General features: G+C 34.1%; 2 protein-coding genes across 5 annotated transcripts; one reads left to right on the forward strand and one right to left on the reverse strand.

The window, feature by feature from the left end:
- Positions 1-30,098: 30,098 nt before the first annotated feature.
- Positions 30,099-33,500, reverse strand: LOC131859834 (NADPH-dependent alkenal/one oxidoreductase, chloroplastic-like). The gene is made up of 3 exons (XM_059213994.1): positions 33,474-33,500; positions 30,791-30,938; positions 30,099-30,562 (listed from the first exon to the last, which is right to left on the reverse strand). Exons 1-3 carry the CDS (start codon positions 33,498-33,500, stop codon positions 30,099-30,101), a joined length of 639 nt encoding a protein of 212 aa, XP_059069977.1.
- A 2,094-nt stretch (positions 33,501-35,594) lies between these two features.
- LOC131048675 (uncharacterized) lies at positions 35,595-38,337 on the forward strand. 4 transcript variants are annotated; one of them, XM_057982722.2, is made up of 6 exons: positions 35,595-35,897; positions 36,063-36,156; positions 36,318-36,343; positions 36,459-36,515; positions 37,647-37,859; positions 37,936-38,337. In XM_057982722.2, exons 1-6 carry the CDS (start codon positions 35,793-35,795, stop codon positions 38,290-38,292), a joined length of 852 nt encoding a protein of 283 aa, XP_057838705.2. In that variant the 5' UTR covers positions 35,595-35,792; the 3' UTR covers positions 38,293-38,337. The 4 variants fall into 4 exon arrangements, with proteins under 4 accessions (XP_057838705.2, XP_057838704.2, XP_057838707.1 ...); XM_057982721.2 differs by having other exon boundaries at positions 35,597-35,897; positions 36,279-36,343; XM_057982724.2 differs by having other exon boundaries at positions 35,599-35,897; positions 37,956-38,337.
- Positions 38,338-72,089: the final 33,752 nt, after the last annotated feature.

Consider the following 72,089-nt stretch of genomic DNA (forward strand, 5'->3'; position numbering starts at 1 on the left):
CCCCAATGAGGTAGTTCCATTCAAAACCAAGACAACCTAACTGGTATGTTTTAAACTTTCATGGTTACTATTACCAATGTAACAAATTTGGGCATAGAATAGTTGACTATAGATTAATCAATAAGCCCTCTATGAGTTATGGAAGAAATCCATTTAATGCGCTCCAGGATATGAATGTTGTCATAAGAGTTTTGACTGTAGAAAGAAAAAAATCGGTACCCCATAATAGTTTTAAGGATGTCCCCTTAAATGAAAATGTAAAATGCTATAACTGTCAAGAGTTTGGACACAGAAATTTTTTGTAAAAACTAGAAGATCAACCAGAAGAGGACAAATCCAGAGCCAGTAATTGAACTTGAGCTCAATATAGAAGCTGACAAGAAGAAGGAGACCAAACCAGTTTGGGTTGAGAAAGAAAAAGAAAAGGCAGAATCAAGTCTCATAATACAAACTGCCTTACATGTTGAAAGAAAAAATCTATGGGTGGTAGATAGTGGCTGTTCAAACCATATGATTGGTGACAAAAAGAAATTCATTATACTTGAAGACTAGAATGGTGGATCAGTAAGGTTTGGAGATAATTCTTCCATCAAAATAAAGGGAAGAGAACTCTAAGAATTAATGGAAAATTGAAGGCACGTAATGTATATTATGTGGAAGGCCTAAAGAACAATCTGCTGAGTGTGAGTTAGATGTGTGACAAAGGTTACAAATTCACCTTTGACACAACCGGTTGCCAAATAAAGAAAGACGGTACCCATAAAGTTGTAACAGAAGGAAAGAGAACATATGGGAATGTTTATAATTTGAAGGAATGCTATGAGTCCCAATGTATGTTAGGACAAGTAGATGAAAGTTGTCTATGGAACCGAAGATTAGGACACATAAATTTTGATAACCTAGTTGCAGTAAGAAAAAAGGGGTGTGTGAGGAATATTCCACCTATTATCAAACCGGTAAACATATTTTGTGATGAATGTGTAAAAGGTAAGCAAACTAAAGTGAGTTGTAGGACAAAAGAGCACAACACCTCAAGACCATTTGAAATCGTGCATATAGATTTATGTGGTCCCACTCAAACAAGAGCACTTGTCGGTGAAAGATATTTTATGCTCTTTACTAATGACTACTTAAGAATGACACAGGTCACCTTTCTACAAGATAAATCACAAGCATTTGAAAGATTCAAGATCTTTCGAAAGATGGTGGAAAAAGAAAGTGGGTACAGGTTAAAATGTCTGATCAGAGAGGGTTGGACAGTTTACATAAAATGAATTTGAAGATTATTGTGAAAAACATGGAATTAAAAGGTAATACTCTGCTCCTAGGACACCATAACAAAATAGTGTGGTAGAAAGGAAGAATATGAAAGACAAGGAGATGGCCAGAACCATGTTAAATGAGGTCAGTTCGCCAGACACATATTGGAAAGAAGTTGTTCATACTGTTGCATATACCTTAAACTGGGTTCAATTAAGAACAAATAGCAAAATGATACCTTATGATTTGTGGTATGACCAGAAGCCTTTGGTCAAATACTTCAAAGTTTTTGGAAGAAAGTGTTTTATCAAGAAAGACATGGATGGCCTAGGAAGTTTTGACTCAAGGAGTGATGAAGGAATCTTCCTTGGTTACTTATCTAAAAACAAGGCCTACAAGTGCTACAACAAAAGATTAAGAAGAATTGTTGAGAGTGTGCATGTAAGAGTTGATGAGGATATGCACAAAGTATGCCCACCATAGATCAATCAATATGATAACTCTGGTGATGAAGGTGATGAAGCACAGTCAGACATTGAACTAGAGGAAGCATCTAAGAAGGGTCCCAACTGATATGTATAGCTACATCATCTGGAAGAGAAAATTTAGGGAAATAAGAGTGATGGTGTGCAGACTAGAAGAAGACTTGCCTGGAATGATTAACAGGTCAACCTATGCCTCATGATTGAAGTTGAACCCAAAAAATTCAATGAGGTCAGTAAAAGACAAGAATGGATGGATGCCATGGAAGAAGAACTACAACAAATTGAGAAGAACAAGACTTGGGAATTAGTTGCTAGACTGAAAGACAAGAACATCATTGGCACAAAATAGGTCTACTAGAACAAGATGAATGAAGAAGGTAAGATTTTTAGACATGAAGCTAGACTAGTGTGCAAAGGATACTCTCAAGTAGAGGGGATTGACTTTGAAGAAATATTTGCACTGGTAGCTACATTAGAAGCAATTACAATGTTTCTAGCCTACTCTGCCTACAAGGGCTATAAAGTATACCAAACAGATGTAAAATCTCCCTTTCTAAATGGAAATTTGGAAGAAGAAGTGTACATGGAGCAACCGGAAGGGTTTCTCCTACATGATGATGAGACATTTGTGTTCTGATTGAAGAAGGTCTTGTATGGTCTAAAGCAAGCTCATAAAGCATGGTATTCAAGATTAGATCAGTACCTAAAGAAGTAGGGATTCAAGAAGAGAAGTGCTCATAGCAACTTGTACATAAAAAAATATGGGAACCACATGATCATTCTGGTTGTGTATGTAGATGACATCATTTTTGGAGGCAATAAGGACACCCTCTGCAAAGAATTTGCTGATCAAATTCAATCAGAATTTGAGATGTTGATGCTTAGTGAATTGACTTACTTCCTTGGTTTGCAAATATTATAGGAAGATAAAGGAATCTTTATCTCACAAATCAAGTATGCAAAGGAGATGTTGAAGAAATTCCAACTGGAAGATTGTAAAATAGTTAGTAACCCCATGGTGATCGGTAGCAAATTAAACAAAAATGATGAATCATCGGTGGTGAATCAGACTTTGTATAGATCCATGATAGGCAGTCTATCATATATAACTACTTCAAGATCGGATATAGTTCAGGAAGTATGCATGCTAGCCAGATTCCAAGCTGCACCCAAACAATCACATATGAATGTTGTTAGCACAATTTTTAGGTACCTACAAGGGATGCTCAACTATGGTTTGTGGTATCCTAAATAAGGGAATTTTATCCTGGAAGCATACACTGATGTTGATTGGGCAAGCTACATTGATGATCGAAAGAGCACAAGTGGTGGTGCATTGTTTCTAGGTGACCAATTAGTCTCGTGGCATAGCAAAAAGCATGACTCAGTCTCTCTATCTATTGCTGAAGTTGAATACATTGATGCTGCTACATGCTACTCTAAGGTTCTTTGGATGAAGCAAACTCTGAAAGACATACAGGTCGACATCACTGATCCTATTCTCATCTGGTGTGACAACTCAAGTGAAATCAACATAGCAAAGAATCCAGCCATGTATTTTAGAACAAAGCACATTGGTATCAAGTATCACTTTCTCAGAGAAAAGGTTGAAGGACAGGAGGTAAGGATGGATTATGTTCTTACTAGCGAACAAGTAGCAAACATTTTCACCAAACCATTACTAGTAAGCACATTTAAGTACCTTCGACACAAGTTGGGAGTTGTGTCCTCTATCTAGGAAGGCTTTATGTGGTTTAGGGGGAGCTTGGTATGGATCAAAGGGGGAGTGCACAGTACCCTTTGTCATTGTGTCAAAGGGGGAGAAATGTACCAGCATAGAGTGTCTTGCGAGAAGTTGAGATCAATGCCAAAGGGGGATATTGTTTGTATTTTGGCATTAAGTTGTCATTGATGTCAACCGGCATGATGGGTATTCACATGAATGTGAGCAGATAGAATGGAGGATTACCAGTAAGGCATAAACTTGTCTGAAGGACAATTGCTTGTTTATGATGAAGAGCCAGAATGTGAAATTTATCATAAACCACTAGAGGTGAAGATGCATTATTGGTATAGTGTGCACTACTAGTTAGCATAAGAAGATGACCTTACTGGTAAAGGCGTGTACTAGTATGAGTCTGCTGAATGATCAAGTATGAACCGACTATGTGTCAATGAGAAGAGTAATTGACCATGGTGATGTCATGTGGAGCCAAGGTGGCAAATAGGCAGAGGTTGATAAAACCATCATCGAAACAGTTGGTGAAACTGTTTGTCGATATAAATGAAACAACCTCAAATCACGGGATTGTATCTGACCATTGCGGCTTGAGGAAGAAACAATGACAGAGGAAGATAAGGGATTAGTTGGTGCATGGATCAATGCAAAGGAAATATGATTCAGGAAGACCTCGAAAAGGAAACAGCAGAAGCATTTTATGTGTGGACAGAGATCTTGTTTGAGATTACTATTTTCAGGAAATATGTATTGGATAATGGAAACTATATATAGATGCATCCTTGAAGGATAGGTGGTCAATCCAAGACAAGCTGGATTGGATCTCATGAAGATTATGTTAGGAAGAGGAAACCCTAACCGCTCCAAAGTTTGAATTGCTTTCTGACGAGAAATCACAGGACAAAAAGAGGAGAGTTCGAATTAGAGCATGTCGATGTTGTGGAGAAGAGGAAGAGAAGATAAAGAGAGTTATTAAAAGAAGAATTGCTAACCTCAGAAATAGTTGCAGTATATGTGAGCAAGCATACCACTGAGAGGATTCTATCGACATAACTACAGTTTTGCATTTGAGCCTAACCAACAAGGTGTGGCAGAACAGGAAGCATCCAAGGGTAAAATAGAGTGTTGGGATACTATGTGAGAGAGGGAGAGAAAGATAATAGAGGAAAAGAATCAAAGAAAGTAATCTCACAACTGGTAGTGTGAGATTCTGTGGAGGAGAAAAGACTATCAACTAACAGTGAGTTATTTGATCAAAGAGTTGCAGAATTCATTTGCAACAAGAAGCCTTAATTGTATTCAAATTGTATTTCAATATACATCACCAAGTTGAATCTTGGTGCAGGGGTTGATGCTCCTTGGGTTGGTGCTGTAAAAGTGCAGGGATTGGTTCATTAAATCTTTGTAATTCAACGTTTTACCTCTAAGGCTGAATTGGAGTAGTAGTCTCCAGCAACTTTTCTCACCGAGGTTTTTACCACATTATGTTTTCCTCGTAAATCTAGTGTTGAGAGTTACATTTGTGTCAATGATCTCTTTATCTTTCTTTCCTGTTCTACCGGTTTGACAGTTTAGTGTTTAAGTGAATATCCGATATTTTGAAGTTTATTTGAAAGTCAAATAGTTTAGGAACCACTGATTCCCCCCCCTCTTAGTGGTATTCTATGTTCAACACCTTTTGTATCTTCGGGCTACCTTCAGTTGCGCTCTATGCTTTGGGTAAAGGAAGTTGTCCTTGGGGGCTCTCATTGAGGCCTTCCTTCCTTCATATTTTTTTTAGCATGCTTTTGCCCATCTATTTTTGGAGCAGAGTTTTTTCCCATGTGGTTTTCTCTATTTCTCTGATTCATAGAGATTTGGTTGTGATTGGGTACCTCATCAAGCCTTGTTGTTGGGACCCAAATTCATCTTAAGGGAGGGTGTTAGAGTTATCATTTATTAGCTAATAATTATGTATTTAATTATTAGTTTGTTATCCTCTACACTTAAGCTAAACTTAGGCATTTAATCATATTGTAGGTATTTAATAATTATTCTAATTATTAAATATAAATTATCCCTTTAGGGTTTCTTTAGGGTTGCATATTCTCCTTTTATAAGGATTGTATTGTCCTTTTTATTTTATTTTCCCTCTTGGAATAATAATTTTTTCTTCAGAGCAATTATTGTGTTTTTGATTCCAATCTTCTCTTGTGACAAGTATTTTGCTTGCAGGTGCTCTTGGGATCTCAGAAGTTGTATTTTCTCAACTTCTTCAATTATTCATTCAAGCATCTATTAAAATTTAGAAATAAGGAAAACATGAGATATTGTAAAAAAAAGTTTCAAGTACACTTTACATGGTAGATTTTATCACTCACATCTTTGTTATCTTTTTGTTATTTTAATTTTATGGAATAATGAGAATCTTCGAGGAATTAAGGAAGCGATTCACATGATTTTTGTTAGAAGACTATGAGTGTTGCATTGAGTGGAGAGAAAGGTTTATGTATTCATAGGTGGAATTACATTTGTCAATTCAATTTGATAAGTATGAATATAAACTATTTAACTAACCTATCAATTATCTGATACTTATTTGAATATAACCTTAATTTGTGGTGCATCAATGAAGAAACTTGAATAATTCCTAATAATATTTCATCATCCAAACTCAACTATCATAATATCCAATTTATATTTAAATTCTATGAATATAATATGGACACTTTATGTACTTTGGTAGAATTCTGTTTGGTTTTGTTGTCCTTATACTTGAAACAATGTGGTGGATTATTTTAGGTATTTAGAACAAAAAAATTATTTCTATAGATGAATGACACTCAATCTACCAAGTAATGTATTTTGTTATTTTCTGAGTAACACACAAAAATCTTTCTTCACATGATCAAAGATCAATTGATTGAAAGATATCAAAGACATATAAAGCATTTCAATTATCTGAATAATATTGGTCTTGGCTTCATTGAATGAGAGCTAAAAATAGAAATATCCACGTGCATACTCATGGAAAACTCCGGTTAGCTACATCATGCAAATCATATTTTAAGAGTTTCTATAAGTGCAATTCGTCCTTTGATGTAGGAAAAATTACTAGTCAACAATCTCCCCTTTAATTCTAACCATTTATTAATTCAACACAATACCCATTATTTCTTCTTCCGACTTTAATGGTATTATCTCCTACTATGATACATGATGTCGTGATCTCTCTTTCACATGCTGTGGTGATCTCTCTTTCGTAAGTAAGGTATGAGAAAAATTACTAATCCAATATCTTTTTCTCAATCTCTTTTCGTTCTAAATGTCTCATATCATCTCGAAATAAACTCAATAAAAGTAGCTGATCGACATCTAACTAATAGAATAACTGACCTTACTAATAACAAACAAGACACATTTTATTTTGCTACATTTACTCAAAATCAAAGTATCCCATCTTACTTTCATATAACATTAGAAATTCAGTCTAAATAATTATGTGCTAACATTTGAAACTGCAACAAGAACTGAATTAAGTCAGAAATTTATGTGACCAGGCCACCATAAATAGGTACACTCAAGAGGCAATAATAAAGGCTCTAAGGTGTTTGGCTGAAAAAGCGCATAGGCACTCTATTGATGTCCCAAGATCATCAATTGCAAATTTCCTCACCAGTCTTCTGCTTCCATCGTATACATCGATCCCTTCTACCTCCACCACAGTCCATCCAAAATTGTTAACTGAAACCAGTTTAATTTTATTGGGCAATCTCAGAGTTTCCCGTATCACTCTCTGCTAGAAACCAATACTTACTAGCAACGCTATCATATGGCTCCGCTTCTCCATTAAGAAAATATTCATATTTATCATCTGAATCTCTGGAAATTGCGTCATGTGGGGGTGGAATTTTGGTCCAGCTATTATCAGAAAGGTTGAACTCTACAACCCCTCCATTGAAGGAAAGATTATCCATCCAGTAAAATCTTCCTCTGTGGAAAATTCCCAACACTGAAACTCAAAATTCACCTGCGTATCGCGATCTTAAATCTATCTTGTTCCAAGAATTAGATGATGAAGTATAGACGTCAACCCTCTGTGATGCATCCTCACCCGCCACCATAATGAACTGGTTGGAGGAAGAATCAAACGCGTTTCCAATAAAAAAATAAGAAGATCGACGAATGATGCGTTTCAGAGACTTCCTCTTTTCGTCGGAAAGATAATAACTGTACAGATTATCAATGGACAAACAGAACATAGTGTTGCATGCCAAATTTATGAAATAAGAATACTCACCCACTTCGTAAAAATCTCCAGTTCCTTCCCTCACCCACGAATGTGCCTTCCCGAACTCTTCTATTTCGAATTGAAATAAGAAAGCAGAGGTGTAAGAAAGATGTATGTTTGGATATATTCTCCGCATGGCTGTAAATGAGGACAGCATCTCATTCCAGGCTTTCCACACAGTTCTGATAACATTCAACGCAATTTCCTACCAATTTGCATCTCGGCCATTTTTTCTAGTTCTGGGTGTTTTCCTACCAGCGCAAGCCATGTTTTAATATAGCATTCGGTGTAACATTTTAAATGAAGAAGCCGACCTCACGTTTCAATGATCTGATTTTCCTTCTTGCTAATTACAAGTAGAGGACGAAGTTTTCGGATAGGGAATAAGGAATCCCACTGTTAATCTGTGAAAATATTTAAGAAACTGCTTGCACATAGGGGAAGAGCACGTTAATCTATGTTCTAATTACCATTTATTTTTTTAAATAGCTGTTAATTTTATTTTTATTGGTAAGAATTTTTGGACTTCAATAGGAAAAGTTGTGACACTTTATTGGTATTCATAGCCCAGCATTTGGGCATAAATATTGGTCTTTATTGAGGTGGTTGTAATGCTTCGTTATTGGGCATCTTTAAGGAGATATGAGACAAAACTTTGAAATGACAACTTTTTGACCCTTGCATGCATTATGTAGTGGTTAGTACTTGTCTTTATAATATTGTAATTAAAGTATTTGTTGCTTGATAGATGAGTTGACATGACATTTACAATAAAATTATAAATGTATTTTCTCTTAATTATACTCCTAACTCTAACTCTAATCTTAATCATAATTCAAATTCTAATTCTAATCATGATCGTAATTGTATCCCTAATTATATTGTAAACTTAATTCTAATGAAAATTCTAACTATAATTGTTAGGCTAACCCAAATCATAATCATATCCTATTTCTAATCCAAACATTAATCCTAAATTTTAATTTAATCATAAAACTAATCCTAATTATAACACTGACATAAAGATAATTTTAAAGGGTAATTAAGGGAAGCATTATTTATAGTTTAGTTACAATAATATTTTAAATATATTCTCACTCTCTTTAAAAGTAATTCTAATTCAAACAACTTGAATTTTACTTTAACAAATTAAATATAATCTAACGATATATAACTATATCTTAATTTAATTTTATAATGTATATAATTACTATTTAATCTACATAATTATATTTACAACATTTAAATAAAAACCAATTTCAAAATTATAAGATTATATATATTATTTATTTATTTTTTATGATATATAATAAAAATTATATTTCAAATTAATCAATATTAAAAAATTCATTCCATGGAATAAAAATGGCTCTACATGTGAACATTGCAAATAATGTGAAGCTTCGAGATCTTGCAAAATACAGGCAAAATCATGCGAACTCCATAAACCCTATTCGAAATTGGATGAAGTTCTCTATAAGTATTCTCAAATGCAAATTGTTGTGATTAAGAAGGTTCTTGAAATCACTTTGCTGAAGGTGGATGGTAAGATGTGGCAACAATATATAGAGGTCGAGGAGGACAAGAAAATTTACTCAAACTGTGGATCAAGGCTTCATCTTACTCCAGATTGTTTGAAGTGAAAAATAAACAAGCTCGTTTTGGAGAGTAAAGTGCAATCTAAACCATCCACAATCAAATTTAGATATTATTAAGAATCTTTTATCTATTGGGGATCCCATTATGAATATAGAATCAAATCCTCTTTCCAATAATGAAAACTTGGAGGCTGAGACAAAATCTAATTTGCCCTCGGAGAATGAGTCTCCTCTAGGCCACATTGTCCCAGGACAATTTGATCCGGAGCTGGAGGACTACATGGATGAATTGGAAGAGGAATCGTTGACTAGTGAAATTTAATATTATAGAGGAAAGATGCATATCCCAATCCATTTCTAATATATGGGATTAGGCAAACAAGGGCAATTGGGTAAAGTAAGGGGGAGTAAATCTTTGAGGCAATTAAGAGAAGAAGAAGATGTTGATCAAAAATATAGAAGCATTAAGAAATTCTTGTAAACTCCCTTCATGGGAAACAATGAAGATTGCTACTTGGAATGTCAGAGGCCTAACAAATGATGCTCGATTAAGCATCGAATTATGCTCTTTTATAGGTTCTATTATTCTGCTTCAAGAAACCAAGCTATATGTTGAAGAAGGGAGAAAATTTGTTAATTACTGTAGATCTTGGAAATGCGTCTTTCAAGGGGCAGTTGGTTTGGCTAGTGGTCTAGCAATCTTGTGGAAAGAAAATGATATTAATATCAGTGTAGTGGTTTACACTTAGCATTGGATGGTTGTGTGTGCTTTCTCTCTTTCTTTAAATGAACAATTCATACTCATTTGTGTATATGGCCCTATAAGATAGATGACAAGGTTGTAGTTTGGAAGGAGATTCAAAGCTTTATCAAAGAGAAGGTGGAGTACAAATCTATAATATGCTAAAATTTAAATTTCATTTTTGATTGAAACACACACTAAGCTTATACTTCTAGACTTAAAAGTGTTAAAACTCAAAGTTGATTGATATTTTTTGGGCTTAATATGTTGCTTAATGTATGATGTCACACTAAGAATTCACTTCTAGGCTTAAAAGTATTAAACATTCAGGATTGACTAACATCCTCTAGACTTAATATGTTACTTAGTGTGTGGGGTTTAAGGCTGGCTGATTGGATATCTTTGAAAAGGTTGGCGGTATACAAAGAGTCAACAAAAGCATTTTAGACTTCAGAGATTTGGTTAATGATTCGGTATTGAGAGACCGTCCTACTTAAAATAGATCTTTGACAAGGAATAATAGACAGAGGAACTTCACGAATATCGCTAAAAGGCTCGACTACTTCATCATTTCTCTGGAATAGTTTAGCAATAATATCTCTATGGACTCAAGGATCATCCCTGCTTCCGCTTCTAATCACTCCCCTATAAAATCGATTCTGCAGTGGAAGACTAGAATAGGAAAATCTTGTTTTCAAATTTGAAAATATATGGTGGAGAATGGGTAATCTGGTAAATCTAATAAATGAATGGTGGAAAGATTGCTCGGTCATTGGCACTATAAGTTTCAGATTTATGAAAAAACTCTATCACATCAAGTGTATGTCAAAGGATATTTAAATACATCTTTGAGGAGAAATCTCGAATCAAACAAGAAATAGAGCTTCTAAATGACAAAGTAATTAAATCTAGAATGTTCAAAGAGGACTTCGATAATGAAAAGGCTCTCTAGGAATAATTAAAGGAGGTTCTTTCCAAGGAAGAGATCTTCTGGAAGAACAAATCCCGTGAGACATGGTTGAGGGAGGAAGATTCCAATGCCAAATTCATTCATTCCTCTTTCTAGGCAATGAGAGCAACTAATAAGATTGAGTCAAGCTCAAGAAATGATGGGAGTGTGGTGTCTGGGATTTGTGAGGTTGATCAGGAGGTTGTAAATTTCTTTAAATCAATATTGGGCAACACCAATAATTCTTGTGGTGATTTATCTATTCTAGGTGTTAGCGCATGCAATTGTGTCTCATGTGTGTCTGGTGTCCATGATTTAAGGGAAATTTTTGTTCCATCGTAACAGGCACTCATGCGTTGCATAGATCTAAGCTAACAATGAAGAGTTTAAGTTTTAAATCTGCCTCCTTCAAAAATAACTCTGCGCTCCTCCATAATTTTAGCTCGTATGGTAGTTCAATAATTGTATTTGTATTCATGTAATCTGTGTAATTAAATATACAAGAGAACCATTCAGATCTATTTTCAGAGCTCTTTTTATCGCTATTTTTCTACAAGTTTTGTTTCTTGCTTTCTAGCTAGATCTGTATTTTTTGCTATGCAAGAAATTTAACATGGTATTAGAGCCAGATTGCTAGTAAGAAGAAGCTAAACATGATTATTTGTAGGCAAATTTCTGAAAATTAGCATTACCATGGAAAGAATATGCATCCATCTAGAAATAGAGGTCTACTTCAGCTTCCATGGTAATGCTAATCTTTAGAAATCTACGTACAAATAAAAGTGTTTAGCTTCTTCTTCCTAGCAATCTGGCTCTGATACCATGTTAAATTTTGTAGTTGTGGCTGCATAACACATGATAGATCTAGCTAGGAAATATTAAAAAAACTTGTAGATCTAATGCACATAAGAAAAAGAAAGAGCAGCTAAAAAAATGGAACTGTATTAATTCATTGTACTTTTACATTATGCAAAATGCATATTTATACAAAGAAAACCTCCACCACAAGAGCTAAAATTACGGTGAGGAGACGAGTCAAGAAACCAATATACCCACATGCAATCTGGTATTTTCCATAATTAACAGAGAACGTTGCATGATAAAAAAGGTTGGATGCTTAGTTGGAATTAATGCTAACACTGGTTGGCATGCAAACTAGACTGCAGTCTCACCATAATATAGGAAGCATGCAATTAGTAGATGACGAAGTTGATTGTGTTGCATGCACTAACATCCCCCCTTAAGTCTAACTAAGGAGACTAAAAAAAGGTAAAAAAAAAAGAGGAAAGAGGGAAAACCCAATGGGAATAAAACCCCCCCTCAAACTAAACACTAACTCTGCATGACACTTAATATGCTACAATGTCTTGCAACCAAAGAAGGTTTTGCAGAAAGTGGCTATTTGTGCCATCACAAAGAAGAGAGAGAATGTCAATACAGAATGTAGCAAAATGAATGCTGTAGTAGGTTCCCCTGCAACAAATGATGCCTCTTCCTTTTGGAAGATAGAAACCTCGAGATGTCAAACTATTGAATTCCCACTCAAGTGAAATGTATGAAAGAATCAAGATGAATGGTTCTAAAAAATACTCATATTTCTCCAATTTGATGTTGAGCTGCAACTCTTCTATACAAGGTTCTAGAATAGTGACCATTGAAGTGTGAGATTTGTTCAGATAGGAATCATGATGTATCAAGATAGTAGCATGGAGTGGTTGAGAGAAAACAAGAGAATCCAAACCAAAATAAGATGCAACTTGATGTGAGCCGACATGAGAGAGAAGACATGTGTCCTCAAAATTGTCATCATGATCAGAGAGATTCAACAAATAAATGATAAATGTCTGATACGGTGATATCTCAGTCATCAAGAGGACAAGAATGAACCTACTAGAAAGAATCTAAAGTAGCATTCAAAGAAGCCAAGATCTCTATCAAACTTGCAGGTGAAGGTGAAGGTACATCAACTGTTTTTGTAGGTGGAAAAGGAGCAACTTGAGATTCTGACACATTCCCAAAAAAGATTTGAAAGGCATTATGTGAGAAATAAGGATACCATTCATGCCCATGTTGATTGCTCCCACAATACCTGCATCTGCAACCCTTATACATATACATGATTCACTCTTTAAATTATCTCCAAAAAAGTACAAAAAAAGAACCTTCAATACATTGAATATTTCACTCTAAAACAACTCAATCTTCAGTGCCTGCAAATAAAAGTGTTTTGATTATTCTTCCTACTAACCTACTCTGATACCATGTAAAATATTGCAGTTGTGGTGGCATAGCACATGATAGATCTAGCTAGGTTGTATTAAATCATGCTTTCAGCTACTATAAAGAACAATGAACTTATTTTTTTCTCATATTGATTCTTTAAAATTGTATGTGCTTTGCAAGAACAACATGATAAAGATCTGGAAAATTTGGGGCTTTGTAAAAATTAAACTTTTAGAAAGTTTATATGGGGTTCTTTCTTAATGCATTTATTACAGGTTTCATTTAATAAGTTTCTTGAATAAAAATAAAAGATTAAAATTGCTATGCACTCTTCCTTCAATTGATAGCCAAAAGTATTCTTTTGTTCTAAATTCCTGTCTACATGAGATTCCAATGTTGCAACTTTGTTTGCTCCTAGAGATTCTTTCTAGTAGGGTTCCTGACTACATGAGATTCTATAGTCGCAACCCCAAGTGCTTCCAGAGTTTCTTTCTAGTGGGACATTATTGAGCAATGGATATACAATGGCATCATCCCAACCGGAGGACATCTTTGCAGTTCTTTAGTTTGGAGGAAGAGAAAAGAGAGAGAGTTAGTAAAAGAAGAATTGCTAACCTCAGAAATAGTTACAGTATAAGTGAGAAAGAATACCAGTGAGAGGATCCTACCGGCATAACTACAAGTTTTCATTTGAGCCTAACCAGCAAGGTGTGGTAGAACAGGAAGCATCCAAGTGTAAAATAGAGTGTTGAGAGACTGTGTGAGAGAGGGAGAGAAAGATAACAGAGGACGAGTGATAAGTTGAGACTTTGTCATGTTTTTATCATCAAAACTCTTAGGTTTTTGACATCTTTTGGTTTGCATAGTAGTAGTGAAGTATCGTATATTGACTATATGTATTCCATGTGTTAAACCTGAACTTATGAAATCATGCTTGAACTTTGTCGGTCTATTCCTACAGCCATGCCATTTATTCCTGTAGCCAAATGATTTGTTCTAGTTGCTATGCGGATTATTTAGGGTAATATCATATGTGAATTAATGAATGTATTAATTAAATTAAATATGTATGCATGTTGTTGTATGTTGTTATAGTTGCCACTAGAAATAGATCCACTGACTGTTCCTACAGCGAAGCCAGAACAAAGTGATTTCTATTATTTATATTAGTTCATTCCATCATTGTTTTTATAAGCTTTCCTGTAGCCTTCTATAAGTTCCATGCTTGCCTTTCCTTTCTGCATAATGTTAGTTACTGCAGCAATGTAGAATAGCCATTGAAGGAACTTAGTGCATATATAGTGCAGACCCATTTCAAGTTTTATGTCCCTGGGTTGATAACTAAATGAACACTAGCCATGGAAATAGTAACTTTACCATATGAATGTCCAAACTTCGGGTTGAGATTTCAATTAGAGTTATTATTATTATAGTTGGAGTAGAAATTTTTGACGTCATTGCCAAGGATGGTGTCAAACTAAGAACCTTTTATGGTTATTATTGTTTCTAGTTAATTGTTTTTGAGATTCTTTATTGTTTGAAAATTTCATGAATCTGCATGCATAGAAGAAGAAGAGACCCCAGAGGTAGATTTCTGCCCACCCATGCTAATCATGCAGAAGATAATTTCCCAGATATAAATCCTTTTGTTGAACTTTACCAAGCCCCACAGAATTTGAATCACCCTGCATCTGAATTTCTGGAAGGTATTCTTCAGTTCCTTTTTTATTTTCAAGAAGACGATTTTTCTATAGTAACAACCCCTAGAAGACTAATGTAGGGGAACCCTCCTCCTGGTGGGAATAATCCACCACCATCACCAGGTCCAACATTTGAGTTTCCCATCTCTGATCAACATGATAACGCTAATCTCAAGAACATACCAGCATCTTCACTCCCTAAATTATATGGATTGGTGACAGAGGATCCGGACACATTTTTGTTTGAGTTTGATGTTCTCTAGAGGAGTTTTGACTATACTATAGATGCCCATAGACTCAAAAATTTTCCTGCCACTTTGAAGGAGTCATCCTTGAGATGGTTCATGAGTTTGGGTAGTAGCACAATCAATACATGGGATGAGATGAAACGGTTGTTTCTTACAAAATAGAAAGAATATTGTAGAGGTACTGATCGTCATGGGGATGATATCTTTAGAATGACACAAACTAAAGATGAGAGTCTTGAAGATTACTTGGAAAGGTTTTTATTTAGTGTCAAAAAGTCCAAGCATAGCACTCTCAATGAAGATTCCCTCAAATTTATATTTTTTAGGGGAATCAATGATGAATGCACTAATTCCTTGGATCTTATGGGAGGAGGTGACATTACACAATCCAGTTGGGCTGAAATAGGACAAATTTGCAAGAAGTATTCTAGATCTACTTCTAAGAAGAATAGGAGATTTAAACTAGGTGCACCATTATCAGCATCTGGAACTGGAGTTTCTAGAATGAAACTTAGTCATCTGTTAAAGGATTTCAAGGAGGATATTATAAACAATATGGCTACCCAGTTGGATACACTGGCAGCTAAGAAGAAGCATGAGGAAGTTGATGCATTCCTTGCAGAACTCTGTCCTCATTGTATATAGCAAAAGAAAGATTGTAGATGTAAGATGGTTGCAAACGTGGAGGTACCTGACTTTAAGCCAATTCAAGGTGAGGTCGAGCAAGTCTTCTATGTTGCTCAAAGAAGACCAAATTTTTGAAGACAAGGTATGCCACCCGATCCACTTTCTTTTTCTGGTTATAGTGGAAATTCTTATGCACCAAATAACCAATGGCAACCACAGTATTCTCAAAATCTTGGTAACTATCAAAATTGGTATGGTTCACAAGGCTAAGGGTAGCATTTTGCTAATCAAATGCCACAGTGGCAATAGCCACATAGGAACTAGTACACACCTCAGGGCCAAGGAAACTAGTTTCAAGGGAATTGGCAACCTACTTCTCAATGGAGGGGAAGCCAACCATGGCCAGCTCAATCTTTTGGTTATCAGTCGCCTATTTAGTAGCCACAACCTCCTGCTTTAATGCCTCCTCCTACAGCTACTGTTGCACTGCCTAAACCAACACAGTTACCTAACTATTGCCAAATTCAAATATCAAGTCTCAGCAACAACAAGAAGCTTAATCAGCTGATGTTAATCAGTACCCAGCCTATTCTTTATCACTAGATGACATTCACCTTTGATCTAGAACAACTTTATCTAATCCCTCTCATCTAGTTATCACTGAGGTATAGGAGGAGCAAGAAATCTCTAATCCAACAGATACAATACCCCATAACCAAATATTGCCACCATTTCCCCATAGATTGCAAGAAAAAGAAGTCCCCACTGAACAACAACAAAGATTTGATATTATTGATCAACTGAAGCACATTTGTGTTAAAATTCCATTATTGCAAGCAATAAAGGATGTTCCCATATATGGTATGGCATTGAGAGAAGAATGTCTAAAAAAACCTGGCAAGAAGAAAAAGGATCCACAAACAGTGCATGTTATGGGTCAACTGGCTGATATTATGTTAGGTAAGTTTGCCATCCCAAAGTATTATGATCCAAGTAGTCTTGTTGTGAGTATAGTCATTAATGGCAATCAAATAAAAAATGTTTTGATTGATTTAGGGGTAGCCATTAATGTAATGACAAGGGAACTAATGAAACATGTTGAGATCAATAGTTTAAGGCCTACACCCACAGTTCTACATCTTGTTGATGGCTCTACAGTGAGACCTAATGGTATCATAGAGGATGTAGTGGTTATTCTAGATTCCTGGGAGTATCCTGCAGACTTTATGTTTTTATTTCCAAAGGAAACATTGGGAGGATATCCGGTCATTTTGGGTAGATCTTGGCTTGCCACAACTGATGCATATATTGGGTGTAGATCAAGGGATATGACTATTTCAGATGGGGAGTTCTACAAAAACATTAGCCTTGTATTCTCCAGCACAACCCCAGCTTGAACAACAACAAGCCATTTGGCCTATCTTGGGAGAAGTATCTGAAGAAATTGACTCTATTAATCACCTTATGATGATTAATCAAGGACCACTCATGCAGTTATATGATGAGGAATCAATTCTTTATAAAATCCTAATAAATGAATTCACAGAAGAGCAAAAATTGCAGGAATTGGTTTTGAATATTACAGGTTTGGACTTTCCTGCAGCCACTGATATATTGCATACTCTGTTGCCGTAGGAATTATCTTCTTCTCATTTTTCTGATATAAACCAGATTGATCTTACTATTAAGATAGAGGTGGAATTGAATAAATATTTCAATATCAATAGAGATCTATCAGATACTCAAAAAGAGGGCCTTGTGGACTTGCTGAAACTTCATAAAAATGCTTTTGCATGGGATTACAAGGATATGAATGGGATTGATCCAGCAATTTGTACCCAGCGTATTTATATAAAGGATGAGTGTTGCCCACTCAGACAACCTCAAAGAAGAATCAATCTTGCTTTGAAGGAGATAGTTAAAGAAGAATTACACAAATTGTTAAAAGTTGGGTTTATCTATCCTATCTCTGACAGTCAATAGGTATCACCTCTGGTGATAGTCCCTAAAAAAGGAGGAAAATGGAGAGTATGTGTTGATTATAGAGCTCTGAACTTAGCAACAAGAAAAGATCATTTTCTATTGCCATTTGTGGATCAGGTATTAGATTCTCTAACTGGTAAGAGATATTTTTCATTCCTTGATGGATTTAGTGGCTACTGGTTTAGAGTTCTCCATCCCAAAAATTTTTAGTAACTCTTTTAAGTATTTGGATTGACTCAAGAATATACCTTTGTCAGTTTGTGAAATCTGCAATCCTAAAAAGAATTTTATTTCTCCAATCATAGACATTTCAAATTCTTGCCGCATTTTAGTAGAAAATTCCTTACATAAACCATCTTCTCCTCCAAAGATTATATCATCAACAAATACTTCTATAATCAAGATGTCATCATTAGTTATTTTGTAATATAAATTGTTGACTGCATTTCCTTTAGTAAAACCAATCTTTAAAAGATACTTATCCAATCTTGCATACCAAGCTCTTGGGGCTTGTTTCAGTCCATACAAAGCTTTCCTTAACCTACAAACCATATCATTATCATCTGTTAAAGAAAATCCATCAGGTTGTTCAATGTATACTTCCTCTTCAAGATCTCCATTAAAAAATGCACATTTAATATCCATTTGATAAACTTTGTAGTTCTTATGTGCTGCAAAAGCCAAGAATAATCTGACTACCTCAATTCTAGCTACCGGTGCAAAGGTTTCATTGTAATCAACTCCTTCTTTCTAAGAATGTCCCTTACATACTAGTCTTGTTTTATTTATGACAACCTTACCATCTTCATTATGTTTATTTCTGAATACCCATTTGGTTCTAATTACATTTTTATCTTTAGGTCGGGGAACTAATGTCCAAGTGTTATTTTTCTCAATTTGTTCTAATTCTTCTTCCATAGCTTTAATCCAAAATTTATCTTTACATGCCTCATTAACAGATGATGGTTCTATTTGAGAAATAAGACATACCTCTTCATTTGCCAATCTTCCTCTTGTCATAACTCCTTTAAATTTATTTCCAATTATCTGATCTTCAAAATGATTTAATCTTACATACTGGGGTGTCTTTGTTTGTTGTTGTTCTTCAATTATAGTGGAATCCTTAGATGGTACCGGGGTAACTGGATCTTCATTCTGTACCAGTGGATTTGGTGTAGGTTCATTTGTCACAATTTCTATTACCAGTTCAGAGTCTATATACCTTGAAGTTCCTCTGAATTGTTCATCAATTTTTACATTTGTACTCTCAACAATTTTCTGCAATCTCTTGTTAAAACATCTATATGCCTTGCTCTTAGATGAATAACCAAGAAATATTCCTTCATCACTTCTAGGATCAAATTTGCCAATATACTCATCTCTTCTAATATAACATTTACTTCCAAAAATTCTGAAATATTTAAGAGTGGGAGTATTACCAAATCATAGTTCATGAGGGGTCTTACTGGTTTCACCTTTGATGTGAACTTTGTTGAATGTATAGACCACTGTGTTGACTGCTTCTCTCCAATACACATGTGGTAAATTTGCTTTTGATAACATACTTCTTGCTGCATCCAAGATAGTTCTATTTTTTCTTTCAACAACTCCATCCTGTTGTGGTGTCCGAGGTGCTGATAGTTGTCTTCTAGTTCCATTCACCTCACAGAATGTATTAAAGTTCCTAGATGTGAATTCTCCTCCTTGATCTGATCTTAAACATTTGATTTTCTTACTGGTTTCATTTTCAATCATTGCTTTGAATAGTTTGAACGTTCCAAGTGCTTCTGATTTCTCTCTGAAAAAAGTAACCCAACACATTCTAGAATAGTCATCAATGATTAGCATGAAATATCTATCACCTTGTAAGCTTTTAGTTCTAGCTAGACCACATAAATCAGTGTGAATCAAATCAAGAGCATTATTGGATTTTTCTGGAATACTTTTGAAACTAGCTCTAACTTGTTTTCCAAATTGGCATTCCTTACATATTGTATTCTGAGGTTTGATAATTTTAGGTAGATCTCTAACTGCCTTAGAAGTACTGATCTTTACCATGCAATCAAAGTTTACATGACAGAGTCTCTTATGCCATTACCAACTTTCATCTATATGTGCAATCAAGCATGTCTTTTCACTGTTATTCAAATGAAAGATATTACCTCTAGTCTGATTACCGGTTGCAATTTCCAAACCAGTTCTATTCATGATTTTGCATTTTGCATTTTTAAATTGTAACTAAAATCCTTTCTCAACTAATTGACCAACACTTAAAAGATTATGCTTTAATCCTTCAACACAATAGACATTGTCAGTGTTATGCTTACCATCAAGAGATATTGTACCCTTACCTTTGATTGAACATGCTTTGTCATCTCCAAATCTTACTAAACCTCCATTGTATTCTTGAAAGTTCAAGAATTTACCTTTGTCTCCTGTCATATGGTGTGAGCATCCTGAGTCAATGATCCATTCATCCTTTACTTCAACTTTAGCTGCTAGGGCTTGTTCTACTGATTGAACAGTAGGTGTCAGTTGATCTTCTGTTATAGCAACAAAAACTCATCCATTGTCTACTAGATCCTCATCAGAACCATCAGTCACACCTTCATCAACAATGTAACAAGATTTGTCTTTGTTCTTCTTGAATATGTATCTCTGATATTCAGGATTAGGCTTGTATGTCCTTCTAGCTTCTTCTCTTAGTCTAGCATGTCTATCAAGGCATCTCGAAGCCATATGACCAATCTTATTGCAGTTAAAACATTTAAAGGGTGCTTTACCTTCATACTTACTTCCAATTGGACCTTCAGGCATTTTCCTTGCAAATAGTGCTTCAAGTTCTTCAAGTTCTTCATTTTCTTTCCTGCTTTCTTCAAGTTCTCTTGCATAAAAGGCTTTCCAATTAGATTTGTCAAATGATGGAGCAGATGATGTTGATGCTTTAAAGGCTAAATCTGTCTTTATAGTAGCAATAGGACCAAATTCTTCAATTTCAAAAATTGAAAGTTTTCCAATCAATGTATCCCTAGTTACTGATGTATTAGGCATTGTTCTTAACTCATTTATAGCAGTAACCTTCATTTTATATGCCAGTGGCAATCCTCTTAAGATTTTTGAAACAATTTCATCCTCACTTAAGGTTCCTCCACAACATTTAATACCCAAAACAATTTCATTTACTCTTTCCATAAAAGCAGAAATCCTTTCATCTTCTTCCATTTTCAGATGTTCATACCTGACCCTGAAGCTTTCAAGTTTTGCAATTTTGACTGTGGAATCTCCTTCATTCAGTGTTTCCAAATGATCCCAAATAGCTTTAGTAGTAGACCTATCTGATAATCCCATGATTTGTTGCTCTGATAATGCACTCAAAAGTGCTTCTCTTGCTTTGCAATCATTTTCCTCATCTTTAGCCAAGGTAGTTGGACTGGGCTAACCAGGTACATCAGCAGTGTAACCTTTCTTTGTAACTTCCTAGATGTCTTTGCCAATGCAATTTAGATGTGTCTCCATTTTGATCTTCCATATGCCATAGTTGGTTCCATCAAGTTTAGGACTATCCTTCCTGAAATAAGTAGACATTGGATCTCCTCAAGTTGTTAAACTTCTGCAAAAGAGGACTAAGCTCTGATACCAATTGTTAGGTCTCGGAGATAATTGAGAGGGGGGTGAATCAGTTGTCAACTAATTTCAAACCAAAAACAACTTAACCAACTTAATGCTTAATACCGGTAAACCAGTTAAGTATGTCGATAAAAAGTTTTAACAGTTAATAGCTATACTGATAAACATTAATGCATAAAACATAAACACAAAGTCATCCACAATACATGACACCAATATTTGTACGTGGAAACCTTGTAAGGGGAAAAACCATGGTGGGAAACCTTACCCACAATCAGATGATACTACTGCAGATAGAAAGTGTACATAAATGGGGTCTGCACATGTAGAAAGGCCAACAGCCTAGAGTTCACTTCTCAGTCACAAAATGGGAGTCACACTAACTACAGTTGGATGGTTAAATCCAATAAGAATGTACTACATAAAATAGCATCTCCATATGCTGGATTCAGTACCGGTGTAATGCTAATATGCTTTCTCAAAAACCTAGCTTCACCTTCAAATGATGTCTTCATGTATAGCTATGCTTAATCTCACATATACCTTCACACAATTCTTTTTCGCATTCCACATTTGATCTTACAATTAAGATCTTATATTAATACCATAACCTAAGACCAATTTTAGTAGGTCGGCTCTACAAGATATTACAATAAAAACATTTTACAAATAATATAATATCCGATGAAATAACTGATTGAACATGTTAGCTTAATGCATTTACAACAATAATTAATCATTTCCTTAGCGTGCCATGCTGATCTGGAAAAGATAAACCTGCCAATGTAACCCTACGTAACCCTGGACCTATTTGCCGGTAAAAGCAAATATGCAAATATGAATATACCAATGAACAAAACTCCAGGACAAGATGTCCAAACAACGTCTTCGACATTACCAAGTGTCTTCCACATAATTTCGAGTGCTGGTGATCATTATATCCTGTCGGTGAACCATATACCAGTAACTGTGCAATAGTTACTTGCTTTCTTGTGAATGCTATTGGATCTCCAAAGTGCTAGTGTTTTAGTAGGTGTTGACATCAATGACAAAACCATACCAAAATACCAACAGATACTACTGATGATGTTGTGGACCCTATTTATTTCAAGAACAACATTGCTAATACTCCTCTTCCACCTATACAAGGGTCATAGAAGGAAAATTAATCCATTTCTACAAGATTTGCCCACATCAAGGCAAAAACTAATGCATGGCTACTTAAAAAGGGCATAAGGATGAAACAATTTCCTACAAGTTCAAGTAATGAGTAGGATGATGAATTTCATGTGGGGAAGATATCATAAATGAGAACTAAGAATAGACAAGATCCATAGGAGCTGCCACCAATTTCATCTCCTAGGTCAAAGGGAAAGAAACCTACATACAGGTTCACTATCAAGGGGCCAAAGAAAGGAAAATCCTCATCTCAAGATGCACAAAAGGATAATTCCGAGGAACCGACATTACAAGAATCAAAAAAGGGATAAGAAGAGGGAGAGATACCATAGGAAGAAGAAATGCAAGATGCGGGAGAATCACTTCCATTGCTAGTTACTACCATTTCTACAACAACACAGGTTCCTTCTTCAACTCAGGTAACCATTCATTTCATTGAGTCTGATTGAGATGAAGAGGATGAGGAACGAGATGATGAAGGCTTAGATGTTGAAGAAGATGATGAAGAATTTGTAACTTTGTCAAGCCTTCCAAGTTTTAATGATGTACTTGCGTCTATGATTGAATCTTCAATCTTAGACTTTACAGAAGCAATGGAACATATGTCTCAAGAGAAACAAATAGTGATACTTCCTTCAAGCGTTGTTACTGTAGAGGCTCCACCACTTGTTTCTATCGTTATCACTACAACGACTCCGCTATTGGTTTCTACCACTATAGCAGCAACATCTTCTTTTCAAGTTCCTAATGTTGTTGATACAACTTCCCTTGTGCCAGTGTCCTAGGCTGTTATAACTTCAAGCCAGGCTACAACACAAGTATTTGTGACTGCGCAAACTGATACTAGAACTTCGACAATGAAGTCAAGTCTTTCTCCATGGTTGGATATGGTGGCACCCAAAAGAAAGAAGTAGGTAATCTCATCATATGATTTTGATTTTGATCAATTGGGTCCTGTCAAGCAAAAAGTCACCAAGAAGCCCAAGACTGTGTCTAGAATCTTGGTTGACCTAGTAAGCAAAAGGAAATACGTTGAGGTCTTGGTTTCGTCTTCAAATAAGGACAATGACAACATTCAACCTATGGATTATATTATGCAGACTGTAGAACTTGGTATAGAGACACATGAGAATGCTAAGCAAGAATCTCAAACTACTTTCAATTCTCTCATGTGAAGATTTGATCAGGAAAGGGGTGAGAAAAATGAATGGAAGCAAAAATGTGAACAACTGACTAGCATTCTTCATAAAATTATGTAGTCATTACAAAAGGTGCAACCAATAGTCTCTTCAATTGACACAGAAGCACTCAAAAAAGTAGAGTGACTAGGTACAAGGGGTAGAGTAATGGAAGAATGGATCAATCGCTTGAATTCAAAAGGAACACATCTCATTGATTCTGCAATCAAGCTTTTGATAGATTTTGAAAATGCTCAAGTATAGGTTCATGATGTACAATCTCTATTATCCTAAGAAATAATAGAACTTGAGAAAGATTTAGGGCTTTGGGATAAAATGAGAGAGTACTGAGTAGACATCCTTGTTGATAACAACATAGTATTGACTTAGGGCAGGTACATCCCAACCCGATCAATATTGACACACAAGGATGAGCTAATGAAAATACTCGTAAAGGACATGAATTAGGATAAGAAAGAATGTGCTGATGCAATCACAAACATTTCATCAGGGATATCAGAATTACCTTGCCAATTAATTGATACAAAACAAAAGGTTTTACCCAATGAGACCATCAAATAGGAATTCCTCACCATGATTGACTAGTTGGTAGATGATCAATTTTCTTTGGCACCATTCAATAAGTTGATTGAAATTCAAGTGAACTTATATGATCTTGCATCAGTTTTGAAGAAGGCTAAAATGACTTATGTAGAAGTCGGGGATTCCATCTCTCCTATTCATGCTATTTCAAATGTGACTTCAAGACTAGACAAATCTGAGATACAAGCTATGCTGGCAAGGTTCAAGGAATTCCAGAAAATCAATGAGGGGGGAAAATAAAAGAATAAAGTGTCATTGACACTGTAGTTTTCATGTAGTTGCATCATTTCTTACTGCAAATTTTCTTGCAGTTGCATTTTCATTTTATGTAGTAGATGTAGTCAAATAGGACTCTATAGTTGAATTACTCAACTGGACCCACATTTTTCTCTACTCCTTTCCTATAAAAGGAGGAAACTCATTTGTAAATATTTATCTTTTTTATGCTAAGCAAAAACTCTATCGAATTGTTGCCTCAACTAAGACTTTGAGATTTTTGTTGTGAAGATTCAATCAAGCAAATAAAAAAAGTGATTCCTTTTGATTCCAGACTTTGTGTTGGGTTGAAGATTGTTTATATGAGTGGATGTTCCTATGTTCATTGCTTATATATGTTCTTTAATTCCTTGATACTAGTGGCATTTTTATTCATGTGATTAAAAGAGCATCTAAATTGTGGCAAATAGACTTTGACCTATTTTCATATTTAGAAATTAGTATTGTGATACAATGATTAGGTAATAGGCTTTGTACTATTGTTGATTACTTTATATTATCGAAAGTTTCATATATATATATATATATATATATATATATATATATATATATAAATCTTGAATACTTTGAGCTACAAGCTATATTAGTTATAATTGTAATTTATTTGAAGGTTAGATGGTAATCACATAAGACTTTGTGCTTATGTAGTTCTAGAGATATAATTTAGTCATTGTATGCAAGTTTCTTTAGTTGGTTATTTTGTAAGAAATTTTCATCAAGGGGATATACGTGAATTATGAAAAAAGGGAATTATATGCCTTAAGATTACCCCTCAAATTTCATTTCAAAGTTGTTGAAATACCCAAATTCTACTAGGGAACCTCCTCTTGATGAGAGGAGAGAATTTGTATCAACATAGTTGTGTGTGAAATACATATTTTGTCATTGGTACATTGGTGACAAAACATTCACTCAACAATAGTGATAATTTGAGAGGGAGGAATTAGATAGAGAGAGGTGAGATAGACAGAAGTGGAGGGGAGAGTTGAAGGAAGGGAGAGAAGGAGAGGTATTCAAAGCGAGGGAGGGAAGGAGAGGTATTCAAAGAGAGGGAGGGTAGACGTAGATAAGTAGTTAGAGAGAGAGAGAGAGTATGGAGAGCCTGAAGGAGGAAGGGAGGAAGGATGAGACAGGGAGACAAAGGTATGGATAAAGAGAGAAAGGTGAGATACATAGTAGTATGGATGAAAGGAGGTAGAGATTTAGGGGAGATAAAAGTAGAGAGTGATGGAAAGAGAGGTAGGTAGAGAGAGGGAGAGAAGAGATAAATAGAGTAGGATGGAAGATATATGGATAGAGAGAGAGAGAGAGGAGATAAATATAGAAAGAGAGAGGGGAGATGGAGAGTACAAATAGATGGGTAAGTAGAGAGCTAGAGGGAAGGAGGAAGGGATGTAGAAATAGAGAGAGAGGGTGAGAGGGAGATTTTTTTTTGTGTGTGTGTGTGTGAGTGTGTGTGTGTGTGTGTGTGTGTGCATGAGAGAGAGAGAGAGAGAGAGAGAGAGAGAGAGAGAGAGAGGTTTAGACACTGGGGAGAGAGGAGAGAATGATATAGAAATATGGGGGAGAGCGGGAGAGGGAGAATGATAGGAAGAGAGATAGGTCTAGAGATGAAGACTAAGAGAGTGAAATAGATATATAGAGAGATTTTAATAATAGGAGTTTAATGATTACTGAAATTTGACTGAGTGCAAGAAATTATAATATCTAGAGCTTCGAGAGAGAGGAGAGAGCGTGGAGAAGAAGAGAGATAGGAAAATAGATAGGTCTAAAGCTTGGGGGAGACAAAGAGCGTGAGATAGAGAGATAGCAAGAGAATGGTGATAGAAACCCATTGATTATTGAAATTTGACTAAGTTTGAAAAATTAAAAGATCTCCTAAAATCCAGAATCTGCATTATGACTCCTAGAGATCTAAAACCATTCTCAACCATTTTGACAATATATACATAAGATATAACTTGAAGTATAAGTAACTTATACTTAAATGTTATATTTTATGTATATATCCTGATAAGAAAACTAAGGGAAGGCCAAAGGAATTAGCATCTGAGGCCATGTTCTTTTTTTAGCCTAATGTAAGCAAAACGCGTACATGTTTTCCTTGCTAATCATAACATATATGTGTTAATATGTGTGCATGTTTTTTCGCATTAAAATGCATACGTGTTTTTTTTTAAATAATGCGCACATGTTATTAATTGAAATAGCACGTATAAGTTTTTCCTTATACTTAGCCTTGGATGACAAGTCTTAGGATTGAAAGCTTCATTTCCCTCCTTTTTACATGTTTTCTTCTTCTAATTTGGTTTCTCAACTTTATCATCAAGTTTACACATTATCAAGTGGATATTTGTAAAATTACCACCATAATTTCACTTATCTTCTAAGTTTTCTAACCATATTTTTTTTTGGATTTGAACAACATTAACATTAATTTTTAATTTCTTTTACTAATGTCTCTAGAGTTCTCAAAGACATATGTGTACCATTTTTTTAATAGCTTTTGAATTACTTGTTCAAATTTGAAACAAATTAGATATCATTGTTCTACACTTCATTCTTTACACTTAAAAATAAATAAATTGAATTTTAGATTATTTTGATGCAAGTTATGTGATGTGCACAAACAATTATCTAGTTTTCAAGATGTGTCCACTTTGAAAAATCATAAAAAAAAAAACTCAACAAAAAAATACGCAAACTTCTAGTACCCACTCTTAACTATCTTTCTACCAAAGGGTTTTTCAAAATACTTAATGTAACTATAATTTTTTTGACGCGCACACTAGACACTATGTTATGTTTTGCTAAAAAAAATAGGAACACTTTTGTGTGCACAAAATATTTGACCCCCTTAATCTTATCCATTTTTGAAAAAAAATAGTAGTTTGGAAACTAGATTCGGAGTGTTACAATGCTTGTTCTTTTTTAATCCTCAAATTTTGAGTGGATGAGTCTCAAATAGCTCCAAGTTTAGGTTTAGTTGATTTCAAAAAAAAACACGGCCACTTATACCCCCCTTTTTGATCACCATCACGGGTCACTTACCCACTAATCTTTATTCTAGCTAACATTTCTTTTATCAATTAATCAATCAATCTTAATTATCAAATCATCATTTCATATCAAATCATCTTGATCTACCAACTATTTCTTGTCTTATACAGAATGCATCTTTATTGAAGCTAGACACTTGACGCTTGTCTTATACAAGATCTATCCTTCTTGAAACTAGACATTATCAATCAAACCAATCAACACACATTATCAATCAAGATCTTTATAAATCAACCAAACTCAATTTGATCAGTCAATCAATCTCATGCTATCTATTCTATCTGATCAATTGATAATTTATTCATCTAATATCGACTAACCCTTATCTACAATCAACTAACATTCTTCACGTCTTACTAACCATTCTTCTCTTTCTTCTTCTTTTATCTCACATTCGTCATCTTCTATCAAGAGATCATCCATTCCTTTCATGTATAAACAATCTCTCGAGGGAGCATCCTACCTCCATCCCTTTGGCTATTGGGGCATGATCTTTCAATTTTTCTTTGAAAAAATGCTCAAATTCGCATTGTCTCAAAGAGGGGCAAAATGTACATAGTAAAAATTGTCCAAACCTGCAGTGATATTTTAATTAATCTTCTTCTCAACTAATTAAATAAAGAACTAATTCTCAAATAATTTTTTAATTTATTATTTAATTAAATAATTTTATATTATTTAATTAAAATTAATTATTCCTCTTTAATCAAACAATTTCGATTCAGTAATCTCGCATCAACTAATTATTCTTCCATGATTAAATAATTATTTCAATTATTTAACCCCTAACTAGTGTTCCTTTTTGATTAAATGATTATGTTAATTATTTAATCTTTAATTAATTACTCTTCTAGATTAAATAATTCTTTTACTATTTAATCTTTTTCAAAATCTCTCTAATTAAATAGATCTTATATTTATGTAATTATCTTCAATATGTGAGTAAAAATAAATTTAATTTAATTTATTTATTTAAACTCCACCTTTATCTTTTAAACTTGCTAATTTCTTCTTCCCTTCCAATTCGTGAGTTTCTACTTTCTTCTTCACTTCCTCTCTCAACTTGCTAAATCTGGTCTTTCCAATTCGTGAGTTTCTACTTTCTTCTTCACTTCCTCTCTCAACTTGCTAAATCTGGTCTTTGTCTTTATTAGTTCCTGCCAACGGCAGAAACTAACCCATTGGTTTGATGCAATTTACTTTTTCCCCTTGTCCAATGAGCAATAAGAATTTTGAGAGGTTGAATGCTGAAGGAAATGTTAACAAATTTAAATTGGAATAATACTTAATATGATAGTATTTATGTTTAATATGATTGGTGAATGCCGTTAAAATATTTGATTAAATGCAATTAATAATAAGAAAATAAATAAACCCAAAAACTTTAAGAATGCAATAAATCAAAATCATTAAATGCGTATGGGATTTGATGCATTTTCTGGAAAAGGTGATTATCTGGAAACTTCCCAGACAAATAAGTTCAATTGTTTATTTATTTCCATGTTTTCTAGCTCCTTTCGCTACGTCTGTCCACAAAACTATTGGAATACCATTCTAAAGAGCTCTGTAACTTGACATAACTTTTACAGAGGTCCATTGCAAGAGCTGTGTAACTTGACATCGCATTAATGCATATTTGTGTGGTAGCTTTGTTTGTCTATCGATGTTTCTAGCTGTTTCTAAATCAACTGTTGGTTTGTGGTGTTCTGCAAATACATAAAAACTTAGCAGTGGCTTATTTCAGGCAGCCAAGAGAAGCGGATACTTTTATTTGAGTACTAAAGAGGTATGTTTAGAAAACCCTTGTTTCTGATCCTAAATCTGTGCAATTGTTGGAGTCTTCATTCTTGCGGCAAACGGTGCAAAGAAATTTAACGAGAACCAAATCCTCTGTTTTGTAGCTGTTTTTTCAGGTTTATTTCTCTTTTCTAAATCCGTTTCTTTAGTTTAGAGCAGAGGCGTTTTTCTAAATCTGTTTCTTTAGTTTAGGCGTGAAGCTGTGTTGGGTGTTACGCTCAGCCATTGTAAACAATGTAATGCTTAGTGGTTTCCAAAAAGCAAAATTCTGCAGGTTTCAAAATTTATTCAAAATTTATCTGGCATGTTACAATAAACAAAAATGAATGTAACAAAAATGAATTAAATGGAAAATCTGAAATATAAAAAGAGGGTTCTAAATAAAACCAGGGATACAGCTGAACTCGTTCCTGGTATAAAAATTCTTTTAATTATAAGAAAATTAAGAAATTGTGATTAGCTTTAATTTTCAAATTGGGTAAAATACAATTGACACCCTGCCGTAACTGACAGTTTGGCCTAAATTTCCATTCAATGCGAAAATTCCTGGGCAAATTAGAACATGAAAAGGGACGGGAAAACGAAGCCATTCTTCCTGTACCTCAAATTTTTAACCAAATTGAATGACTTCAAAGCAATATAACCTGAAAACCCTTCTGCGACTATAAAAATCCAAAACCCAAGCAAATGACAATCCAGACTTTTCACAAACTCCTCTTTCCTTGCATTGCAAGTCGAAACAATTCTAGAAGCTTCGAAAACATGCTTTGCCAGCTGAATCGCCAGAGTGCCGACGTAGCCTACTCCTCCCACAATAAAAACGCGCTGTCCCTTTTGAAAATCAATTGTATCGAATGCCTGCAGTGCGGTTAAGATCGCAAGTGTTAAACTCATAGCTTCCTCGAAAGACAAATTGGTGGGCTTCAACGCCAACAGATGCTCTTCCGCCACCGTGAACTCTGCCAGAGTGCCCACCTGCTTAGTGTTTCTTGCCTGCGTACATGACACCCCGGCACTGCCTGCGAACCACACCCAAAACAAAAAGGGGAAATAATTAGGTTTTGTGCTTAGCATACAAAAATGGAGCATCCTCTTCTCTGTATATGATTTCAACGCTCACTGCGTTTACTCCTTGTCCAAGGTTGGAAAAATTGGGGAAGATGGATCAATTTGTTTATAATCATAAGCATGTGCCCCATATACATAAAACAAATGCCAAATGTGCAAATTAAGCTATCCTTATATGCCATGTGCCCACTTTTCAGCTGCCTGTCCAATGCTCTGAACGGGTTGTTTCATTTGTTTGCCAGACAATGAAATAGTTTTATTTCCAATAAAACATAGTAGTTGAGAAACTATTATAGCAGATTTCAATAAAGCAAAGTAGTTCAAAATCTATTTTGCAATAATATATTTGAATAATAATCTTATATAAAATTTAAGAGAAATTATTAATCATAATGAAAAACTAATAATTATTCAAAACATTTCATATGTTGGCTCAAACTCAAAAAAGATATGATGTCAGCGATTAAAGCTCACTCATCATCATACAATATATTACAAAACTAAAAAAAATCATTTTATTCAGTTCTTTAATTTAATTTAGTGGTTTATTTGTATTATATGCATTTATTTTTTATATATACTTTTTATTATGTGATGCGTGTATTTTAATCATATATAATTTTATTTTATTCTATTCTTTTATGTCTTTGATAAATTTTAGTTATTACATTATCTTAAAATTTATTAAAAATATCAAAGACTTTTGTTTTATAAGTGTTAGTTACAAAATTATGCCACTTGTTTTCCAATAAATTTTGTTATACTTATTGTTCAATGAATTTATTTTTTTTGAATGAAATTTCTAATATTTCTATTTATTTTTTATTTTACATAACTATATAAATCTTATTTTTATTTCTTTTTGTTGATCTATAATACAACAGTGGATGTAAAATTTATTTTTATTTTTTGAATATCACATATTTGAATTTACGATTAAATTCTGAATACAATATTTTATTAAATTAAAATAAGATTCCACATGTTACCCTTAATTTCACTCAGTGTAGAATCAAATTATCATTTTTAAAATATTTTTTAATCAACTTTTTAACCATAAATCATTCAAATCTGTGAGATATTACTACATCAAATGCGCATTCAAATTTTTCTCCAATGAGTTCATTTTTGCCCATTTATTTATGTTCATGTAGATTTTCATTCACGCCCATAGGTTTGTCATTCACTGGGCACACATTATTAATAGCATAGATTTAATGTATAAATAAATTAGGTGAGCAACATTATTCTATCATTACTATTAATAAAAATTTGTATCATCTCTCTCCAGATATATATGTTGCCATAGCATAGTTAATAATTAAAATTGGTTTGAAGAGTTTGGAAATAAGGTAAATTAAAATAAATAGGTAAAAACTTAACCTTTCATAAATTTTTAATGTTTAAAATTAAAATAATAGAATAAATTAAGATAGCATTGTCATTAGTAATTTTAGTTTTATTTTATTTTCATCTTTTTAAGTTTAATTATTTTCCCACAATAAATTTATACTGAACTAAGAGTAATACTATGCAAATGTTACTATGCAAATGTTACTCTAAACGAATCAATCGTGCCAATTTCTTAAACCGTCTTATTGTTGCAAGGGTTTAACTCTGAGTAACCTATATGTCGAAGAAAACATCAAACAAATTTTCTATAAAGACAAACTTACCATTATGGTATTCACCTATGAATACAATGCATGTGTTTTTCTTTTGAAATGGAAAATTAACCAATCATTTTAGACTTGACAAAAAATTCTACTTCAATCTGCTACTAAATTAAAGTCTACTGCCTTGAATTTCATCATGAAGAAAATACAAATAGAAATTTTATTTGTATATGTATCAATATTTTATGTCATTACAATTATCATAATTACTTCCTTTATCACCAAATCGATTTTCAACACTACAATACGTTACCTTTTGTTTCACTCAAACAATCTCGTATATCTAGCATCAACATAAACCTTCTCTAACTCCCCTCTAACCCTCATACATTTCCTTTTCTCCTTTAACCATCCACATTTAAATTTTGAGGATGAGGATGTTTATATTTTTTTAATTTTAATTTTGACAAATCAAATATTTAACAACAAAAATATTATAATAATTTGAAATAATTTAAAATACAATATAAATTAAATTAATCAAAATAAATAATAATACTTTATTCATAGTAAAATCATTTTTTTAATATAGAATTTATATTTACATTTATTATTATATTATGTTTTATAATATGAATTATTAAATAAAAATACAATATAGTATATAATAAAGATATGTTTATTATTATATATTATATGGAATAGCCTTGCACGTTCACTCATTGTACTAAACAAATAAATTTCTCTACAAATAGCAATCAATAATTAATAATTACCCTATGATAGTTTTTCACAAAGTACAATAAGTATAATTTGCTCTATTTAGTGAGAGAAAAATAGCACTAACAAAAATTGATTGTAGAAACTTCTATCTCTCTTTATCTTCTCATATCTATCTCTATCTCCCCCTATTATCACTCCCTCTCTCCATATCTATTTGTATATATCTACTCTATATTTATTTGTATCTATGTTTATCTCTTTGTATCTCACTCTTCCTCCCTCCCTCTATATCTTCTTATATCTCTATCTCTCTAATACTCTACCTCACCATCTATATCTCTATATATCTCTCCATCTCGCTCTTCCTCTATTTATCGATATCTCCTCTCGATCTACCTATCTCCCTCTATTTTCCTCTCTCCCCTTTGCCTCTCCCCCTTCTCTCTCCCACTCTCCCTCCTTAGACTTCTATATCCCTATCTCTCCATATTTCTTCTTCCTTATTTTTCTACTCTAAACTTACCACACTATTGGCAGGAACTTGACGCATTGCGTCTCTTGTCTTCCAAAATTGTAACTTTCGTGTCCCATTTGATCCTGTCCATTCATTTATCTATTGTCAAATCAATCTCAATGTTTAATCAAATTTCATTTTCTATTTAAACCCACATCTTTTCTCATTTTCAATTAACCATGACTTCAAAATCTTTGTCCTATCATGTCATCTTGCTTTTGTGCATACTTAGTTTTGAGAGCTAATTTGCGAGAAGACTAGAAGAACAATGGAGATCATGAATTCAATTTTTGGTATAGCTTGTTTTGATTTTGATTTTGATTTTGATTTTTAAAACATTGTAAATTTGTCTTCTATTGATTGTATAAATTTATTTTGCATAGAATTTAAAATTTATGATTGCTCTAAGTTCTTTATAGATTTCCCACTTTCTTACATGACAAATCACATTCACTTAATTAATTTAATAAAATTTAATAATTTGATTTATGTCCCTATAATTTAAAGCATTAATGATTCAATTATTATAACAATAACACACTTTTACAAATAATATGGAGGCACAAAAAATTACACTAATTTAATGCCCTATTAATTAGTAACCGAGGCCCACTTCAACTACCTATCCATTACATCGTACCAAAGACTTGAAAAGATGCCCAATCCATGACATTTTAAAATTAATAATACTTTTTAAGTCTTTCCTTTATAGAATCTTCTCATATAAAATAAGCATTTGTTTTTAATGGCATATCAAAGATATTTAATATTTCTTATAAATTTAAAGTGTTTTTTTAAATACATTACTAGAACCTCCTTATAATTATCATTATAAATAATGATATATAAGAATATATTTCTTAAAGTTTTAAATGATCTCTTTAATATTCATTACATTTAGATCACGATTACATGTAAATGTTAAGTAAGTCACATTATATCAAAGTAATATTTACATATGAATGTTATGTAAACTATATTAGATATTGACACATAAATACTAAATAAACTATTCATATTCACGAGTCAACAAAAACTAAACCTAAACTACACATTTAATTTTATTTTTTTGGTAACCTACAACAATTGACAAGTTAGTTTAGTGACTTGAAACGTGAGGCCAACCCTCCTATAACCTTTCGAAGTGACCAACTAGACCTAGAACTAGCCGACCACTAACTCTTTGACTAGATGACAATAGATGGAAAGAATGATCTAAAGACCTACATGAAACCAACCCAAAACCTTTAACCAACTATACGATCACACCATTACATCAAAATAAACTAAACATTAATGAATGAAATTTTCTCCCAAACAAACCCTCTCTAATTTTCCAAACCCACACAATTGGGTCTCCACAAATCATCCCATAAATTTGGGGGCAATGACTTGGTACACCAAACATGAATTTGAATTTTGATTTGCTTACTTGGTACACCAATCATGAATTTGAATTTTGATTTTCCCATGCTAAGCAGACCAGACCCAATTCCAAGAGAAGATATTGTTGCCTAATCATAACCTGGGCTGACAAAGTTGAGGTCTAGAAGTCTTTCTACCAATTGCATGACAATGACGTTACTTAGCGACTGGCCCATCTCCACAGCAGTAATGGGACCCACACAAAATTCTCTTTATTTTTATTTTATAATTATACTGTGAATCAGATTCACCGTGTCCAAATTTCCACTTCTAGCTAGAAGATATTTATCCCACAATCTGATACGGGGTGAAAGAGAAAATCTGATTCAGCACGGTAAATTTTGAGAAAATCTGATTCAGCATGGTAAATTTTTTTTTAAAATTAACCACGTGAAAAGCAAATGAGTTTTACCAATAAAAAAATCTGATCGATTGTCATCAATTTCTAAAGTTAGTCGCACAAATAAATTATTATTATATTGACGACGGGAATCATGCAAACGAGGAATATCTTGTGTGACTCGAGAAATCAGGGCCGTTGGATATACGCGAAGAAGCTTCTGGAGTCTAGACTCGAAAAAATATCTAGCCGCTCAATGAACAGGAGCCGTCGGATGAGACCAGATCGACGGTCGCGGAAGCCCCAGGATCTGACCATCTGGATTGTTCGATGTTATCCAGCGGCTTTGTTTTTGCCCTTTTATATTTCAGTGCACCACAGCCCCCTGTTTTGCGTGTGTTCTCCTCTCCGCTAAATTTGGCAGCTTTAGAAGACGTTAAAGGGCCAATTTAGCAGAGGGCTGATGGTTAATTAAACACAGATCGATTAATTCGTCGATATAACAATTTATGTGCCGGGATTGGATTCAGATTTAGTACTGGAATTCATCTGAGGATGTTAAGATGCCCGGCGGCGAGAACAAAGCAGAGAATTTTTACGCGGTTTTGGGGCTTAAATCCGACTGCAGGCCTTCGGAGCTCAGAAATGCGTACAAGAAGCTTGCCATGGTTTGGATTTTCAATTCTTTATTAAATTTCAGATGCATTGATTGGAATTTTTTTTTTTTTTTTGGTTTTGGTTCTGTGTATTTTGGGAAGAATTGTGGATTTGGTCGGTGGGATGTGAGATTAGGGCATGAGAAATTGAGGTGGTTTTGGAATTGGGTTGTGCAGAGATGGCATCCGGACCGATGGTCGGCGTCGGGAAATGCAAAGCTTGCTGAAGAGTCGAAGAAGAAGTTTCAGGCGATCCAAGAGGCTTATTCAGGTTCAATTTGTTTAGATACCTATGTAACTGATGAATATGAGTTATTGGAAAATTTAAGTTTTTCAGGTTCAATTTGTTTAGATGGCTACGTAATGTATTGGAACTTTTTCGCTTTTCTGCAGTTTTATCCGACGACAATAAGAGATTTCTCTACGATGCAGGGGTTTATGAGGACGACGACGATGATGTAAGTATGGATTTCATGTTTTCTTTGTAACATTTTTCACATAGAATTGGAAGAAATTAGAACAGTTTTAGGAGATTTTGAAAATGTATTTAATTTGACAAGAACGGATTTGCAGGGAATGAGGGATTTTCTGGGGGAGATGATGGTGATGATGAACGATAGCAAGGCACAGGCGAGTTACTTCACTACGTTTCCTCCTGTATATTTCAATGCAGGAAAAGAGTTTAATGGTTTCAATGAATTGGGTTTGGCTTTTAGATTGGAGAATTTCTAACATTTTTAAAAGTTAAATTAGGGTATACATTCTTCTAAATTCATCCCTCTTTTTTTTTTGAAATATTCATTTAGTGTTTTGAGGAATATTCATTTTTAAAAGAATTTTAGTTATAATTTAATTTTTTTTCATTCGTCCATTTTATTTTGGTGTTTTTGAGGAATATTCATTTAGCGTTTTGAAGAATATTCATTTTTTATAATTTGTTAGTTACAATTTAATTTTTTTTCTTGATCCATTTTATTTTGAAGTTAAAGTTACATGGTTATCCATTCTTCCAAAATTGTTCAAGTAAAATAATGCAGCATCTAGTGTATCCTTTCTTATGTTCTGTTCATTAAGTTCTATTAGATCTCATTATACCTTTTAAGAATAACAGCCAGCTGCCTTTACATCTATTCTGTCAAATTCCTCTGGACACGGCCCTTAAAACATAAGGAACATTAAGACTATCTTGGAGTCAACTTTAAAGGGCCCTTAAAACATAAGGAACATTAAGACTATCTTGGAGTCAACTTTAAAGAAGTAACTGCCTTCACGTCTATTTTGCCAAATTCTCTCGGACATGGCCCTTAAGAATATAAAAAACTATATCACTGGCATCGTTTAGAAAAATAACAACTGCCTAATTTTTCTGAACATTTCCTCTAAAAACATTATGATTATTATCTTGCAGTCATTTTTAAAAAGTACAACTGCTCTTATATCCATTATGCCAAATTCTCCTGGCACATCCCTAGAGAATACCAAGACCTTTTCAGTGGATCTGTTTTACTTGGCCCAGCTCTGTCACTCTTTTATATTAATAGATGGACCTTTTCACTTGGTCTATTTTACTTGGCCTAGGCTCTGTCAATCTTTTATATCAGTGGAGGAAAAAATACTACAATGGTTTGAATGGAGTTGTTTTCCCTTTGCCCACCTCTGCACCCACTGGTTTTACACTTTTATGCAGTAGAAGGCATCAATGATTTCAATGGTTGGAATGAAGTTGTTTGTAATGATGGTATTGTTATCTGTTTGGTGTAGACGAGCGGATCTGAAAGCTTTGAGGACTTACAAGGCTTGTTCATGGAAATGTTTGAGGCTGACCTTAATGAATCCCATACCAAGCCTTCAATGACTAACAACTGTGGCAGTAAGAGGAATTGCTTTGGATCTGTAAGAATGGAGGACATGGGAAACCAGAGCTTTATGATGGGTACCGGTTCTTCTTTCACAGTCCAATCATTTTCTGTTGGGGTAAGTGATTCAATTTGTTTGGATCTACTGACTATTTCTGAGCATTTCATTAACTGATGGATTTTTGAGGGTTTAGACTGTTATCTTCTGGTGCAGTCAGAAGATCCTAATCCTAGTAGCAAGGGCAAAAGGAGGAATGGAAGGAGACATTGATGATGACGATGATTATAATTATTTATATCTAACATTGGAGATGCCTAGGGAAGAGGATTTAACAATGTGGGTTGTAGGGAGAAATAATAATTGTAGCAGAAAAATTCAAACATTTCACAATCACATGATTGTGCCAATAGGCAACAGGCATTTTTTCAGTAGCAATGATTTATTTTTCACAGGGTTGGGAGTGTGTTGGTTGATTGCTTCTCTCAAAGAGAGTATTTTAAGGTTAGGAAGGTATTTGGGGAGACATTTCTTAATGTTGCCACTGCATTAATGCTTTATTTGATTTCAATCATGTTGTCTCTTTCTGCTTTTTTAATGTTTAGATCTCAATCATCTTCTCTCACTGTTCCTTAAATGTTGAAGTGTTTGGTAAAATATTGTGGGGAAATGTGTGCTTTTTTAAAATTAAGTAGTAATAGTATTCAAAGTTATCATATAAAATGGCTTGTAGGTATGTATGTGGTCATCAGATTTATACGGTATAGTATATTTAGTTTTTTTCTTATTTCAATTAATATGTATTTTATAAAGGTTTCTTTCAAAGGTACAATACAATATATTGTTGCGAATAAAAAATTTAAGAAAGATATTACAAATCTCAATCATAATTTATGTATCAACAAATTGAAAAGTAAAGATTGTAGTATTGAGATAGAGTTTGGCAGACATCAAAGAGAGTGCTCAGAGAGTAATTATCAATTCCACAATTACATAAAAATGTCTGGTGTGCTCAAAGGCTTTGTGTCTTTGTTGGACTGTTGTGTTCACGAATCTGAACTTTAATAAAAAATGGCAACTTTAGTATTTTGTGTGATAGATTATATTTTTTTTTATGATACTGAGTTTTAAAAGAATTTAATCAAATTAAGCAATAAATTGTAAACCCTCGGTAGAATCAGTCTATATTAACAATTATCATCAAATCATGTGATTTTGTATGGTATTTATTTATAGACCAATCAATCATAAATTATATGTTGATTAGATTGATTTAGGGTGTTTAACTATATTTCATCATGACTAACATGTATTTAATAATTAGTTCTTTTGGAAAATTATAAAGAGAAATGTTTGATTGTTTTTTTGAGAAAAATGTCTGTATTAGTAAATTGAAGAGATAAGATTATGACACTAAATTAAATTCTTTGAGAGATAAAAGAGAGCTTTCCACAAATTGAAAATAAAGAGGGATCACTTGTGACATATATATGACTAAAATTATAAATTATCTTTTTAAGAGGTGCATAATGATTCCCTCTTGCAAGAGTGGAAATAAATGCATATTTTAGGTTGTTGATGTACCATGATACATCCATATAATTATCAAATTTCACGAACAAAAAATGTAGAGTATCTTGATTATAGATTATATTATTTAAAGTACAAAACATTTTTCCATAGGCGAGGTTTTTGTTGAGGCACACAAAGATAAAATAATGAGTTGTATGAAATGAATGATGTATGATTTTGAGGTAGTATTAGTGCTTTGGTGGTTGTAATTAGAAATGTTGATTAATGTTGTAGTCAAATGTCTTTGTCTTGATGGAACTATTTTATCATGCCCACATTTTAGGATGTGGACATGGACACAAAATCATAATTTTTTTGTAACACTAATTTTTTTCCCCTATATCATTAGTGACATGATAGCTATTGTACAAACTTAATGCAATGCATGTGTAATGCCATAGCAAGACATGTTGCTTCGAAGTAGCATAATTGGGTGGAGCAAAACCCATTTCACTCACCCTATGATAGAGATCGACCTAGAAGAGTTAGATATCTTTGTGTAAGACACCTTGAATGAGGTCCATCTTAGGATTAGGATCACTCCTTTAGGGGTTTGATCAAATTTATAGTGGTTACCATTCTCTTTTGAACTTCAGAACCTTAAATAAACAAATTGGATCATTCTAGTTTTAAACACTCTCTCTCTCTCAAAAAAAACAAAAATAAATGAAATAAAATAGACCTAACCTAATGTTAAAGGTGCTTGCAAGAAGTTGAGCCTACTTTTTGGCCAAAAAGTAGAAGTGTTTTTCTTGATTCTTAGAATTCGTCCTGTTTGACCTAAAAAATTGAAGCATTTAAAGAATGAATTTTGAAAAAAGTAAGAAAATGTAATGCTTGAATTCTAGTTTCCAAATTCATAATTTATTTTAATACCCAAATGATAGAAATTAAGTTTGAATAGGCATTTCTAAAATCTATAGTTTAAGAGTCACTTTTTTCAAGACCATACCATGGCCATGTATGCAAAGTATAATTTGACCTAAATAAAAGTATTTTTATGAATCCTTTTGGGAAAATATTTGTAACTCACTCACCTTTGATGAGAATTTTTTTTTTGTTATTTTTTCATTGGGCATAATTGTTGTTTTGAAAAACCTTTATGTATGACAAGCATAACTTGACCTAAACATAACATTTTTTTTTTTTTTTGAAGTTGTATAGAATTGTCTCTAGTTTGATGCCATATAACTTTTTTTTTTTAACTTAAAAACACAAAAAGCTATTTAAAAAATAAGAAACCTTGTTATTTCAAGTTTATGCACCTCTTTATTAGAAATTATTTTTAAAATAAAAAAATAAATTCAATTTAAAATAAATTACATATTTGTAATTTAGAGTCTCTTCTATAATGGATTTTTATTGTTTCAAAAAATTCTAAAAAATTGGTGTTCAAATATATGTCCAAAGTCATTATTTTGTATGGACACTGATATGACCTTCAAGTTTCAAGTAAAAATAGGTACAAGGCTAAGGGTTGAAACTCCAAGCCATTTCCCAAAGAAAAATCCGAAGGGAAAATTGGGCCAAAATTTGATTTTTTACGAACGGAATCCCAACATTTATGATTTGAGATCTTGTTCCTTAAAAAAAAAAATACAAATTACGACCAGGATCCTGTTTAGGATATAGGATCCCGATTAAAAAAACAAATCGGGATCTTGTTTGTATTTTACCCTTTTAAAAAAATAAAAAAAGTTTTGTATTTATAGCAATCATTTTCGCTAATATGACATGTCCTATTATACAACTTTTTATGCATTATTTTATGATTCTTGTCTTGTGGATGCTCTTTTTTTGCAATTTTATATCCTTTTTTTGAAGGCATCAATCATTCCATAATTTCAAAGCCATATCTGTTAATCATGGGATCTAAACAACGTCAAAAGAAGAAACAAATGAGGGACATGACCACAAAGAAAATTCGAGCACAAAGAGAGGAAGAAAAATGACACAGAGATAAAAGAATGAGGATTTGAGAAATGAATAATCTTAACACTTTAGGATCCATGACAATGGAAGAGACAAAAACTCAAGATGATCCCATGGAGCATAAGATGGATGTAGATGATGCAATTCTGAAAGATGTTCATGTGGAAGATAATAAAATTATAGAGACTAATCCTACTACATCCTCAAATCCAGATACATTTTCAAATTATACAGGTACATCTTCAAATCCTTCTTTGAAAGACATGGATAATATGATTATAGATGATATTTGTGGTGATGATTTATTATAAGCTAGATATAGCAATGTTGAGATTGATATTGTTCGTGACAAAATGGAACAACTTAGAAATATTGAAAATGAAATTTCTAGTGTTGATGAAGATGAAAATCCTTTCGATGTTGAAAATGAAATTCCTTATGAACATGGTGAAAATAAAAATCATTCTATTGTTGAAGATCATGAAAATATTTTTTAAAAAATTGAAAAATAATGTTTTGGATAATATTTCTGGTAGGATTTATTGGAGATAGATTAGAACTTATGCCAATAGAATATACACAAAAAAAAATTATCAAAAAAAACTAGCAATTCAATGTCAACTGATAATGCAAATGATGAGAATATTGAAAATGAGAAGTGATGAAAAATTAGGCATCTTTGTGAAACCAACAAAAAAAGATGAATCAATTAAGCATGCTATGTCTACAGTTGCAAGTGCCATTTAATCTTGTAGTGTCCTAAAATTGCGACCCTAGCAATTTTCGACTGCATTTAGGGTCCTCACGCATGCGAACTCGAATCCTCTAGCCTGATCGGAGACCAAAGATTGCTTGGCTTGCGAAAAGAGCTTCTTCTCTATCCTATGCATCACCCCGACTGCATTCTGCCTTGGAGAGAGGGGTAGGATAGGGGCGTGGTGCCACTGTCCCTCCTTGGACAAGGGCGTGCAGCCCTTGTCCTCCCAAAACAGGGGTGTAGCGCCCTTGTCCCTGCCCTATTTTGGGGCAATACCCTTCCTAGAGCATGCATTGCAGGTTGTGCCTAGGCGGGAAACTCCCCCGATGTCAGCTTGTGACGAAATTAAAATCCACCAATTTGTATTTAAAGGTCATTCATCCTCTCATTTTCATAAGTGGAAGTTAAATAAGTTCAATAAGTGGAAATCCGATAAGTTGGATATGTCAAAGTTGGATAAGTTCAAGCAATCAAGCATTCAAGCATTCTTTTCCAGCATTGAGCATTCTCAAGTCTCCCTTTAAGGCTAGGTGTTGCATTCAAGTCAAGGATTCAACCATTGAAGAGGAGATTGATTTAAACATTCAATTTCACACAAGAATTTCTATCAACATTGCTACTACAACCTCCTTTGACGTGATTTCAATCCAGTTCTTCATTTACATCTACTTGCTAGTACTTTCTTTCATTACTTGGTTAATTCCAAAATTGGGGTTTGACCTAAAAGCAAACCCCCAATCCCAACCCATTCCCTCTCTTTTCTCTGTGTAGGTTGCAGGTGCACAACTGTACTTTCGGATTCAGGCTTCATTTGCAGAGGTGGAAAAACCCTTTTCGTTTCGCAGATTTTTCGGAGGACCATGTACATTCTCGCGATGGCCTAAGCAAATTTTTCTCAGATTTGCAAGGCGACTTCATCTCGACATTTTACTACCAGATCTAGGTGCACAACTTCATCCCATATTTCAATCTCGAGATATAATCAGTTCTTTGTCACTTTTGCACTACATAATTCAATCAATTTCCATTCTAAATCAAACAAGGAAGAGGGGACCAACTTAGCATTCCCAATTCATTCGGAATTCAATCTACCATATTTGTGTGGAGAAATTGAATCTAGTTAATTATGCTCTCCTCTTCCTAATGTAATGGTGAAAAGTGCTTGAATGGTAATCGATAGCGAAACTCTCATTTCTCTTTGAGGGAAAGGGTAGTTTCCTTCTTGATTTATCATTCACCATTTTTCCACCATTACATTTTGGTGAACCCAACATCTTGCATGCTTTCCTTTGAACACAATTGTATATTTTTTCATTTACAAGTTTCAACTTTCTACAAACTTAGTGGTTAAATAATTCAAAACCCTAGTTTTGCAAATTAAAATTCAACTTGTGATTTGTAAAAATTGCTTGTGGGCATCTTAGATTTGAAAATTGTTTTGATTGTCAAATTCAATTTCTTCATTGTCTTGTTCAATTTGCAATTAAAATTTACAAAATTGAGAGGTTACTTTTTAAAACCCTAATTTTCAAAAATCATCTTGAACGTGTAAAAAAATTGGATTTCCATTTAATTTTCAGATTTCTGATTGTTCTCAGATTTGTCTTCAATCCTACAATTAAAATTTTTAATTCCCCCCTCTTTTTCCCAAAATTCAAATTTCAAAATTAAGTGGTTAGGTCATCAAACCCTAATTTTTAAAATTAATTGGATTTTGTGTGAATTTCAAATCAGTTTCATTTACATTCAAATTTCTAAACATTTTCCAAGGTGTCCCTATCCATTAGGTTTGACCGTTTTCAAAATTACAATCCAATTCCTCTTTTTCTTCAAAACCCTAATAGGGTCCTATTTTCACATTTGCACCTTCATTTCACCCATCTAGAGATCGTAAAATTCAGCATATTTTTGGGGTTAGCTTTAAAATCATCATAATATCCATCCTTGAAAATTTCAAGAAAATTTGGTTGGACCATGTGTGTTCCCGCCACGGTCCTCGACTTTTTTTTTTTGAAATTTTGGGAGATTGTTTTTTGAATAAGGAAAAACAAGTTTTGAAGGGATCCAGAACCCTATACAAAGCAGGTTAAAATGGGGGAACCTAAAACCCACATCTAAAGATATTCAAGAATAACCACTAAACAAAACAGAGCTAAGATGAGATGGAATAAAGCCAAGATAGGGGATCGAAAAAGACCGACCCCTCCAAAATAAAAAAGTTGCCTGACAAATAAAAGCATATGCATGGGAAATATGCAGACAGTCTAATAACCAAAAGGAGAAATAAACGAGCAGTAAAAAGAAGCTGCCCAAAGGGGTTTTAACAACAGCCCCTCCCAACCTAGATCAAACAACTAACATTAGGATTTTCCTTTGGATCCCTTCTTTTGGGTTCTAAGGGTCATGTCAAAAGAGGGCAAAGACCTTTTAGAATGTTTTCTTTTAACTAAAATCCCGCCTTCTTCAACCTTAGTAGCCTCAGCTTGCCACTTCAGCGAATCCAACACAAGAAACCCAACGCCCAAGGAGGGACCAACTAACATCGAAGAGCCAACAGGACCAACAAATCCAGGGCTAGGCACATCCCTGGAAGAAGAAAAAGACAAAGGGACAGCTCCAACAAATGCATCAGAAGCCAAAATAGAAATAGAAACAGAAACAGGTATAGGGGAAACACTAGCAGACTGTTATGATTGTATTTAATAGCCTAAATCTAGAAGATTGGCTGATTTTATTGATTTTTGATCCCTCTAGAATTGGAAATACCTTCAAAATTCAACATTTCAACTTTCAAGAATTTTTTTCAAAATTAAGAGGTTAATTATAGTCTTCCCTGATTTCAAATATTCTGATTTTAAAATTAAGTGGTATTCCCTTGGCCCTAATTTTAAAATTCCAATTTCCTTTCATTTTTGGAAATTGTGTCATCCTCTTCCTCCAACAAAGTTCAAATTGTGTAATCATTATTTTCTTGAATTTTGCATTAACCAATTTTGTAAGGTTTGTTTCAAAATTCAAAACTTCAAATTTTTTCTCTAGTGCATGAGTTTTACCACTATTAGTCCTACCTATCCTATCCCCGTTAGACGAAGCATTAGAATTAAGGCTTCCCAAGGTTTAACTACAAAGGAGATGGAGCATAATTTGGGTGACTTCTTTAATGAGGATCATGCTAATTCTTCCCATCCTAATCATGTGCCTATTCACCCCATTGATGGATTCCATGATGAAGAAGAAGCTTTAACTAGGGTTTCTTTAGATCAACTTTCCACATTGGACAATCAATTTGGTTTTCAACAATGGATGTCCCAAGAATACCCTAATAGTGAAGCTCTTCCATTAATTGAAGGTCTTAAACGCATGATTCAAAGTGATACGAATGGAATTGATATATTGCATGACATTGCACATATTGTTGATTCTAATGTCATGCCTATCAAGAGTTGAACCAAAACCCTAGATTACTCACAACCTTCAACACAAGTCAATCCTTCGATTCCTTTGACTACTACTATGACTAGTATTCCTACTTTCACATCTAACATCATGGATACTTCAACTCAAAATTTCATCCCTACAACAATAGGTGATGGGGGCAATCCTTCTTCTTCATTTAATCCTCCATCTTTACCTATGTCTTCCATGAGTGTTCCTATTATTCCTCAACCAATCAGTATGACACAAGGGGGCAATTCCTTCAATGACTTTATACATCCTTTAAGTGTCCCTTTTCCTACCCAATCATCACCAATGCCTACTTATCATAATATCCCACCACCTTATTCTCAGTCCATGCATTCTTTCAACAACATCACACCACCTTCTCAATCACCTATGTCTAACATCAATTCTTCCACCCAAATGACAATCAACAATCTTGCTTGAATCGTGTCTTCCTTGCAACAACAATTTGCTTCTATGAGTCAATCCAAGTTTAGTGTGCCACCTTTGATGTTGCGATCCCACTTTCTCTTGATGTTGTTAAAGTCATGCCATCTAAACATGTGGAGATCTCTCAATTAGAACTCTATAATGAAAAAAGTGATCCTCTTACACATGTTAAAACATTTCAAACCTTGCCTACTGATTTTTCTTATGATCAACGATTGCTTGCAAAATTGTTTACAAGAACACTAAGAGATAAGGCCTTACAATGGTATTTCTCTCTGCCTTCTTATTCTATCACTTCCTTTCAACAACTAGCAAATTCTTTCATCCAACAATTTCAAAACAACATTGGTCCTAAAATTACTTTGACTGATTTAATGCATTATAAACAAGGCATTAAAGAAAAAGTGACTAATTTCATTGGTAGATATAAGCATTTGTGTGCTCAAATTTCTTTTCATGTACCTAATAATGATATTCAAAGAATTTTCATTTCTAATTTATAAAAAGATATCAAGGACAAGCTTATTTTGTCCGAGTTTACTTCCTTTCCGCAGTTGTGCGCAACACTCCACAATTATCATGAATTGGTTGTGAGTCAAATTGAGAAATCCACTCCTATGGCTCCGAGTGATAAGGGGAGAGTATTCAACAACCATTTGCAAAGTTCAAACTAACAAATAGCTTCATCAAGTTCAATGATCCAATCAACAACAACCATGTGAATGCTACAACAAGTGTGCCTTCTATTTCTAAATTCTTCCAAAGAGAAAGATAATTTACTCCTTTAAATGAATCTTTACATAGTATTATGTCTCAGTTGTTGCACAGACATGTTATCAAACTTCCTCCTCTAAAACAAATTGATCCTTCCAAACTTGCATCTCCTTATTTTGATAACAATTCCTTTTGCCAATTTCATCGTCAACCTGGTCATGATACTGAGAAATGTTTTGCATTGAAAAATAAGGTTCGAGACTTGATTGATAATAATACTATATTTGTGGCAGGTGTGAATGATAAAGGGAATAAATCAGTAGCTCCTCCTAATCAAAATCTTAAGATTTTCACCGATCCCTTGCCATCTCATACCTCTAATGTTATTGAGATTGTGCCTAATTCTCTCACTTCTGAAGAATTCACCTCTATGGCTCCAAAATTGGTTAATATGGTAGAGACACAAGATTTGCCTAAGGATCTCTATATTACATTTGACCCTAGCAAGACCATTAGAGCACCCGATGGCCCTTTATACATAGTTGCAAAGGTTAAGGATATCCCTTGTCGTGGCGCCTTGATTGATTCCTCTTGCATGGTTAATGTCATAACTGAAGAGTATCTTTTCACTTTATGATTGCATAAACCAATATATGATACTTATAATGTGATTGTGAAGTTATTTGATGGATTCTCTTGTCCTACCATTGGCTCTATCACTCTTCCTGTTGAGGTTCATGCTAAATCCATGGATGTTGAATTTGTTATCATACCTTCTTCTGAGCAATTCTGTATGAAGTTGGGCTATCCTTGGCTATCTTCCATGAAGGCTATTGCTTCTCCAATCCACAAGTGTCTTAAATTTACTCACAAGGGAGAAATCATAACTGTGAACCATAGCTTCTTTCGTCCATCCGAAAGAAGCCCCAGTGTTCCTATTGATCTCTTTTGGCCTAAACAATTTCAATCTCTTCCATCAAGGAGCGATGCTCTTTTTCAATCTTATTAAAAATGGAAGAACGATATGATCTTATCCTTAAGTCAATCTAGATCTCCAACACTTGACATTCCTATTATTCTTCAAGATAAGGTTCTTCCTCTCATGGATTGAACTAATCTCCCTCCTAAGGAAGATTGTCCACCTACCCCTATGGATGTGAATTTACCTTCTCTTAAGGAGAAAAAAAATATTCCTCCTAAGGTTATACCTATACCTCCTCCTCATGATGTACCTGGTCTCCTTCCTACACCTAATATTCTTCCTTTCTATGGCATATTTCCACCTCCTTCATCTTATCAAGAGAAGAGGCACACTTCTCCTATTGTTCAACCAAAAAGACCTCAACCTAAACCTTCCACTATCAAGGAGAGAAACATTCCTACTTTTTTAAGTGTTCCTCCTCCTTCTCAGCCTTCCACTAAGACTCAATGGAATCATTGTGTGAGAGAATGTCGACGAAGACGTCGTGTTCGAGCTCATGAATCTATCCCTATAAATACTCAATCTTGTCAAACTTTGACAGTTGACATGATTCCCTTTTCTCCTGAGCACGATGTTCAGCCTACATCTCCAAATCATAGGTTGCAAAAAACATGTGTTGGTTTTACTCCTATTCGTGTTCTTTCTCCTCTTTCTCTAAACTTTGATGAATAAATGGGTGAAAATGTTATTCATAATGGCAATACAACTCCTAATGCTTCTTATAGTGAGTATGAGTATGTTGATTGGACACACATCTATCAACTAAGTTTTCACAAACCCTAATCCTAGCTCCTAGAATCGAACAAAGTGACTTACAACATGAGCATAGTCCTTGTTTGGATCTTGTGATAGCTCCATCTGCTGTGCTCGATGTCACTCCTCTGGCATGTTGCTCGCCTTCCCAAAATAGTGATAAAAAATATCGAGAGGCGGATGTCGTGCTAGATTAGAGATACTAGCACTGTAGATATTTATCTCTCTCCTTTCTTTCTCTTGTTGTGACCATTCTATGTGTATCCTTGTTCTTCTATTGTTCCCTTAATGTCTACTTGGGGATGATGGAAAGCATTGAGATCTTTTCTTGGTCTCTTTCATGTTGACTCAAAATACATCCTCTCTTTCCTTTTCTTCTAAGGTAGTTTCCTTCTTTGGTGAATGAAGATTATTATATGCATATACATACATGATATACATGAGTTATCATACAACATACTGACCCCGAGGAAAGTGACACTGCCTCGTGTTTTGTGTTTATTATCCTTGGGTTTATACCTCTATTGGGGGATAAATCCTTGTGATAACATGCTCCCTTCCTTCTCTCTCTTGGATGTATCCTACCTTAAAGCAATCACTCCCGATAAGGTGCATGTGATTGGTTTAACGTGGGGGCATACACTCCACTCATACTTTCCTTCTTGTGATACTTAGAATTACTTAGTGAGATTGTTTTTCTTTGTAATCTTTTATATCCTTGCTTTCATGACTCATAGTGAATGGAACTTTTCTACTTGCAGTCATGGTTCTCCCCTTCTCTATCTTCCATTTTACTTTGTCAATCAAAGTCGTAAGATCCTAAGTCCACTGGGGGCTTGGCGCATCTTGCTTCCTTGCCATGATAAAAGTCTCTTATTTCCTTGAACTTTACTAATAGTATTGGCGTACGCTTATACTCTCACTAAAGTGGGGGCTAAATATAGTGTCATAAATTGTGACCCTAGCAATATTCGACTACATTAGGGTCCTCACGCATGTGAATTCAAATGCTCTAGCCTGATTGGAGGCTGAAGATTGCTCAACTTGCAAAAAATATTCTTCCTTGGCCTCTACATCACCTCGATCACATTGTGCCCTAGAAAAAGGGGTAGGACTGGGGAGTGGCGCCACTGTTCCCCCTTGGATAGGGGCATGGTGCCCTTGTCCTCCCAGGAAAGGGGTGTGGCACCCCTATCCCTGCCCTATTTTGGGGCAGGACCCTTCCTAGAGCATGCATTGCAGGTTGTGCCTCAGGAGGGAAACTTCCTCGATGTCGGCTCGTGATGAAATTCAAATCCACCAACATGTATTTAAGGGGAATTCATCCTCTCATTTGCATAAGTGGAAGCTCAATAAGTTCAATAAATGAAAATTCGATAAGTTAGATAGGTCGAAGTTGGATATGTTCAAGCGATCAAGCATTCAAGCATTCTTTTCCAGCATTGAGCATTCTCAAGTCTCCCTTCAAGGCTGGGTGTTGCATTCAAGTCAAGGATTCAACCATTGAAGAGGAGATTCATTTCAACATTCAATTCCACACAAGAATTTCTATCAACATTGCTACTACAACCTCCCTTGAGGTGATTTAAAATTCAGTTTTTCATTTACATCTACTTGCAAGTACTTTCTTTCAATACTTGGTTAATTAAAAAACCGGGGTTTGACCTAAAGGAAAACCCTCAATCCCAACCCATTTTCCTCTGTTTTCTGTGTGTAGGTTGTAGGTGCACAGCTATACTTTCGAATTCAGGCTTCATTTGCAGAGGTGGAAAAACCCTTTTCATTTCACGGATTTTCCGGAGGACCGTGTACATTCTCGCGACGGTTTGGGCAAATTTTCCTCAGATTCGCAGAGTGACTTCGTCTCGACATTTTATTGCCAGATCCAGGTACACAACTTCACCCCATATTCCGATCTTGAGTTATAATCAGTTCTTTGTCACTTTTGCACTACATAATTCAATTAATTTTCTTTCTAAATCAAACAAGGAAGAGGGGACCAACTTAGCATTCCTAATTCATTCAGAATTCAATCTACCATCTTTGTGTGGAGAAATTGAATCTAGTGAATTATCCTCTCCTCATCCTAATTTAACGGTGAAAAGTTCTTGAATGGTAATCGATAGTGAAACTCTCATCTCTCTTTGAGGGAAAGGGTAGTTTCCTTCTTGATTTATCATTCACCATTTTTCCACCATTACAAATCTATTGGAAAAAAGAGATCTAAAGATAAGAATGTGACTCAATGAGCCATAAAAATTTCTATAGTGAATAAAACAACCTTGAATAAAAGGATGTTAAGCAACATTAGTGTAATTTTAAATATGCATCCTAAAATATTGGTAAGAGCAACAAAGAGAAGATAAAGTATTGAAAATACAATCAAACAAATTTGGAGTTTTAGTGGTTGACTTCCAAGGTTAGTTATGAAATTGAATATTGAAGTGAAATCTTTGGTTGAAAAGTATTGACATGATAATACAAGGGTATCGCCCAATGCTAGAGATGTTTTGAAGTTGAGAGTGGGGTCAAAAATTCATGATCCTCATCCAAAACACCTATTAGACACAACTCAAGCTGAATTTTATAGATTTTTTTTGGATGATGTTGTGTTTTTGATTAAGTGAAAATAAGGTTTTGAACGAGTCCCAAAACCCTTTACATCAGATTAAAAGAAAGATAAATCGTTGAAAGCCCAGCTAGATAGAACAACCGAAAACAAAGACAGGGACTGCCCCAAAAGACAACATGGTTAGAAAAAATAGCCCAAACAACCAACTACAAAGGCCCTCATTTGGCCTTGTGGGAATGAAGAGTTATATCAAAAGAGGGCTTAGATGTCTTTGAATTATTTCCCTTTACACTAATCCAACCATCTTCAACTTTAGCTGCCGCAACAGACCAATCCGAAGGGCCCAACACCGATCTTTCTGGAGTGGAAAAAAGGGTGCCAGAAGATGGAGCAACAATCGTCATGGGAATAGAGTCACAAACAACAAAAGTTATGCTAGCACCCTTTGAAGCAGTCAATGAGGTAAGAGGTACCACCATCACAGACACAGGATCACCACTAACATGAGGGACAAAAGTTGTATCAATGCACGAAGAAATCGACGAGGTAAGAGACAACAATATGTTTTCAGTAGAGGGAACATCAACATTCAGTATCACAACAACATGAATCATAGAAGCATCCTTAGTGGCAACTAAAGAATATTTCACTGCCACTAAAGAATTCAATCCAACCAAAGTAGAAACCCCAACATCAATAGGAGATTTCCTAACCATATAATGTTGGTGAGAGACCCCCAACCACCAAGAAGCTGAATATTTTTTCTTCTCAATCCCACAATTCCCTGTTGCATGACTAGTTTTAAAACATCTATGACACTAGAACAAAATACCCTCATAATCCAAGTTCTGGACCCAGCTGCCAAAAGAGGAGTTAATAACAATTTCTGCTGGCAGACCCTTAGAAATATATAGCTCAACCATAATGCAAGAAAATGTAGTATGATAAATCCCATAGGATTCATTATCCACCATAATGAAGCTCCCGATAGCATCACCAATATCCTCAAAGAGAGAATCAGCCCACAAGTGTAGAGGAAGGTAAGGAAGCCTTAGAACCCAGATTGGAATTTTGTTGAACACCTCTGAAAGTGGGTTAAAATCAGAGTACCAAGGTTTGGCCAACAACGACATATTATCTTTCTCATAGAAAAAACTCTCACATAGGATTTTTCTTCTGCCATTAGCATCCTCAAATTTAGCAACAAAGAAACCTTTAGCCATAGGGAAAATGTGAACTGTACCAGAAATGAGGGGATCCCAATGCTGGGAAATCCATTTGTGTAGCTCTGGGAGGCTTGGCTGGATACCCTTGAATCTATAGATAGCACTATGCTCCATGAAGACCTTCATGTTGTTCACAATTTCTTGTTCAGACTCCTTATTCGCGTTAACATAAGTGGCACGGGAGATAGGGATAAACCCTCTCCCAACCCCTTTGCGTGAAGAAGGAACCCTAGTAGAACAACGTTAAGCTTCATGGAAAGGGCCCCTAATGGCCACAGATGCCCATGAGGGACCATCATCCTTGTCCGAACCAACAGAGCGATCACCAGCAGGGGGGCCTACAGGAGAATGAGCGGGAGAACCAGGCACAGGCCATTTCAAATTTTCCATCGCGCGGGGCTGTTGGATGATGTTGTGTTACCTATAAATATTACCATAATTCAAAGATCATTTGAGAAATGCAAGACCTGGTATGTGAAAATTAATAAGAAATAAATCTCTTGTTATTATAAAATGCATGTGCAATTTCGTTATTATTATGATTTTTTTTGATATATATGTTGTGTTTTACATTGTAAAATTCTTATCTAGGAATGTGGTAGTTATATGCATCCTTAAACAATCAAGGAATTTGTAGAAAGTTTATTTTGTGAAAGATCTAGTGGGCAATTATTTTATTTAAGTACATGTATCTTTGGACAATGTTCTAGTTGTGACAATTTTTCATTATTAGTAGAATGTATGTATGAGAGTAGTGAAAATGATTTTGGACAACAATCAGTGGATGTTTAAAGATCTAAGAATATTGAGTATCCCTTAAAGGTTGGGCAAACAGGAAAGCGTGTCAATTTGATCACAAAAAAAGTTAGTGTACATGCATTCATGTCAAAATTTAAGAGCAAGATTGTACCAAAAAATTTGACAACACTCTCAACATGCCAAATGGCTTGATGTTCAATTTCACACATGTAGAAATACATTTCCAGTTGGAATTATACTATTAGTGGTGGACTTTGCAGAAATCTATACTCTTAAGCCACAAGAGGAAATACAATGTTAGTACTACAATTCCACCCAGGTTGCAATTTTTATTGATATTGTTTATAGACATGCAAATGATAGTACAGAGGATGATATAATTTTTTTAAGGGAGTACCATTTCTATGTGAGTGATAATCAGATGCACTTGTTAGAGATCATTCAATATTGTGTCAACATATTTTATACAAATTTAAGAGAAAGAGGAATCCATATGACAAAATATATTATATGATCAAATAATTGTACATGACAATTCAAGAATGCTCGAATGTTTTATTGGTTAAGAAGCGCTCACAGGGAATACAATATCCAACATATATGGAGTTTTTTTGAAGCTAGACATGGTAAAGGAGAAGATGATGGAGCCAATGCATGTGTTGAAATAATTATTGCTAGAGAGAAATTAAAATTTGAGGATAAAGTAAAATTTAAATATGCACGTGCAATTATGAATTGGTGCAATACAACACTATCTACTGGATCAAATGTGAAATCTACAATTTAGCAATTCTTTTAGTTAGTTAAGAAGAGAACATTGTGCCCAAACTTGATTGTGAGAGAATTAGAAAATCAACAAAATGACATTCATTTAAGAGTTCAAATGCAAGCAAATGGACTATTTGGACAAGGGAGCTTGCATGTTTTTGTTAGTTTTGTATTTTAGGTGATTTCAATGTATGCGAGAATACTGAATGGGTTGAAGAGTGGAATCAAATATCGTTGACACTTGCTCAAACACAAGATCAGATTTACACAACAATTGAAGAGAATGATCAATTGCGTGCATTTGATGATTATGACCATTTTTAAGACCTTGTACAAAAAGGTAATTTAATTTATTTATTTCAATTTTTGATGAACATGTTTAATTAATTTATTTTTTATATAATTTAGATTGGTGAAATTTTATTAAAAATTGATTAAATTAATTTTGTTTGTAGGATATGTGTATGTTGTTGTTGCACTTAAGGACAATGAAGAGGAAATAGAATGTTAGTTGGCTCAATGTGTTGGGACTAAACACACGTTAATTAAACCTCGAGAAGATGATGATGGCTATCATTATCTAACTAGTTCAGTGGTGGTTGTTGGAACTTTCCTAAGGAAATATCTGACAAGGAAGAATAGTTTTCCTACTTTCAAAGATTATGAAACACATAAAAAGATTATATACTATTCACATTTGATTGTTGCAACAAATATACTAGTGAGATATTGCGGGAGACCTGCTAATAAAGAGTTGAGGATAATTTCTATGGATGATCATGGGACAATTATAGATGCTTTGGAGAAAAGAGAGGATATAGATGGTACAATGGAATAATCTAGGTATGTATATATATAGTTCTCTATAATATAAATTTAAATGTACACATATTCTTCAATGATATTGATATTGCTTTACATAATTAAAATTCATTTATTATCATATGATCTTATAGTTTTATTATTTTTTGATATAGGGCCATCCCCTTAAGAGCTTACGTGATGATACAATGGAATAAGTAAATAGAGGTATGCATAAATTTTTAGATTTAAATGTTTTTCAATGATATTGTTATTGCTTTAATACATTATTAAAATTCATTTATTGTCATTTTGTACTTGTATAGATTCTAATTTTATGCCCCCTTAAGCCATGTCCTAATTAGGTTCATCCCTTTAAGTCATCTTAATTAGGTCCCCTTAAGATATCCTAATTCTATGTTCATCCCCTTAAGCCACATATCCTAATTAGGTCCATCCCCTTAAGCTATGTCCTAATTAGTTTGATCCCCTTAAGCCACACGTCCCAATTAGGTCCATCCCCTTAAGCCATGGCCTAATTAAGTGTTGGCAATTGACACTCATTGGATTCATTTTGTTGTGATTGATGGAAACAAGATCAGATAGAAGGCAACATGATTTGATGGAAGTCACAAACCGACACTAGGAGGCATATACCAGCAAATACCTGTATTATTCAGGGCTACATGACACCCGCACCGACACTCGACATTAGTACTTCAGGGAGCCGACATCAAGGAAGATTTATATTGTAGATCATTTTGTAATGATTGTCGAGGCTGACATTGAATATCTTTTGTAAATGCATTGTAAGCCGACATAAGGCATATCATATGTAATAGGTATATAAGTCAGTCTGCTAGGTCAATTTAGAAAGAGTAGAGATGATATAATGATGATATAGAGATACATATATAGTAGAACTGTGAGATGCGAAATATGTGTAAGGAGATCATTTTTGTATGAGAACATTGTATCATGCAATGATCTATAGATAGCTAGGAAAGCACTCTTGGAGGAGAAGCAATACCGGTAATAGTTCAAACTGTGAACCGGTATAGAGCAGAACCAAAACCAGAACTCTATTTGGCATATCAGATGCATTTTTGAGTTCATTTTTAGTAATTTACTTTGGCAGAAAGCTTGTAGTCAACAAGGCTCTTTAGTGATGAGCAGTATGCTCTAGGTAATATGCCTTCCTGCAAGTGTAGGCCTCTGTTTATGTAATATCTTTTCATATGGTGAGTGAACTGATATTGTGGGTCACAAATCCCACCGAGTTTTTTCCTCATTGAGGTTTTTCACGTATAAATTCTGTGTGTTATGGTGTTCATTTATGTGGATGGTCTATTTTCTTCTTGTTATATTCTTATCTATTTACCGTTACATACATGTATAGTTTAGAAAGTAAATATTACTAATTCTGATAGAACACTGATTCACCCCCCCTCTCAGTGTTCTCAGATCCTAACATTAAGTTCATCCCCTTAAGTCGTCCTAATTAGGTCCCCTTGAGCCATCATGGATGAGTTCGTCCCCTTAAGCCATGTCCTAAATAGTTCACCCCAATTAAGTCATGTTCTAATTGGGTCTATCCCCTTAAGCCATTCCCTAATTAGTTTCATCCCCTTAAGCCATGTCCTAATTAGTTCATCCTTAAGCCACGTCCTAATTAGTTCATCCCCTTAAGCCATGTCCCAATTAGGTCCATCCCCTTAAGCCATGTCCTAATTAGGTTCATCCCCTTAACCCATGACCTAATTAGTTTCATCCCCTTAATTCATGTCTTAACTAGTTTCATTCCCTTAAGTCATCCTAATTAGGTCCCCTTAAGCCATCCTAATTAGGTTCACCCCCTTAATAGATTTCTTAATTAGGTTTGGATCCCCTTAAGCCATGTCCTAATTAGTTTCATCCCCTTAAGTCATCCTAATTAGGTCCCCTTAAGCCATCCTAATTAGGGTCAGCCCCTTAAGACATGTCCTAATTAGGTCTGGATCCCCTTAAGCCATGTCCTAATTATTTTCATCCCCCTAGGTCCTATTTTTATATATATCTAACTAATTTTTGTTGTTGTAGGTTTATCTTAGTTTTTTTTGTAGGCGGTGTTAATGAGTACTACATATCTAGATGTGCATTTGAAAGTTCATGAAAAATTAATGAATTCTCATAGTATGGTAGGCATAAAATGTTCAAAGTTTGTGACATTTTCTAATATATTTTTAATATCAAGTTCATAAATTTAATATATAATTTGATATTTTGTGTCATTATTGTTTGATATATCTAGGTCCATCCCATTCATCTTTAGATGGTTCAATGGAATTTAAGTAAATAGAGGTATGTATATATATAAATTTGAATACATTTTCAAATTAGATATACTCTGATATCTATTCTAATTAGATATATCCCCTTAAGCCATGTGTCCTAATTCTAGGTCCCTTTAAGCCATCCCCTTAAGTCATGTATCCTAAATTTTAATATCTAAGTTTTGTTGTAGGTTAGATCCTAGTTTTTGTTGTAGGTGGCATGTTAATGAGTTCGTGAATGTAATTAAATCAAGATTTCTAATAAAATGACAAGCATCAAATTTTGTTGAATGTTTAATTAATTTCTATTTTTAGTATGTATGTTTAGTTTAATTCTAACTAACTTATTTTTTATTGCACAAGTCTCTTACAACCTAGAATTGTCTCTACAAGGATCTAATATATAGATCTTGAACCTGATTGTCTCTACGAGGATTAATTTTAATGTTATGTCCTAGATAAATTGAACTTTTTAACAATGTGTATGAATTTTGAACATTGAGTTCTATTTTTAAGATGTGAATCAATTTTTTAATGTTAAATTGAATCATATATGTATAATTTATTGCTTTATTTTTAATTAAATGTATGTGTATATATATAATAATTTATTGCTCTATTTGTAATATCAATGTGTGTATATTATTTAATTTAAAAGTGTATATTATTTAATGCTTCATTTATAATGTATGTGTATATATTATAATATACTGCTTCATTTGTACTCTTAATGTGTGTATTACTTAACTTAAATGTGTACATATTATCTAATATACATGTATATTATTTATTTCTTCATGTTTGTAATGAACTAACTAAATATATGTGTACATATATATTATAATTTATCAAATTTGCTTCATTTGTAATGTTTTAATTTATTCATTTGTAATCTATCAATTGCTTTAATTGTAAGATCTATCCCCTTAATCCATGTCCTAATTAGTTTCATCCCTTTAAGTCGTCCCAATTAGGTCCATACTCTTAATCCATGTCCTAATTTTTTCACCCCCTTAAGCCATGTCCTAATTAGTTTCATCCCCTTAAGTCATCCTAATTAGGTCTCCTTGAGCCATCATGGATGAGTTCATCCCCTTAAGCCATGTCCTAGTTAGTTCATCCCCTTAAGCCATGTCCTAATTAGTCCATCCCCTTAAGCCATGTACTAATGTGTGTATATTATTTAATTTAAATGTGTATACATATTATCTAATATACATGTATATTATTTATTGCTTCATGTTTGTCATGAACTAAGTAATTATATGTGTACATATATTATAATCTATCCAAATTGCTTCATTTGTAATGTTTTAATGTGTGTGTATTTACTTTAAATGTGTATAGCATTTAATTTATGTGTTTATTCTTTATTGCTTTGTTTGTAATTAAGGTATGATCCTTGTTAGAAATCAATATAACATCTACATAAGAACATATTATAAAGTCCATACATGTAGAACAAAGTACTAGATAAAGCATAATGTCTATGAAATGTAAGTTTAGAAAGCACATATACAATTATAATCCATCGATTGCTTCATTTGTAATATTTTAATGTGTGTATATTTAATTTAAATGTGTATATTATTTAATTTATGCATTTATTATTTATTGCTTCATTTGTAATCAAGGTACGAGCATTTTTAGAAATCAATAAAACATGTACATAAGAAGACATATTATATAGTCCATACTTACATAGAACAAAGTACTAGAAAGCATAATGCCCATAAATGTAGAAAGCATAATATCCATGAAATAAGTATAATGTAGGTGGACTGAAATATACTAAAGCATAATGCCCATGAAATGTACTAATGCACATATTGTAATAAAGTCAAACAAACTACACATATTGAAATAAGTATGTGAAACAAATGCACACACACACACACACACAAATAAATATGTCCATGATGAAATAAAAAATGAAACATGTACTAAATCTATATCTAGCACCTACAATCAAGAGGTTTCTCTAAAATATAGACTCCTCTTCAATCCACATGAACTAGGATGAATATAATCACTCTATAGGACAAAAATGAACTTGGAATCAAAATTTTAAAACTATTTAACATGATTTAAAATATTTAATTTTTTTAATTTAAATTATAAAATCAGAACTAACTAAAATGTACCATAAGAGTCTGGTCATCTTTATCTCTCGTCTGGGTTCTCTACATCTCCAGGCATTATGGGGACCCTCACAGTCTCTCCTCTCTCATGCTATATAATAAAAATGAAATCAAAATTATTTATCTACTGATAAATTTAAAATTAGGTCCTAGAATTAGGGACCCATCCCCCTAAGCCACATCTCCTAATTAGATGCTTTAAAATTTGTAAAATCATATATGGAAATATACCGTACCTGATGTGAGGTGGAAATTTAACTAGTTGTAAGACTAATAACTAAGCTACCACAAGACTCATAAAATCCTACAAAGTAACCAAATCACCAATGAATACAAAGTAACCAAATCACCAATGAAACAAGTTAAACAAGTAAACTAAAGAGTAAACCTTCATGTACATGTCCCATTGTGTACTATCAACCTTTATCTTGTTGTTAAAATTGCTCTCAGAATACATTGAATTTCCTTCACGATGACAAAGAGTTGAATGGACTATGTTGTATTGAAAATGCAATGGAGTGCAACTACAATGCAACTAGAATAAAGATAATGATGATAATATGCTAAATGCTACTATGCTAAGACAAAGGCACACTTTTAGATTGGTTTGTTTGTTGGAATACTAAAATGCTTGAATGCTTGAATTCTCTAATGGTGACTAGGTTAAAATTTAGGATAAATGCTTCATTTTATAGATTTTGCAAGGCTAAAATCCAAGGTGGCAAAGATCAATGGTTGAGAGTAAATCTTGATAGAATGAATGGTTGAGAAGAATTTGGTTGAGATGTGAGAGATAAAGGGGGAAGATGTTCCTCCTATGATGACAAGGTGGAGGAATGATGTGGAATTTATAATTGAAGACTTAGGTTGGAAGATTAGTTAATAATTTAGGACTATTTAATTAAGAAAGACTTTAGAATAATTGTGATGAATTATGATTAAATAATAAATATTTAATTAATAAGTTGGTTTAGAAGAATAAGGCAAATGAATTAGATAAGTAAATTATTCAATTTAATTATTAATAGAAGGATTAATTCATCAAATAAATAATTAATATTTATTTAATTATCTCTAATCATTTTTAGGTGTACACATTTTGCCCCTCTTTGAGACAATGTGTTCTATCACATGTTTTCAAAGAAAAAAAAAATCAAGTCTCAGTTTGCTCTTGACGTTAGTATGATCTGGATGGTATACCCCCTCGGGAGATCAGTTAGTGAAACTTTAGGAAAATTTGGGGTGAAGTGATGTCACAAATTAGAAAATAGAAGAATTTGGATGAAGACAATTATGAAAATAGGCTCCAATGTTGGTTTAGGTTTCCCCAACATAACATGGTCATTACGCCTCCAAGTAGGTTTAAATAGGCTATAAATAGCAAGGGTTGGGGTCCACATCCAACTCATTTGCACACATGGAGCTTTGAGAGTGATTTGTGTAGAGGTGTGATTGGAGCAAAGTGCTATCAGTGAAGAGGGTGATCTCATACCACAGACACCGGTTCAAGCATATCGACAGATTTTAGAGACCAGATGATTATGGTCCCTCGATAAGTACATTTGTACCCTCCTTTTTTTTCCAAGCATTTCATGCATTTTTAGGTTAAAAATTTGTTTTTTGTAGGTGCTATTTCATGTTTATGCTTTTGTAGTTTCTTTTAGCACTTTCGTTTATTCTTGTAATGCATTTAGTGTTTAGTGGTTTTGATTTTTATTTTTACGCCTTTGATAGGTCTTTTTACACATTTAGGATTTTAGTGCTTTTATAGATTATTATAACACTTCTGATAGTTCTTTTAGCATTTACATTTATTTAGCACATTTGATAGACGTTTTAACGTATTTGGCTGGCAATTTAGAACTTATGATAGATTAACGCTTATGCGATGTGTCTTAGTGCGTTTGTGATTTTCTTTAGCGCATTTACTTGTTTAGCACATATGTTGAATATTTTAATGCTTTTAAAAAATAAAGTAGCACTTTTAGAATAGTTGCATGATTTTAATAGTGTAGATTGATAAGTTGACATCATGATCGATGGCGGCCAAATGATTGGTGCGTAGTGAGATTGATATAGTCTTTGAAAAGCTGATATGATAGGTAGCTATGTACCAGATAGGATGATTAGGATAGATGCAACTTTCTTTGATGATTAAGGCTTGTAGCGTTGATTTTTCTTCATGAGGATTTATATATTTTGATGTCTCAGTGTCAATTCTTGAAGACTATGCACTTGTGGCCAGAGCTAGATCATGTAGGTAGAGAGTGCATTGGGTAATGCAAACTTAGATATCTCATGTATATGCTTGAGATTAGGATGAATAGGGGACTACTAATAGAACTTGCAGAGAGATGGTACAATGACCATAACACCTTTCATTCACCCACCGATGAGATGAGTGTGACACTTGAGGATGTATATAGGATTATGAGGATACTGATTACGAGTGAGCTTGTTTAGTATGATCACCATGAGAGGAGTGGGACACCAACCTTACTTATGGTTTTTGAAGATGATGATATAGACGAACCAGAGGTCAAATGGGATGATATGATACAATATTATGAGCCCTTGCCTTTAATATTTACGGGTTTTATTGGTCATTTTATATGTCCAAATAGGTATCATGTGGGCTATCAGCTAAAATGGGGTCGTATATTCGAGCAGATGGTGATGAAGGTGACCGATTATCCATGGGGAGTATGCATGTTAAAATTTATGGTAGCCCATGTTTATATCATGACTTACATAAGGTTGTACATGATGGAACTGCCAGTTTGTCAGCCACAATGACATTGCTTCAGATTTGGGCATGAGAGCATATCTCTGTGAGTCAACCAATTTGCGAGTAGAATAGAGGTGTAGGGTAGCCATTAATTTTATGCTTATCATGGATTATTTTCCCATCCTAGACTGAGAAAGATAGAGTATTGGAGATACGCTCTAGACACCATTGAGACAATGATATGGAGACCATATGTTGATTGCGATCCGTAGACACATGATGCTGCAGAACTTCCATTTACATATCAATTTCGTTGGTTGATAGGTCGCACACCTTATGTCACAAAGAGACATTTGATTTTGTGAGTGTACAAAGACATATTAGATTGGGATCCTTCAGTTTCATTTAAGCTTTGCATGAGAAGAGTTTTTGGCTTTACCATATCAGACTTGGGATTTGCGGCCACATGTTTTAGATCTTGGGATGACTCTTGATTTTTCATAGTACTTTATGGAGCATCCATTCTTGAGATTGATGGATATAAGTGAGCCTCTAGCCACTTTTGATGATGAGGATGACCAAGGTAGATCACTAAGGAGGAGGAGATGGAGGATAGAACAACCAGGAGGCGATGAGAGATGGGATGATGAGGGTGGAGGTGATGGGGGTGAGGGAGTTGGTAGAGGGAGAGATGGAGGTAGGAGATGTGGATGAAGGGTTGTAGGTGGGGTGGGAGCAAGAGGAGCTAACAAGATTGCAAGTAGGGATGGAGGCAAAGGTAGAGGGTCTATTAGAGCTGTGGATAATGTTGGAGGAGTTGGAAGTGATGGTGGAGATGATGAGGAGGGAGAGGAGGGACCTTAGTTGGTCTGGAGGAGGAGAGTGGTGAGAGATCCCACACTGGAACAAGGGTAATGGATGCTCCAATATAGGCGTTGGATTAGCCACAACAACAAGTACCAACACAATAGCCAATGGGAGCACAACAAAATGATACTGATATTGCAACCTTGAGAGTGCAAGTAGCCCATCTATGGGAGAAGGTTAGAGTATTGACCTTAGAGTGAGACATAATAATCAATTGATAGGTATTGCAAGGTAGAGAACCTCAAGGAGCATGTTGAGTAGATTAGAGATTAGGGTCCTCATAGTGAGAGTATGATGGCCATGTTTTATGCTAGCAAGGATATTTCTTACTGACACCTCTTATATGAGGCAATTGTACCACCAAATAAGAGAGCCGACGACTATGTTCCTACCTCTCAATGAGTATTGAGGCATGCACGAATGGATAGTGCAGGTTCTATGGGGCCTCCACATACTTCACGAGGGGATCTAGGGGCAATTCCTTCCAATGTAGGAGGAGTAGGTGGGCCAAGTCAGTAGAGACCAATAGCCTCTGGAGGGAGCACCACTTAGTTTGAGACTTGATTTGATTTAGTTTTTTGAGATACCATTTTTTACTAGAGATAGTGATGTTGATATCATTGTATACTTAGGTATTTTATTCTTTTATGAGGATATGCAGATGGACTTTGATGAACTCATATATGTGCTATGAGTTGATTTGAGTTTTCTAAGCATGTGATATGATGATTCCTATGATGATGATGTTTTATTCTACCATGCTTATGCACATTGATATGAAGATCTATGATGTCATGACATGATTCTCATATGCATATCTATGATGATTGTGATGCTTATATATAATGGTTTTCATGTGTACTTATGATTGACCTACATGATTATGATGAATGCTTAGTATTTGTATGGTTACATGCTTATAATGATTTTCTATTCATGCTTATGATGCTTGTGTGCAATGATGTGAACTACTTAATGTTTGATGAAATGATATTTATGTAATGATGTTACTATATATATGAGATAGACTTGTGAAATGGAATAAAATATGATTAATAAAATGATGTATAATGCGATTTGGTGATGTATGATATTATATATGATGAAGTAGATGCACCTACCATGTTCTATATGCATTTTAATTATGGTCCTATTTGTTGATGAGTTGACCTCTTTGCATGATGATGATATTTATGATGAACATGTGATGACATTGGTAATGGATAAAAGTAAATGAATCTAAATGAATGATTTAACACTAACTAAGTGATGTAAATGAGAATGATGCATACTTAATTTTATTTGTCCAAGTATACTCTATCATTACTTCACATAACAACCATTGATCTTTATAAAATAATTAAAGGATAGCCTTATGAATGAAAGATGAAATGCTTATAATGAATGATCATGAAATGTAACACTGAATATAAATGCATTAAATGCCACCCTTTCTCACATATTTTTGTAGTGCTTTTCATCGTTGAGCTTTTAAAATGTTGGAAGAAAATACAAGCACCTAGGAATAATTAAACTAGGATGACCTGCATATTTCTTACATTGAATTTTATTTAATAAGTTAATAAAAGCATCTAGCTATAATTAAACCAAGATGACCTAAGTATTCCTTGTATGTATCAATAGGCAAGGATTATCCCCTTTCATATATAAATCCATAATATCCTCGATGATCTTTTGCCAATATGTCCTTAGACGATTGTATATATTACTAGAGAATAATCCACAAGAAGCAAACAAATAAAATAATCATGCTCCATCATAGCTCCTCTAGTCTTAGACATTCTTGAGTAGCATAGGAAACATGATAATGAAAATCAAAACACAACCAGTCAACCTTCTTGCCATAGATATGTTTTCTTGTCATAACAGATATAATCATCTGAATAGATGTTTTGTGATGTGTAATGTCAATGCTTTACGATTGGGTTGTATGTCAATGTTCAATGGTCGATGTCATGATTTTTTTAAAATCTCGTTATTGTGTTGGTTGTTGTTTGGAGATGTATATCACAATCTAGATTGTTACCCTCTAAAATGTGACACCAAGGATCTCATTCTTTAACCAGGTCAAATATTTGCCCCTAGTCGAGGAAATGACCCATTTATTATGAATGTATGGAAATATGGAGGAATGGATGACACTTTATTCTAGAATGCATGCGATAGACATATAAAATTACTAGTACACAAGCCATGACAAGATTTTATTGTGGGATATATACAATGGATGTAGTACCCCTACCCTAATCAGATTCTAATCTCGGTTTGACCTTGGTTAGTTTACCATGTTATAATGTTATAGTCAGATGTTTTGATTATTGTGTGTACCTGTTAATGTGGTTTTCACATCAAATCTTATGTAAGTTTATTTGTTCTCCTAATTCATGTTATTAATATCGGGCTAACACTTTCATTATATATATATGTTTGCATGTATGACTCTTGGTTGCAGGTACAGTACTGCATAGGTACGAGGTTCGTCTCCACCTGGATTCACAGGTTTGAGTGTACCTCTTTGGTCCTTAGAGATTGGATTAGGTGGTCGTAAGACCCTCGTTTGACCCTAGTCGTGCTCCAATGAGCATCATCAATCATCCATCAGTTTCCCCTTTGGTTGGGTATGCGGGTCATTTATCTGGTTGGTGTTCTTGGATTGCGTGCTTTGCGTGTTGTAAAATCGAGTATTTAATCCTTAGTGTTTAATTTTATTTAATGTGTGTTTACGCATTGTAATTAAGGGACTAAATTAAATAGGACACCTTCTTGTGCGATTAATCATTAATTAGAATTGCTCAATTCCTGTTTATTGCAAGTTCAATTTAAATGGTTAATTTTAAATGATGAATTTATTCAGTTTGTGCTTTTGAAAGGAGAGATTAAATTTATTTGAAATAGAAATAATTTAATCTCTTTGGCATTTTGGAAATAGAAAGGTCAATCTCAATTATTTAAGAAAATCAATTTTTATTAGAAAAACAAGTTTAGTATATTTGATTTGTTGAAAAGAATGATTTTTGGGTTTTATTTAAAAGAAAATATTTTAAATCAAAAAAAAAAATTTGGTCAAACTTTTCCCCATTTAACCTAGGGTTGGAAAATTATTTTAGAGGATTATTTTGGAGAGTATTTTGATTTTTCTTTTTTTGGGGGATGGAGAAATTTTTGGGCATGTTGGGGGAAGAAGGATTTTTGGAGCTTGCAGGTTGTGTTCTCTTTCAATCTCTCCAGGATTGCTGAATAAGGTAGGTTTCTGGTTTACCTCTTTGGTTTATTTTCTAAATAGAGATTTTATGGATCTTGAAGGTTTCTGGTTGTGTTTGTGATAATTTCTAGATTAAAACTTTGGTTGTTCTCAATAATCTTTGTTAAACTCCATGAATTTTCTTAGATTTAAGTTTTAGTTTTGGGAAAAATGGTTTGTTTTGGGTCAAGATTGGTTAAATGGATTAGATAAATGGGTGTAAATCCATCTTAGTTTGCCAAATATAGTTTTTTGGTTGAGAAAATTTGCCTATCTAAAAGTTATTCAACAAAAATTGTGTATTTAAAAAACCATGGTCATTCTGAAAAATATTTGTCTCTGTATGAGACTGTGAATTAAATGGAAAGAGGGGTTTTTTCTTTTTTTTTTTAAAAATGTTTGTATAAAAAATATAAAAATTTAAATCAAAATATATTATTGGGCGGATTTTAGGGTTGGAGGGCGGAGGAGCCGAGGCTCAACCCTCGCCCCCCTCCCTTCCCCTCCCCTCCGTGAGCCGCCGCATGGAGGTCTGAGACCACCGGTGGCCGCAGAACTCTGTGACCACAGAGTCCTGTGACCCCATGGTGGCCGCAGGGACCCTGTGTCCACTCTGTGGACGTCATGGGCCTGCGTCCACCACGGTGGCCGCAACCTTCGTGGCTAGGGAATAACCCCCCACTCCCATGGATGGGAGGTGGGCCCCGCAGGTTGCCCTTTTCACTTTTCTTCTTATTATTTTTTAATAAAAAAAAAAATTCAACGCATTTTATAAATTGTGTTTAAAAAACAAAACGTTTTAATATTATTTTATTAAAAAGTTTTAAATAGCTTTTTCTTATTATTAATTATTAATTAATATATAGTTTCTTAATTGAGAATTAATATGTATATATTAATTGATATTTAATTTGTAAATTATTATTAATTATTAATTAGTATATATTTTATTAATCACGGATTAATATATATGTATTAATTAATATTTAATTTGTACTTTTCCTTATGTATGCAAGGAAGTATCAGCTTATTTGGGAAATGACTGTCGTTTTAAATTTCCTTTCTAATGTATATTTCCATTTTTGGAAAGTATGTAATTGTGCCGCAAGAGATGAGATTAGATTGTTGTGTTCGAACAAGTCTGAGAATGATGTTTTATTTTGAAAAATAAATATCATATTTAGTTGATTAATGTTTATTAAATTTTATTCATGTGAATTTGGTTTAAAAAACTCATGATGATGTATTTATGTTATTTTATGATGCAAAATGAACTATAGTGAGTTAGTAAACCATGAATGTCCTATACCTAGACAAGGTAGACATATTACAATCAAACTTAGATCAATTAGAAAAGTGGATCGATTGTTGTGTGTAAACAATATGGAAAAAGGTTGTCTTTTCCGATTTATGCCTTTGCATTTTTAATTTTCTGTATTCGCATTTGCTTAAGATATGACAAGTCCTTGATTGTGATTGTTGGATATTGTCATACGTTGATTTGGGTACCTGCTTATGTCCTTGATCTCAAGTGTTGATTGTTTTCTTGTGATGGTGTCATATCTGGTCATGTCCTTTATGCGAGTGTTTTTATGTGTTATGTGGTTGACCATAGATGGTCAGGTCTCTATTTAGAGTACCGTCAGTCAGTGTACGTCGTATGAAGTCTTGTTTGACCAAGTGGGTATTCCTACCGTATTGAACTTCGTAATCTTGTCCTAGTGTATTCCTTGGTTAGGAGTCTATATGATTATGGTCTAGTGTCATATGGGAAAGTGGCTTTCAATTGGGGGTTGTGCCCAAAGTGGTTGTTGGGTAACCCCTCGAAAGTGTGTCTAAATAAGTGATAAACTAATTAGAGAGTTAGTTAATGAAAACACTAAGTAAGATAATTGTACCTCATGCATGGGATGAGTGCTAGCACAAACTCGACATGTTGTGAGAAGGTCTGAAATGGAAAACCATCAACCTCGTCTTCACAAAAGGTTGTGTTGGGTCCACATAAGACTTGGATGGGCCGGAGGTTCGAAATAGGTTGCCAGGGTAACCCAGTAGATGGGGCCGGAACCTATGGAGACCTGCCATGGTAGCCATACCAAGTTATGTGATGACACTTGTCTCTTATGTTCGCTAGTGTATTATTGTGTTGTCTTTGATAGGAGCTTTGTTGTGGAGTCATCTTATTGTTTATGCCCTTGTGAGAACCTAATATTTAGTTGTTGATAATGCAATTAAGTATGCATGGAAAGTATTCATTAGTTTATTATGAAATTAAATTACATTATGAAATTAGATGCATGACTTATGTTTTAATGAAAGATGGAATGTAATGTATGGTTAAATTTTATTGGATAAACTTAATTATATTATCTATACTTTTAACCTCAATGGATGAACCTCATCATGTTATTTATAATTTTAATTCACCGAACGAATTATAACCTTGTTTAAAGTAATATCTTGTCATTAAGTTAATCAGCTTAATTGGATTAATTAGCGTGAGTTGAGTTAAGTGTTAAATTAAGTAATCATGTTGGGAAACTCTTTAGGTGTTATTTAAGCCTTCTGTTGTGTTGTCTGAGTTTATGATATCTCATTGTATCATTGTGTTGTGTTTAATTTAAAAATAAAAATAAAAATTATTTGCACTCTATTCTTGTGTTTTAGCTTTATCCCTTAGGGGTTGCCTGGTGGGGCATTACATTTGGTATTAGAGCCAAGTCGCAAACACTGGGATCTCTGGTGTCGCTTGTGCCCTTAGTTGGTGTGAAGTGTATCAACCTTATGTTGTATGCTTGTCCTCTTTTGTATGTTTGTGATTGTGGCATAGGATCTTAAAGATCTTAAGGACTCATGTTCTGTTCTTAAAGATCTTAGGTTGGTCAGTGCTTGTTTTGAATCTGAAAGTACAAAATGTGCTTGTATTAATATTATGATCTATCTTGGTGTTGTTGATTTGAAGGACTTGTATGGTAAATGTTGAATGCTTATGGTGTGGCGAATTGCATTAATACCATCCTTCCTCCTCTTCCTCTCTAGAAATTAAAATGTTTTTTATATGTGTATTATCTCTTATGCGAGTTTTCTTATTGCAAGAGAAAGGTTGTGACTTCTTGAACCCTTGTGTGAGCCTTATGATTCTTTTGTGCTTCTAGATAATTAGAGGGCTATGGGTTTAAAAGATTATATTGGTTATTGGGAGAAAATTGTATGTTTACATGAAAGAATTCTCCATGTGTATTGTAGGAGTAACATAATGGAATTTCTATCTTAGGTAATATGCATTAATGTGCGAATAGTTGTAATGTGAAACTACCTTGTGTGTAAAAGATGTATAAAAAGGAAACATGTTATAGTAGCTAAGAGTGTTTTGATGTGTTCCATGAAAGATTGTTTTATGTGTTTCATAATACTGACTCAATTGAGGACCTATTTTAACAATGCTACATTGAACTTGCTTTTGGTTATATATAATTGACTTAGTGTGAATAGAAAGTGCAAATGAAAAGATTGTTTGATAAATATGTATTATTTAGTTGATATCTCCTTGTTTACCTTTTTATCATATTTTGATTTTCGATGAAAGGTTGCAGATTGTGATATGTTTCGTATTTATTAAGAGTAGTGAGTGTTCACAAGAGGTCTTGCATGATCGAAAGATTGTTGATCTTGATTTCTATTTTTTTTAAAACTAGGACATTCTGTTGCAACCATAATATTTGGAAATGCCATGTTTAGGCCTATTGGAATTCTTCTAAAACAGTAGTGAAACAAAAACCATTCAATTAAGATGATAGGCTCATAGTGAGAAATTTTTAGCATGTGGTGTGATCTTGTTGATTTTGTGCATATGTATGAAATGGGATTGGCTATCAAACTCTCTTTCCCTTGTCTTTACCTAGATTATAAGATTTTTAGAATGCTACTAAAGAATACATTGATTTAAATACTATTATAAAGCATGTGAAATTGTATTTTTGCATTTGTCTTCATATTGAAAGATGGAAGTCTTACGCATTGGAAATAAATTTGTATGGTTAGTAATGTGATTATGAATGCTGAGTAGTATTAGTGAAAGATATAGGAATGACGTTACTTCCTTATGTAATTTTGAATTGTAAAGAATTTCAGTACTTGTATCTAGAATAAATTTTATTCAGTTATTCATTTGGGAAGCATAATTAAAACCTTCCTTGAGTAGATGATAGTGTATTGAAAAGTACTCCTAATAAATGTGAATAAACCAGTACTCATGCTTTCGCTGTGTATTTTAAGAAACCCGTGCTTGCTATATGTGCCCATGGGATGGTAAAGTAATCAACCATGGAGGATATGTTTACTTATGAGTATGGGAAACCATACTGTTTATGTGATGTTGCTTATTTGTTACCCTACTGAGTACCAAACCTCAGGTTGTTGGTAATTCAATATGTTAAGGGGTAGTATTAGAAGTCACCGTTCCTTGAATAGTATGGATCGACGTATGAGTAATGTCAGTGCAAAGCGACTTTAGCTTCTCTATTTTGAGGAAAAATATTTCTGTATTTATGGTGTACTCAATACTTTCCCTTTTTGATGAACCAATTTATAAGGTTTATGTGTGCCAGCCTATTCTTCTCTTTTATTTGACCATTATGATGGCAATTCTTGAGCACAGTGATGATGTATCTTGGAGGATCTTTTGCCTTGTCTTCATGAAAGGTAGGTTTTGTCCACATGAGCTGCTAGTTAGTAGGTGTTGGTAGACATGTGGGTGGACCTTAGCCATGCATACCACTGGCTTACGATGAGTATCCTAAGAGGTACATCGCTATGCGGGACGTGACCTACACGTGCCTTTTTCCATGAGGTACACTACCATGTGGGATATGTCCATTGTATGTCTTCTCTGCTTGGAGTATTGTCATGCCGCGTGACGACGTGATGCGGGGTGACGTCGAGGTGCACACTTCCATGCCATGTGGATGTGTGACTAGGCCACACCATATGATGATCTACTACGATAGCTAGACGATTGTTCATTCATTCCTTGTTGGTGGCTAGATACTAGTCACATAGTGATGTTATGCGCAATAATGATATTCTTATTTATTTCTTTTGGATCAACAAATTTATTCTATTTTGACTTTAAAGGTTTAGTCACGATCTTGCGATCTTTTGCTCACTTGATTTGGTGTTTCAAATTCCAGATTATTTTCTTGCCTTACTATTGAAATTGATGGTTTATTACCTTTATTCATCTATACTTTGGTGGCTAAACTAGTTTATCCTTATTGTTTTCGTATGCTGGTCTTGTGTTGAAATGTGAATTCCTCTCCAAGGACGTATGAGACGGTCTTGGTTGAGTGTGTATGAAGAAGTAGACGTAGGGAACCTTGAGGATGGGGGTATGTGAGGCTGTGAGGCAACCATGATCCACTACCTACTTATGTGTGGTGACTATCTCTTGGAGGCTAACCACCTTATGCAACAAGGGATGTTCATGAAGGTCTTGTATGGAAGGTAGCACTACTATGGTGTGCCCTAGCACCATCAAGCCTTTTAGTGAGATATTGGATATTTATGATCAGGTTATTTGTTCCGAGATCAGGCATAGAGATGCTGATCATGCATGTTAACTTTGACCGAGCATTAGACATGCTCACATGTGGCCTTTTGAGTTGTACATTCCAGTTATGTCAATGATTATTATGTGTAATCATGGAGTAAATTGTGTTACCTTGTCACTATGTTATGGGACATAGTCATTGGAAAGGTTTTTATATGCCTGGCAAGTGTAAACAATTGTGTTTATATGTTGCTCTCATTTCATGAAAGTTAACTTGGTTGTGGAATTTGAATTTTGAAGCTAGTTCTGTAATGCCTCGCCAGAAACCCTAAAGGAAAACAACCCAACTAGGCAACTAAAGGGTGAAATATTTAAAAAAAAAAAGATTTAGTGCATTAATTATAACAATGGCACGTATAATAACACAGTGGAAGTTTAATGCATGATTTCCTAAGGGTTACCAAGAAGATTAATTTGAAGATTATATTAACACCACGGTAAATCCAATAGTCCATCTAATTAGGAAAAATTACATGCTTAAATTAAAAACATACTCAAACATCTATATCCCATAATGAAAGAATCAAAGTATTCCAATGCATTTAATTTTCCATAGATCATTTATACAAAAGATTAAAGCAACAGAATTAACATACATTCCACTGATATAATATTACAATATCCATAAATACATGGTTTCCAATAATACCACGGATTACAAATTTACAATGTCAAGGTTACATAACTATTTGATACAATGACCAC

This window comes from Cryptomeria japonica, chromosome 2 (genome assembly GCF_030272615.1).
Source record: "Cryptomeria japonica chromosome 2, Sugi_1.0, whole genome shotgun sequence".
In the NCBI taxonomy this organism is placed as follows: domain Eukaryota; kingdom Viridiplantae; phylum Streptophyta; class Pinopsida; order Cupressales; family Cupressaceae; genus Cryptomeria; species Cryptomeria japonica.

What these genes read in the sequence shown, in the direction of transcription:
- LOC131859834 (XM_059213994.1), bottom strand. Translation starts at nt 33,500, where the DNA reads ATGCGTCAAGTTCCTGCCAATAGTGTG. An exon ending in AAGTTCCTGCCAATAGTGTG is followed by an intron (nt 30,939 to 33,473) that starts GTAAGTTTAGAG and finishes ATTGCAAAATAG; the next exon opens with ATTTTGAACTACTTTGCTTT. An exon ending in AGCTGAAAAGTGGGCACATG is followed by an intron (nt 30,563 to 30,790) that starts GCATATAAGGAT and finishes TGTGGTTCGCAG; the next exon opens with GCAGTGCCGGGGTGTCATGT.
- LOC131048675 (XM_057982721.2), top strand. Translation starts at nt 35,793, where the DNA reads ATGCCCGGCGGCGAGAACAAAGCAGAGAATTTTTACGCGGTTTTGGGG. An exon ending in GATCCAAGAGGCTTATTCAG is followed by an intron (nt 36,157 to 36,278) that starts GTTCAATTTGTT and finishes GCTTTTCTGCAG; the next exon opens with TTTTATCCGACGACAATAAG. An exon ending in TGAACGATAGCAAGGCACAG is followed by an intron (nt 36,516 to 37,646) that starts GCGAGTTACTTC and finishes TGTTTGGTGTAG; the next exon opens with ACGAGCGGATCTGAAAGCTT.